Source organism: Miscanthus floridulus, chromosome 8, assembly GCF_019320115.1.
Source record: "Miscanthus floridulus cultivar M001 chromosome 8, ASM1932011v1, whole genome shotgun sequence".
NCBI lineage: Eukaryota > Viridiplantae > Streptophyta > Magnoliopsida > Poales > Poaceae > Miscanthus > Miscanthus floridulus.
The window spans coordinates 28,366,642-28,438,730 of NC_089587.1; the positions used below are offsets into that span (position 1 = coordinate 28,366,642).

Sequence of the window (72,089 nt, forward strand, 5' to 3'; positions counted from 1 at the left end):
TAGTATGTATCTTGTTTTGTTGACAAAATCATATAGAATATGATGCTCCAAACTATTTGCTAATAGGATACATGCATATATAGTTTATGAGATATTATTTTTTGGAATCGGTTAACTGGTAAACAATGGACTAGTGCTATTATTGTCCAGCTGCTATGTCGTAGCCTCTTCTATGTAGCCAGCCAATGCAAGCCAAAATGCGACTAAGAAAATCCTCCTGTTGGCTGCCCTATTGATTGTCTGTTTATTGTAGTTGGCCAGGACGAAATTTTCAGGGCCTACCAAAATTTAACCTACAACAACTGCTAACAAATTTTGGTGGACATGTCAAATTTGTTAATAAGGATTTATTGGGCACCCATCCCAACACACCGATTACTTGAGCAATGAATATCCTTTATTCGTTTAGTCTTCATCTGAAAAATAAAAGAGCGCGCGGGCAGCCTGAGCTGGCCTGAAAAAGGCAGGCCGAACTCTAGCTACCCACGGACGTTAACGCGCACAAATTTCCGGCCGAAACGAGCCGGAAAATAACAAAAATACTCAGATATATGTATCCTCAAAGACGTGTGACGTAGTCAATTAAGGACAACTGTACCTGTTCGGCTGATATTAAAATCGGTTGATAAACCGGCTGAAGCTGTTTCGTTGTGAGAGAAAAATACTATAAATTTTAGCTGATAAGCCGACTGCGAACAAGCTGCAACGTGTTCGTTGCAACTTGAAAAGCTTGTAAAGCCGCCCAGGAGGCAGCAAGCCGTGTTTGTTCCATCAAAATGCACGTAACCCTGCATAACTTGTTCTCCTCTCCTGACTACGGCCACACAAATTATATCCGTTCATGCATGCATGTCCTAAAACAAATCATATAAATACGTGGATGCAGAGATTCTTCTTTCAACTCTTTCGCTTTTGTCAAAATTGTATGATGACCCACCAAGTTTGACGCGCCTGCTAGCTATCTAGCTAGCCAGACGCAGAGAGCTGGGATCTGCGCTGATTTGCGTAGTACCCACTTGGTGCAGTCCACGTGGCGCACCGAGGGAATGCCGACAGTCGCTTTCCTAGCTATTGCTTCACTGTCGCTGCTGGGGACAGAGACAGGTGTCTCTGCCCGTCTTAAAATAGGAGTACATGAAAATGAACTACGCGTAGGCGTATAATATACTAACCAGTATCTCAGATCGTATGCACATTTCCCTGTGAAGAACGAAATAATGTCCTGCTAATGTGCAAAGCTTCTTGTTCCAGTCGATTGATTATTATATACTCCCTCTATCCCTAAACGTTTGTCGTCATAACTTACGTATTGATAACTTTGACTCGATTTATAAAAAATACGTGTAATATTTCTATCTCTAAATAAATTTATTAAAAAATTAGATTCAAATATATATCTAATAATATTAATTAGGTATTATAAATATTAATATTTTTAATATATATTTAGTTAAAATTATTTCTCGAAAAACGAAAACGATAGACATTTAGTACGGATGAAGTAGATGACACGCACTGTACACACATAGGAGTACTACTACAGAAGTACGACTAGCGCAAATTGATCGAAGGAGTTGTCACGTCGAGATTAAACAGGAAGTTATCATGATTAGGAGAGATTATTCCATCAGTTAGTACTACGAGGCAAGCAGAATCACAATGCTGCAAACAGTACCCGAACAATGACACCTAGCTAGGTGTTGCCAGCTTGCTTGCTTCAAGTGGCCCAGCCCAGCCCGGCCGGGGCCCCCCACTCCCCCAGGTTCGACGTGACACGACCGGCGCTGCATGCTCCTCACTTCTCAACTTGAAGTGAAGTGTGACCCACCCACACCCAACCTCTCGAGTCTCAAAGAGACAAAGACCACTGCTGCTAAGATCGCCCAACGGCTCAAGCAAACCGTGTTCTAGAATGGCCTCATTGCGAGAAATATATCGATCCTAGCTTTAATAATTTGAGAAATTTCGATATTTGATGTAGTCGTGTCTAATAATAACTTTTAACACTCAATTTGTATGTCTTTGAAAATCTATCCCTGTATATAGCTGTGAATTCTTTTGATTCTGGGATTTGCTCTCTTTTCTTTCTATTTTCACTGGTCTCTCCTCTTTTCCAAGGCCACCTAAAATGATCGAGCTATCATTTGCCTAAAAGAACAGACCTGGACGCTCCATCAGGACAAACCTGCTCCTCAAAACGCAAGGTGGTTGCTGCGCTGAGATCAAGCAAAGGGCCTAGGATGGCGTCGGGCGTCAGAGAGTCGGCCTTGGGCAGCGTCGAGAGCGGCCGGGCTTGCATTGGGCGCAGGGTGGCGTTGAGGGCGGACTCGGGCGGATGGCGGCGGCAAGGCCATGACCTCGCTCGGCGAAGATCGTGCATGGCGGCAGCCACGTTCTACTACCTCCACGGTTCCACCTGCACTACCACTCTACTACCAGCCGAACACCATCGTACGAACGGTGGGCAGCATCTGATGCACGCATGCATGACCGCGGCCGGCCGGCGATGTGACGACGTCGCCGGGCCAGCGCGGCGAGGTCGTGAGTCGTGAGTCGTGAGTCGTGTCCAGCAAGGCACGCGTGGCCGGGGTGGCGTAAGTGTCGTCGCCATGTCGTTGTAGCACGCAGCATGGTGCAAAATTAATGTTACTGATATGGATAGGAGCAAATATAAGTTTGTCAATGACTACTATTTGATACTCGTCCTGTTCTGCAGCACTACTTTAGTGGTACTTTTCAGCGAACGGATAATATTTTTCTCTCACACCAAATTAGCATAAGCATCAGCATAAGTCAAATTTCAGCGAATAATACCGTGAAAATAATAATAATAAGAAGAAGAAGAAATGAGCAATGCTACTATTCCTGTCCGACTTTGACTCCTGGAAAACGCATATAGAACCAAAATATATGATGAAGTATACTCCCTCCGTCCCAAAATAAAAGATGTTTTGGGTTTTCGTGCCACAAGTTTGACTCGATTTGTAGAAAATACGTGCAATATTTACATCTTCAAATAAATTTGTTAAAAAACTAGACAAAAAGATATTTTCGATGATACTAATTACTTAGCATAAATATTTATATATTTTAATATATAATTGCCGGTAGTCGTTTCTCGGGAAGCGAAAACGTCACTTATTTTGAGACGGATGGAGTATATGTTTGCAGCTGATTCCATTATTACACCCACTAGCGGCCTAACATCAAGCAAGTGGCCAAGAGAACCATATATAAGAACCTACCCAATTGAACGTCCTGTCCATGCTGCTGCTTCTTTGTTTCGTCGCAGCTGTTTGGAGAGTACTCTAGTACTAAATCCGCCGTATTCAATTCCCGGGCACTGTGCCCGCCTGCTTACTCCCGACAACAGCGGACTGTTCACCACTATACTAAAATTAATTCTAGAAGACAGAATCTCTGATTAACAGAGACGGCCACATGACTGTCTCTATAAATGATCAAACGGTCTCTAGACAAAAACTCGTCGATTACCAGAGGTAGACATCTTATGGCCTGTCTTTGAAAATTGCTATTAACAAATGTGGACACTTTAAGGTTTGTCTCAAGAAATATATTAAGAAAGATGGGCACCTTATGTGGTCCGCTTTTAAAAACAGCTACATCTAAAAATAATACATAACTTTTCATGTGAAGTTGGATGAAGAGAAAATTTTATATCAAAATTGTATCCGATCCCTCGACGTGGTCTACAACTTCATACTTGACAAGTTTTTTATTTGAAACTATTTAGAGTCTTGAAATATTGTTTGAGTTCTCAGATTTTGGAAAAAAAAAATTCAAACAACCTTGGATGTTACCGTGATAAATACAAAAATTGTAGTTCTCAATACAATCTACAAACTTGTAGTTTAAAATCTTTTTATTTGAAGTTATTTAGAGTCCTAAATATGTGTTATTACTTCTTAGATTTTGAAATTCAAAATTTCAAATTTTCATACCACCTTTAATTTCAATGCATAGTTTATATTGAACTAAAAAGTCACAGTTACTACAAAAGTTATAGAGACCGATCCAATTTACAAGTTTGTTACTGATAAGTTTTTTATTTAAATTTGTTTAGAGTATCAAATATTTGTTTAAAATTAGCATATTCGAGATTCAAATGTTGAAGTTTTCTAATAATCTTGGATGGAGACACACCCTTTAGCACACTTGTATAGCTCGACGAGACCTAAAACTTTGTACTCAAAACTTTTTTTCATTTGAAATCATTTAGGGATAGAAATGTTCAATACAAAATTATGAAATATTGATAAAAAAAATATACTCTACATATCTATATGTACTCACAAATGAGTGTGTAGTTTAGTGGTAGAGAAGCCTCATGTGTGTTGAAGGTCCTATACTTGAACCCTCAAAGACAAAAAAAAAATTGGTTTTTTTTCTTGAAACCATTAACAGAGATGGCATATTAGTAGTGACCATTTACTAGAGACATCTGCATGTGGTACCTGTTGACGAAATACGTCCGGCAGTCAACCGAGGCGTATGCCCACGGTACTAGATGAATCGGTGGAGGTGCGCGTGAGGGAACCGGATAATGACACAGAACGCAAGAGACAGCGATTAGACAGGTTCATGCCGTCAGCTTACGTAATACCCTACGTCCTGTGTCTTTGTGAATTGTATTATGAGAGACTCGGTGTCTTAGGATAAGCCTACGATCCGTATGAGGATATCGAATTAGGGGACCCCTGCCCCTCCTTATATACTCTGGAGGGGTAGGGTTACAAAGAAAATATCATATTTGGTATTACAATATCTAATAAATCGCATCTTCTTGTAGCCTTGCGGTGCACGCCGAGCAGTGTCGTGCGCCGCACGCCTTGATCTTGTGGGTTGGGCCACCTCTGATGGTGCGGCCCATGTCGTGTCCTGTGGGTACCGGGGGTCATACCCTCACAGTACCCGACTCTGAAAATGGATTTTGATCACCTGCGAAAATCCTTTCTCTGATAGTGGTTGACGAGTTCGCTAGTAGGACGCTACTAACAAAACTAATTTTAGGTGAGAACCCATTTTATTAACAGAGGTTGGTAGAAATTGTACGCGTCTCTAAAAGCAGCTAGCGATTTTTAGAGACAGACAGTTTATTTACAGAGATGGCCAAGAAATCGGATGCCTCCTGATACTAATTTACAGAGGTGGAGGCTTGCCTCTGTTAATGAGGCCTCCATTCGGAACCCTACATATAAAAAGAAGACTCCAACTTCTCTCCCACTCGGCCATCATCTTCTCTCAGTGTCTGGCACAATGTCGGTTTTGTGGCTTTTTTTATTTCTTAATCGATTCGACCCCTCTATTAATCTAGCTTCACATGTGGTCATTGTATCCACCTCTGAAAATCACAATTAACAGTGACCTTTCGTTAGAGTCGGCCACCTTATCCGCCTCTACTAATGTTAAATGTTGTTGGCTATATATACATTTACAGCTCACCTATAATCCACTTCTACTCTACCTTAGCAAAATGCCCACCTGTAGTCCTTCACTATACTCAAAGGATGAATATCGGATTTTTCAGATGATTTGACATCCGCATCACTGTTATATGCATTCAGATGTTCCATCAGCATGCATACGCAAGACAGGTCCATGCAAACAAAATATTATATATGTAAATTAACGAGCAAACATATGGAAGATGAGTCAGCTACGTAGCCGCCGTCCCAACTTGTATCTGTGTTTTTTTTATAAAAACTTGTATCTGCTTGATTCAACTAATGTCGTTATCTTGTGGCAGTAGTAGGAGTGTTTCTTGTACAGTAGTACGTATAGGGTATAATATACACTACGGGAAACACGTGATTTGCCGAGTGCCAAATTTCGGGCACTCGGCAAAGACCTGCTTTGCCGAGCGCCGCATTCGGTAAAATATGACACTCGGCAAAGAGGCCTTTGCCGAGTGCCTGACACTTGGCAAATACCTGCACTCGGCAAAGGCTGTCTTTGCCGAGTGCCTGACACTCGGCAAAGGCAGACACTCGGCAAAGATTGGTAGGGGCTTAACGGCATCCAGCGGCGTCATCTTTGTCGAGTGCCCCCCGTTTGGCACTCGGCAAAGAATTTATTTTGTCGAGTGCCAAAACTTGGCACTCGGCAAAATAAATTTTTTTGGTTTTTTGCCACCAATTTTTTTTGAAGCTTTAGTACACTACCACAAACAACATGTTTAAATTTGGGACATTTTTGTTGCCTTTTGGCATATTTCTATAGTTTATTTTGTTTTGTTGAATTTTTCTAGAAAATATAAGTTTGAACTGCAGGTGCATCGAATAATGGATTACATTCGTTCAAAAAATGTTATCCTTGTTTCTTAGTGTACATTTAGGCTAAATCCAGGAACTGTCTCGAAATTTCGATCAACGTGCTCACGGGGCAACGCCGCCAACTTGCGTGGGAGTGGTTTTTTAATTGTATAAAATGCGAACAAATTCCAAAAATCATGAAACTTGTCGAGTTGTCTTCATATCGTATGCGTATGCCGTGGAAAAAAATTGAAAAAGTTTCGAGCACGTTGTCACGTACGATGTTCACAAACCGGCCGGCGCGCTCTTTGTCTCTCTCTCATTTCTCTCTCCCTCTCACCTCTCTCTCCCTCAGCCGCCACCGCCGCACCGCGGCGCCCGTCCTGGCCACCGCGCCTCCCCGCCCCAGCCACCGCGCATCCCCACGCGGGCCACCGCGGCCTCCGCCCCGACCACCGCGCCACGGCAGAAGAGAGGAGGAGGAGGCAGGGGAGAAGAGAGGAGAAGGGGAGAAGAGAGGAGGAGAAGGAGAAGGAGAGGAGAAGGAAGGTGCCGGCCTAGGCCCATCGACCCTCACGCTGCTGCGGTCATCCCCGCCGTCGTCGCCGACCCTCATTGTTGCCATTCTCGTCGCGAAGGTTTGCCCTACACCTGTAGTAGTTAGTAGTAGTACTTAGTAGTGTTAGTAGTATTGTTAGTAGTAAGTAGTGATAGTAGTAGTGTTAGTAGTAGTAGTGTTAGTGTTAGTGTTAGTAGTAGTTGTAGTTGTAGTAGTACTTGTTGTTGTACTACTCCGATACTTTTATCTGCATGGAAAGAGAACTAAAGTACATGGCTCATCTTGGTATATATATGTTTGTTGGCCTTCGTGCCTATGTTTGGTATATATGTGGTTGTTGGCCATCGCACCTACGTTTCTTGCAGGTTTTGGAAACCTCCCCATGCAGGGGAGGTGCTGCCGAAATTTAAAATGGATTCTAACCTATTGCCTTTTTATGTAGGAGAAGGACCTGTGGGAGGGACTCGGCGACCCCGATCGTCTTCGTCGGCACTGCTGGTCTGCCTGCACCGCATCGCCTCGCCACTGTACCAACACGCCACTACCCCGCTAGCCTGACTCCACCGCCACCCTAGGTATAACCCCCTCCTCCTTTGCATGCATGTTTTATATGGTCACGTAGCTCAGTTAGGCGTCTCCCGTTCGAAAGAGATACGGTCGGAGGTATGCAGATCTTTGCATATCTGCGACCGTATCTCTTTTGGATTGTCCACGTATTTTGGACAACCCGCGGATGCGTAGATGAGGTTAGTTTCCATGGTTCGCTCCGGTCCGAGACAGACTTTTGGCATCACCTCCCTGTTGTTCTCCGGATACACACTCTCCCTTGCAGGACGTGTATCGGGAGAACATCAGGGAGGTGCTGCCGAAATTCTATCTCGGATAGGAGCGGAGCATTGAAACTGACCTCATCTACGCATCCGCGGGTGGGATTAGGACCTATCCTCACCTATTAGATGGTAGGAACGCCGTGCAGATGCAATTGCTGGTTATATTACTTGCTTACATATGTATATGCCAGAGGATGGAGAACCGTGATTGGATGTACACAGGCCACGCAAGTATGACCCCAGAATGGATGACTAAGACTAATGCTTTCTTGGAGCATTCATTTGGCGAGGCTGCTAGAGGGTCGAGTCAGATGCCGTGTCCCTGCAGCAAATGTGACAACCGTGTAAGAAAGAATAGGAAGAACGTGGGGGAAGATCTTTGCAAGTATGGATTCACGCCAAACTATACCTGTTGGATCCACCATGGTGAAGCCGATCGTATTAGAGAGGAGGTGGTGAGACCACGCCTCGAGGCTTTTGATGGAGATGCCGAGGTAGCAGACTGGATGGATGACTTTCAGGAGGCACGGTTCGGTGAAGGATTAGAGGACGAGCCAGAGGAATCCGTAAAGGCGTACTATGATATGCTGTCTTCGGCACAGAAGCCCCTTCATGAAAAGACAATGGTTTCGTAACTGGATGCCATTGGACGCCTAATGGCGTTCAAGTCGCAGTGTAGCATGAGTCGAGATAACTTCGATGGTATGTTGGCAGTTGTTGGATCCCTGCTTCCAGAGGGTCACATTCTGCCGAAGAACTTGTACGAGTCACAGAAACTTCTTCGTGCCCTTAAGATGTCGTATGAGCACATCCATGCTTGTCCGAATGGTTGTGTCCTATTTAGGAAAGATCACGGGAAAGCAACGCACTGTCCAAAGTGCAAATCCTCTAGGTATCTAGAGGTCGACACTAGTGATGGCAAGAAGGAACAGCTTGGTATCCCCGCGAAGGTCCTACTGTACCTTCCTGTCATACCGAGGATCCAATGGCTGTACATGACAAAGGAGTCCACAAAACAGATGATATGGCACAAACATGGCAAAAGATACAATGCTGACAAGATGGTACACCCATCGGATGGTGATGCATGGACCCATTTCGATGGCATACATCATGGTAAAGCTGAGGAGGCTTGGAATGTACGTGTAGCGCTGGCAACAGATGGGTTCAACCCCTATGGATTGCTAGCGGCCCCGTACACTTGTTGGCCCGTGTTCGTGATCCCCCTCAATCTCCCCCCCGGCGTCATGTTTCAACCCAAGAACGTATTCTTGTCACTGATAATTCCTAGACACCCGGGGAACAAGATGGGTTTGTTCATGGAGCCTCTCATTGATGAATTGATCCTTGCTTGGGAAAAGGGGGCACTAACATACGACCGAGCTACAAAGAAGAACTTCACAATGCATGTGTGGTACCACTACTCCCTGCATGACTTCCTAGCGTATGGCATATTCTGCGCGTGGTGTGTTCATGGGAAGTTCCCATGCCCAATATGCAAGACAGCTATGAGGTTCACTTGGCTGAAGAGGGGTGGCAAGTTTTCTTCGTTTGACCAACATCGTCAATTCCTCCCTCTTGACCATCCATTCAAACAAGATGTCAAGAACTTCAGGAAAGGGGTTCAAGTCACTGACCCTGCACCTCAGATGATGACCGGTGCCGAGGTCCGTGCTGAGATAGAGGCTCTCAAAGATGATAAAGAGAAAGGTGGTTTCATTGGATATGGTGAGGAACACTAGTGGACTCATAAATCGGGCTTGACTAGGCTCCCCTATTTCAATGACCTTCTTGTTCCACACAACATTGATGTAATGCACACAGAAAAGAATATCGTCGAGGTGCTTTTTGCAACACTCATGGACATTCCTGATAAGTCAAAGGACAACGTTAAGGCTAGACTAGACCTGGCAACGATGTGCGATAGGCCAAAGCAAGTGATGAAGCCTCCCGCGCCCGGCAAGAAATGGAGAAGGACTCTAGTCGATTTCGTCTTGAAAAGGACCAAAGGAAGGAAGTACTGCAGTGGATCCAGACGTTAATGTTCCCTGATGGGCATGCGGCGAATTTGAGTAGGGGAGTGAACTTGTCCACTATGCGAATCATAGGGATGAAGAGTCATGACTACCACATATGGATTGAGCGGCTCCTTCCTGCGATGACCCGGGGATACGTCCCTGAGCATGTGTGGCGTGTGCTGGCAGAGTTGAGCTATTTCTTCCACCAGCTTTGTGCCAAGGAGTTATCTCAGGACGTGATTGATGACTTGGAGAAAGTGGCACCTGTGTTGCTCTGCAAGTTGGAGAAGATATTCCCACCCGGCTTCTTCCTGGCGATGCAGCATCTGATTTTGCACCTACCGTACGAGGCACGAATGGGGGGCCCGTGCAGGCCCGTTGGTGCTATACAATTGAGAGATGTCTAAAGATTCTTCAGAAAAAGTGTAGAAATAAAGCCAAAATTGAGGCTTTTGTGGCAGAGGCATTCATTCTAGAGGAGGTGTCAAACTTCACAATAGCATACTATAAGGATGGCCTTCCCAGCGTGCACAATCGTCCCCCTCATTACAACGTGGATGAGAGTTCATCGAACCTCAGCCTTTTCAAAGGGCAACTTGGAAAGGCAAGCGCATCGGGCACCAAGATCTTGCGGCATGATGAGTGGCGCACTATCATGGTGTATGTGTTGTTGAACCTTGACGAAGTGAAGCCTTATGTGCAGTAAGTTGTCAATGAGCTTGTTACATACGCCCTTGTCACTATCCTCCATCTATCGAACCCCCTTATCTCTTGTTTTTTCAGGGAATTTCTAAATAAATACTGGAGAGGGAATAGGGCTCCTTCCCCTCAAGAAGAAGATAGTCTTCTCAAAGATGGTGTGCCCGATTTCATATCCTGGTTCGATATGAAGGCACCGTCCAATTTACCTCGTTCAATCTTTGACATCCCACTTTGCATGCATGTGCGAGTAATGTAACGATCTATCCGGCCTCACCTTGCAGGCCCGCAAGGTTGCGGAAATGGATGCTAAGTTGAAAGGGCTCGCCAAAGGCTTCGCCTACAAGGTCAAGTCATTCACCGTTTATGATGTGAATGGCTATCGCTTTCACACAAGAAACTACGAACGAAGTCGGCCCAATCGGAAAACCACGAATACCGGAGTTCGTACGCCCGGCACTGATGAGTGCGACTACTACGGCATAGTAGAAGAAATATACAAGCTCAATTTTGAGTGTCGCAAAGCTCCTAATCAAGTCGTATTCAAATGCCATTGGTTCGATCCTAATGTCACGAGAACAGCCCCTGAGATTGGACAAGTCGAAATTCGACAAGATTCTGTCTATCAAGGAGATGATGTCTATATTGTGGCCCAACAGGCCACGCAAGTTTATTATCTCCCATGGGCGTGCCAAAAAGACCCCAATCTTATCGGTTGGTACCTTGTGCAGTTGGTATCGCCGCATGGTAAACTGCCTGTCCTAAACGATGAGGATTACAACTTTGACCCAAACACACGGGAGTTCTATCAACCAGAGGGGCTAGAAGGGAGGTTTGACATAGACATGTTTTCGCTGATGGGCATGGAAGTAGACAATGACATTGATCAGGACGATGGAGATGAGGACGACGGAGAAGAGGTGCAAAATGCTAAGGACTTACAAATGCTTGAGCGATTACAGTTAGGCGATGACAATGATGACAATGATGGAGATGAGCCCGATTTACTCGACAATATTGATAGTGATGACGACACCTATGATCCAGCCGCTGCCGATCGTGAAGAATATTTCTAATTCATGTAATACTATATTATTATTATTATTATTATTATTATTATTATTATTATTATTATTGCAATTATGTTTCGTTCATTTTGCATCTCTTTATAAGTACTTGTAATTTAACTGTGCTAATTGGTTTACTCTTTGAAATTGTAGGCACTCGACAAAATGCCGGGTGAAAGGCAGGCCCGTTGGGGGGTCAACTCCCTCTACATGAGGGAGCACTCACCACCCCACGCTGAGGAGGACCCCTTGTTGGAGCCGCCGACGAGCGGCCACCCCCGCGGCCATCCGAGAACGAGGGTGCAGCCGGCTGCCACCCCGTCGGTGGACGAGGACGACCAGGCGGTGGGCCTACACATAGGAGGGGGTGGCACTTCCTCTGACTCGTCGGACCACGGGGAGGCGGCGATAGCGACACCAGGGGGTTCCACTAGCACTGCCTCTGGCTCTACCTCGTCGGGAGTCTACTTGCGTGGGCCCTCGCAGCTCCTGGCACGGTCGATCCCACTTCACCGGCGGCTGGTGATTCGACCCAGCGGCAACAAGTAAGTATTATTTCACTACTATTTCATATGACATGTTGAAAATCGAATTGGAGACTAACAATTCTTCTTAATGACTCTTGCAGCAGCTGGGAAGTTGTGTCCGGAACGGGCCGGCACATCAATGGCACCCTGGGCCTTCTGATTCGGTAGCACTACCCTGGCATGGTCACCTACGCCTCGGTGACTTCACCGCCCTAGACGTGGGACCACTTCTACACCGCCGAGGACAGCGAGTTCGGCACCGTTGCGGCGCGGATCAAGGCCGAGTTCTAGGTGAGTCTTCACCACACTAAATTGGTCAATACTACGCATTCATTGGTCGTTCTTGAAATAATGAAACGATACATGATGTCTGTATGCAGGACTTCTTCAGGTGCGACGAAGGGTTTGAGGACCGGGCGGCGCGAGTGCAGGACAAGGTCTGTAGGTCCCGACTCTCGAACCTGTACCATGAGACGCGGCTCCAGTGCATCATCAACTACAGCGCCGACGTCCTTGGTCAGGTGGTGAGGAAGGCCGATGCCAGGACCAGGACGCTCACTAAGGAGCAGTACCTCTCGGCAAGTACAAAACATTAATACTGACTCCTTCCATGAAGAATAGGTAGGCTTCATTTCATCTTCTGACATATCAATAACTTGATGGCATGTAGCAATGTCCTGATTGGTGCGCCAGGCACCGCCTCTGCTGGGCGGCCATTGTGGACAGGTGGCTCTCGGAGGAGTGGGCGGAGAAGCACAACATCCGTCGGGACTGCCGCCTGCAGATGGGTGGGGCGCCACACCACCAAGGCAACCGGAGTCTCAGCGCATACGCCCAGACATGGGTAATCTTCTTTGTGTTTTCATCTTTATTTATTTATTCTAACGCTCAATTCTCATTACTTGTAATCATCTTTGTGTTTTCCTCACAGTCCCAGGCGCACCAAGGCCAGGAATGCAATGAGTTCATGGCGTACGCCCTGGCACACAAGGGCAAGGCGACGGCCCCGGAAGTCACCTGCAACCCGGCGGACGGGCCCGAGGCGTACACCAGCGCGAGCGTCCACAGCAAGCTTAGCGAGTACACCTCGGCGGCCCATGAGCGCCATGGGGAGGACTTCGATCCGGCCACCCAGCCCCTAGACATAGACCTCCTGATGAGGCTAGGAGGAGGGAAGCAGCACGGCCGGTACTGGATGGCGGACAGCACAGTCGACTCCGCCTCTGTTCCCAACCTCACCGAGATTCGAGCAAGGAGCACGAGCTCCTCCCTCCCCATACGCTCTCGACAGCAGAGCTCACAGCAGCAGATGGCAGAACTCCAGGTTAGTACTGTTTTATTCGTCGTTCATTGCTTTTACACATCTACCTTGCCTTTGCGTTGTTTAAACATTGCGGGTGGAATGTTGTAGGCCGACTTGCGGAGGTTGGAGGCCTAGCAGTCGGCCCAGGCGGAGGCCCATCGGCTGGAGATGGAGGCTGTACAAGCCCAGAGGGCGGCCGAGACGCAGAGGCTGCAGGACATGTTCAGCTTCATGGCGAGCCTTCAGGCCTTGCCAGGTGTGGTCGTGCCCTAGTCGCTGCTCGCTCCAGTTGTGGCTCCTCCTCCTCCTGTAGGGACTCCGGTGAGTATATATGGTTGTTTATTCCTTTAGCTTGTGCGGCCCTCCTGTAGATACTCATGAATTCGCTTCTCCTTTGTGCAGCAACAGTCGGCGGGTTCGAACCCGACTCCTCAAGGTGGCCCTTCTCCACAGGCCGGGTGGACAACTGGCCCTCCTCAAGGTGGCAGTTCACACTCTGGGTGGGGAGGCTGGCAGTAGGTACCGTTTATTTGTTTCTTTTCATGTTGCATGGACTTGTGTTAGACTTAGCCTTATATTGGACTACTACTAGAGACATATATATATTGTGATGGATATTGTCATGGATGATGCGAATGTATGTGATGGATTATGGACAATGGATTTGTATGTGATGTATTATGGATGGTGGATGTGTATGTGATGAGTTATGGATGTGTATGTGATGGAATATGGATGTGTATGTGATATATCATGTGCTGTGTGTTGATATATATGTGATTTCTTTGTTTGCGCTGATGGAAAGCAAAAAACAAAAAATAGCATTTTTCCCCTTTTTACCGAGTGCCACACTCGACAAAGAGGCCCTTTGCCGAGTGCCGTGACCATGGCACTCGGCAAAGCTAAGAAGCAGAGAACCAATTTTCCAGCTTTGCCGAGTGCAAGAGTAAAAAAAAGAAAAATTATTTGCCGAGTGCCGCTGAGGTGGCACTCGACAAAAAGGCCGTCAGAGTTGACGTCGGTTTTTTTTTGCCGAGTGCTGACGTGACACTCGGCAAAGGCTTTACCGAGTGCCCGATATGTGGCACTCGGCAAAGAAACCTTTGCCAACGGGTTCTTTGCCGAGTGCGGCACTCGGCAAAGTCTTTACCGAGTGTATTTAGGGCTTTGCCGAGTGCCGCAGGTACTCGGCAAATTGTCGGTTTACAGTAGTGATTGGTATGTTTGCTATAATACGGACCGGCCTTTTATGGCCCAAAAGCGGTGACGGCGACCTCACGGGGAACATTGACGTACGTTCACCAACAATCATCAGCTACGTAGATGCAAAACGCGACAAGGTACGCGTATATATATATACTCCGTACATGGTGGATGTTGCTCCGTATATTCTACAGTATAGGTGTATCGAGCAACGGTAGTTGCCCCTCGATCTTGTCGACAGCCAAGAGCGGCTAGCACGTATTCACGTGTGCGGCTGCTGCTTTCGTCGATGGTGATAGAGTGGCCACGTACGGAGTAACTTGGAAGCCGGCCGGCCGGTGGGTCTGTCTGATATATATACCCGGCGGCGGCGGGTCCCCCAAGATTTAACGACGTTGGATAGACCAAGCATTAGAGGGGCCGTTTCTACGAAGATAATCACTCTCAACGACTAAATGCTTAAAATATTAACTAATTTAGGTGGAAATTAGGAGAGAATCACTTTTCCATTTATATTAGAAGCTGAGAGCTAAAAAATCTACTTCACCGTGCTCCTGTTATATTCTGGTGGAAATCAACATAGAATCATTCATCGTGCTCCTGTTATATTCTGGTGGAAATCAACCTAGAATCATTTCTCAATAGCTTCGCACCCTGCTCCTTCGTAGGAATTCAAGTAGCAGAGCTGAAGAATCAGGGAGTGGAGCTCTCCCAAACGGGGTAGAATTTCCAGCGTCATACGCATAAAGCAATTTATGATCACATATTAATAGACCAATCAGGATCATATTATTCTCAAATCGCTGACCATATACGTGGCGGCACGAAATGTGGATCACACATATAATAAAATAAGAAAAAACCAAAACGGCACAACCGCACATGCTGATACCGAAAATAGCACACAGCAGGCATGTCGACCACCAACCAAACACCCGAGAACGATCGATCGCATTCGACAGGCAACTCACAACAAGGACTGCCAGTGACACCCTCGGGAGGTCGATTTGACGCCCGCTCGTCGTCCGAAACAACTAGGAACGTTTTTTTTAAGACCCTTGAAGAGATGCATGGCAAGAATGTTCTAAGGTTAGTAAGACCGGTAAATCTTATTGAAAGGCGTGCTGAATAACTAGAGGTTGGAAGAGCTAGAGTTTAGAGAAAAAATAAGATAGATTGGCTTTGATCGATTAAATAGAAGGATCGCTCAATCGGTCGTGATTCTCTCATCGTATAAATGGAGGTTTAGTCTTATCTTATGTTAATAGAAAACTTATTTCAGATCAACAAGTTTCCTATGAGATTGGGTGAGTTTCTAAAAAAAATCTCGAATTGGCCTCGGACTGCAAAAACCGGCCGTCTCCGGTTCCAAAACCGCCCTGGGTCTATTTTTACTGGGCCCTACATGGAGTTATGTTGAAACCAGCCTAGACTGGTTCATTTCTTTTTATAGTTACATAGCATTTCTTTCCGGTTCAATCTGATCTGTTTTGGACATCTAGATAGATACAATGTGTTGGCATCGAAAATACGAGCTGCAGCGTGGATGTGTTCAAGGAGACTCGGCAATGGAGATGAGGATCCGTGCTTTGGATTCGCCTGACATACCGTACGCGGTCCCGAATCACAATTGCTTGCGCCACAGTGTGGAAAAGTACCAATGAAGGAATCGGAGGGGATCCAATCACTTGCTACCGAGACTATCTCCGACCAGAGATCTACCTGCGCACCAAATTCAAAATAGATAATAGAGATCTAAAATTAGTCTCCAAAAGACTATCTATACGGGAGATCTATTTTGGATTGCCTGACTCAAATATGATTTTCTTTTAGGTCCTCTTGTTGAAGAAGATGTTGAATGTGTATTGAACCATTTGACTGTAGCGCTTCTCAAGACACAGTTGCGGTAATGCGCAGTTTGTGCAGGAAAAAAAAACTCTCGCCTATCCCACGTCCCAAAGCACAGGTATGGTGGTTCTTGCCCACTCATAGGGTTACGGACCTGTGTGAGGACGGAGCATGGGGCTCAAAGGTTTTCTCGATGTGCGTAAGAGGTCTTCTTCCTCGCGCAAAAAACTATAGAGTTGTCTGTCCACGGTAGGCCTAGTTTTTTTTTTTGACACGATCGATGTAACAGATCGACGCTTGCCAACGACCTGCAGACATGCAGTGCGTCTGCTGGGCCTCCCGACTGCAGTTGATCTGCAGCCTGCTAACGAGTCATGCGCGGCAACGTCTGTTTCTCACTGTGAAGCTGATATTGAGCTCTCAGTGCCCTGTGCATGGATCTAGCTGCTGGCCTGCATGCCACGCCCTGTGCTCCAAATTGAATCAACAGCGGCGTCTGCGAGCTTTATTATTTCTAATAACTCTATCGACCGGGAGAGATCGATCGTCCTGGCAATATCGACGGCGACGGCTCCATTATGTGCGCTTTCTGAGATTGAGGCGTAGCACCTAGAAAAAACCCGCATGAGTTCAGCAAACCAGCTAGGTGCAAAATTAAAGTGCAAATAATATGCTTGCACTAATTAGTGTTGAGTAATTAGAAAAGTTTATGATTAATTAATTCCAAAACAAAAACCATTATAAACATAGATACTAGTATGCAAAACTATAACATGCTAGCTAGTTGAACCGAAACAGTATTAATATAAACACCAGTAATAAACAACTAACAGACATATTAAAATAACTAGGAGACATACTAATTGTTTGCAGATGAAGACGTGACTGGTGGTGAACTGTTGTCGCTTGTGGAAGAGTGACGATGTTGGTGAAGATGGGTCGAAGCAGCCGACGGTGGAGATGACATTACGCGGAACCGCCTGACTTGGATGGAAAACAAGCCATCGTGGAGGCTGCAAGCAATCGCACTAAGGCGCTTCTCAAAAATCTTATTTGCACTCTCTTGGTGCAGGATCGTAGGGGCAAGCAGTTCCAAGAGCTGCTCTCTCTCGATCACCGGTTATGGAGGTGATCGGGAAGGAGAGACTACAACCGCGGCACAGCAATAGAAATGAGGTAAAATCTTAACTCGAATATATAAATGTCTTTCTAGAGGTGGTCGCTAGGTCATTTATATAGGGAAGTTCTGCACGGTCTCATGTCGTAATCACGATCTAAAACTGATTAGGTTTTCAATTTGCAGACTTAAAGGACAAGCAAGTAAAAAAATAGAGCTATAAAATAAGTCCTGCATGGTCTCATGTCACAATCACGATCTAAACCGATTAGGTTTTCAATTCGCGGACTTAAAGGTCAAGCGAGTAAAAAATAGAACTGTAAAAGAGGTTGCGCTCATGTAAGGTCACAAGATGAATTTTGGCAGACCATTCAAGAAGATGTCGCGCGCCTCCTTTGCGCCGGCCCGACCTAGCAAGGCGACTGCATGTAGAGTTTTCTTCTATCTCTCCACATTATTAGACATGGTGAGGTGGAGAGGGCTTCCATATTCAAGTATATGACAACCTCCATTCAACTAGCAAGGTGGGACTAAAGTTTCCCTATTTATGCATATGCACACATGAATGGGTCTTTAAGATTTATTTGGAATCATTCAAAATTCTCTATTGTGCCAAGCCCCTGCATATATTCCAACAATCCCCCACCATATCTCAAATGTGCATTTAGAGATTTGCATGTTCCCACGGCTGTTTAATATACCAGTGTTTCAGCAGAGACTATTAAGTTGAACATTTGCCTAGAGCTTCAAGCTACACCCATCCGCAACTTGAACCATGGACACTACACCTTGAATTGTAAGTTTTGTATGGTTTCGTTGTTACTCTTGGTGGTTGCCAGCACCTATATATCTTGGAGCAGTGATGAACCATTGAGCACACTACTTGGTGATTGTGCAGGGGCTTAGGTGGAGAAGATTTTGAGGAGCTTTGTGCTCTCATCCTCACGGGAGATCATGAAGTGCAACTCTAGTGGATTGGAGGCTTGTTGGACTATCTTGCTCAAAGATCGACTCATTGGTGAGCGACCATGTCAGGGCAAAGCTTGAGGGCTTGCTAGGCTTTGGGAAGAACGGCGATCCAAGAACTCGCCTCAGCGGGGACATATATTGATTGCCAACAAGCAACCAAACCTTGGGTGAAAATCATTTTGTCAACACTGTTCTCATGGTTAGCACCCCCCCCCTCTACACTTGCTCTTTTACTTGTATATATATCTTGTGCAAGTTGCTTGAGTAGCCAACAAGTTGAGTAGAGTAATTCGAGTAGCTGCTTATCTTGTGTAGATCGATTAGTTTGTGAGCTTGCCTCGAGTAGTTTGAGTGCTCTAGTGGTAGCTTGCTATTTTATATTGATCACTAGACTTGTGTAGGGGGCTTGCATTGTGTGCTAGCTAGGCTAGGCTTGTAGTTTCTATTAGGGATCACCTTTGTCTCTAACCTTTGTGCATAGTGTTTATGCGTTTGAAGGAATTTCTTTGTAGGCTATTCACTACCCTCTAGCCATCCTAGGGTCCTTTCAAGAGGCAAAGAGTAGCTATAGTGGATATGAGGCTTGTGGAGTACCTCATGATCGGTCGGCTCATAGCCTAGCATTCACACAGGAGCCTGCTTTGAGGGGTAGTTGAGCTAGCGAAAAACCGGGGATCTTTGAACTCACCTCAATGATAACGTAGGTGACCGGCAAGTCACCAAACCCAAGGGATATATCTTGTGTCATCCTCTACTTGTGGTTTGCGCAATCTATAATTGCTCTTTACTTGTGTTTGTCATTTGCTAGTGTAGTTGTGCATTACTTGTACTTCTCTAGTTTGCCAGTTTGTTGTTTGTCCTCTTGCCCACTAGAATTGCATAGGGGTGCTCTTGCTTAGGCTTGCTAGACTAGGTTGTTGTAGTTGTTATTAGGGCCCTCCTTTGCCTAATGTTATTTATTTCATTATTTGTAGAAGTTTTTAAATAGGGCACCATTCACACCCCCTCTAGCCCTCAACCTACTTACACGCGCGTCGCTTGCCCACCACTACTGCACAAATCTTTCTAGAGACGGGCGTTTTGGATTAACCGAGGTGGGCAACGCAACCGCCTCGAACAAAAGGTCACGGTTAATACACGAACTATCGAGGCAGTTGTCTGCCCGCCTCGGTGGTTAATCAATAAAAAAACAAAAAAATCAAGTGATCCCATCGATGGAGCCCGCTGAGCCCATCGACGAGGCCCGCCAAGCCCATCCAAGCACCGCCGCTCATCAGATCCATGTGTGACGTCGCCGTGCGGGCACGTGACCCCGACGTAGATCTGTCGCCCATGGCGCATCCGCCTCCCTAGGCTGCCACCGGCCAGATCCGGCCTCCCCGCGCCGCCATCGGCCAGATCCGGCATCCCTGCGCCACCATCGGCTATGGGGGAGAAGGGCGATGTCGGGCTCGGAGGGAGAAGGTGCACCGCCGTGCTCGGGAGGGAGAGGGTGCGCGTGTCGCCATGCTCGGGAGGGAGAGTGCGAGGGAGAGAGTGGAGGGTACCGTCGCCCGTTGGGCTCGTGACTCGGAGGAAGGAGCGCGACGCTCGGCTGCGTGACTGTGGGGAGGGGGAGAGAGAAGTGCGACTAGAAAACCTAAGTGCTCCTTATATACGTGGCTAGGCTAATGGGCCAGCTGGGCTCCAGGCCTTTTTTTCGAGGTGAGCCATTTAGAACGTTCACCTCCGAAAATGGAGGCATTTTTGGAGGCCCGCCTCAGTTAATAGATTTTAGGAGGCGGTTTCGTTAGGGCAACCACCTCGATTAATATGCATTAACCAAGGCGGTTCTATTAAGTTGCCCGCCTCGGTTAAGCATTAACAGAGGCGGTTGCTGGGCTGGCTGCCCTACCACGAATAATAGAGGCAGCCAACCGGCTCAACCGCCTCGGAGGCCTTTTTCCAAACGCCTCGGTTAAGTTTTTGTGTAGTAGTGCACAGCTCTTTCCCCGCACGCCGCTATGTAGGGATAGAGCTAGGGGAGAGGGGGGGGAGATCATGAGATGAGATAGCCCAGATGTTGGTGAGGGAGGAGAGGATAACAAAGATGAGCCTATGGATGGATAGAATATTAAATCTGGTGAGGTGAAAATTTTGGTCCGCTCAATTTATCATTGTTGGTTCTTATCGTGAACAAGTAGTTGTACGTGGACTTGTACTGCCGAATATTGCCATTAATTGGCAGTGATATATCTGGTAATGAAAGGCTACCTACCACTACCGGTTGTAGCCATGAACTGGCAGTGACTGTATATTCTGTAGTAGTGATGTGGTGGAGATGCGTCGAGAGGGTGGAGGTGTGCATTGACCGATAGGTCATTGCAAAGAAGTTGTAGAGAGTTGGGGCATCTCGAACAAATTACTTATCTCATCCCCAATACCAAAAAAATGCAATATAAGGGCTTGTAGTCACTTCAACAGATTACTCTCATCATATCCCCAATACTAAAAGTTTCAAGTAACAACTTAAAATCCAACCCCCTTCCCTCAATTTTTCTCAAATGTAGGTGATCCACTCCCTCTCCCCTATCTACTTTAAATGTATTGGTAATCTATTGGGAGAGGAGAACCTACACTACTAATAACAGAGGATCACCAATAGACTTTTAGGGATTGATGCTCTTATGCCCTCTTTGTCCTCTATGCATGAGCCTCACGTTTGCCATTGGACGCACAAGGGAGAAAGCAACACGCTAGCGAGCATGCAATAGTTAGTCTCACATGTCTCCCAAGAAAGTTTTTCTATTAACTTGCAGGGCTCAGCACTCACGTATTATTTTTCTATTGTTTCTAGAGATAACCTCGCCCGACGATTTGCATCTCTGGTTGAGGACGCCTAAACATGATGGTACCTCCGAGCTAGCTTGATAGAGCAAGTACAATAATTGGCTTAGGGCAGTCTCAATGAAAGAAACTAGTAGTTTCTGTAATATAGGATACCGCATCAAAAAAGTACTGTTTTTCAACCCATGGTTTCTATGAGTAATAACTATTTTCTCTTTCTCTCTCCCAACTCTATCTTCTTCCTCCAATGAAAGTGCGACACGAGCTCCCTAGAAACTGGTGGTTTCTCCCCAATGGCTATTTCATGGTTTCTTGGTGCATTGGGTCAAGAGTAGACCTGATTTCTTCATGAAGAAACCATTTCTATGATTTTTGCTCTCTTTCTTCATTAATTACGTTGCCATGTCAGCGTTTTGCCTACGTGGCAAGTCATTTAATAAGGATAGAAACCATCATCAATGCACCGTTGGGACTGCCCTTATAATCAAGAAAATACTTATGTGGAGGAGAGAGAGAGGAGGGCTTGGCTCTCATACAAATAATAAGCTAGGGCACAAAAGCATATGCATCGGTGGGCCCATACATTAAGGGGGTGTTTGGGACTGCTCCGCTCCAGGTTTTTTAGTCAAATAGTTTTAGCTCCACGCACTCTGTTCGAGAAAAAAAGATGGAGTTTTGATAGCACCTAAAGAGGTGCTCCACAAACTCTAGTTTTTTTTTCTGAAAAGCTGCTCCACGATGTAGTTTGTGGAGCAGTCACAAATACCTCCTAAGTGAATGTGAGGAGAATTAGAAAAGACATAGTAGTACATAGATAAAAATAATAATAAAAAATTTCTTAGAGATAAATAAGAGAGTACTTTATATAATTTAGCTTTTACGCTAATAGCCGAATACTTATGTTACTGGATTCGCTCTGGGTCGCGCTTGTGTGCAACTAGTACTATTGGCGAAACACAGCGTGTCCAACACACGCACGTGCAGTATTCCCGCGTGACAAAGGATTATAGGCTGCGTTTAGTTTGTGAAATTTGGGAATTTAGTTACTGTAACATTTTGTTTTTATTTAGTAATTATTGTTTAATCATGGACTAATTAGGCTCAAAACGTTCGTCTCGCGATTTCCAACTAAACTGTGTAATTAGTTTTTTTTCGTCTATATTTAATATTCTATGCACATATCGCAAGATTCGATGGGATGGCTACTCTAGTACTTTTTGGAACTAAACATAGCGGTCAATCTGAGCCGGTTCCCTGCAACTCTGCAAAGCTGGCAGGAATTAGGCCTTGTTTAGTTGGTGAAATTTTTGGCGAAATAGTAATGTAGCATTTTCGTTGTTATTTGACAATTAGTGTCCAATCATAGTTTAATTAGGCTTAAAAGATTCGTCTCGTGAATTTCGTATAAACTGTGTAATTAGTTTTATTTTTTTATTTATATTTAATGCTTCATGCATACGTCAAAATTCGATGTGATGAGGAATCTTGAAATTTTTTGCAAAATGGAAGGGAACTAAACGGTACCTTATTAGGAACACTGTGCAAGGTCGCCGCATCCATGGCACGCGTGCATGTCGCGACGCATGGCCCTGATTCGGTGAGTCCTGTGACTCCTGACCTGAAAATGCTTGTCTTGGCACCATTTTCACAGCTCTGTGCCGCCGTTTCTTTTCTTTCCTTTTTTTACCGACACGTCCGATCGACGGATCGCGGAGCTAGGCCGGCTTTTGCAAGTACATGTCGTGTGTTCGTGGCCTGGTCCTGAGGCAGCTACAAACAGATATGGACCGGTCCGTGCGAAACGAAACACTGTCAGATGGGGATAGCGATGCCAACAGTACAGACAAGGCTGCATGCGGAGAGGAAAGGAGGAGCCCCCACTTGGATTGGAGCAGAGCATCAGGAGGACCTTGGACTTGGACCGTCTCCGGCCTAGACGCGCTGCGCACACTGATGATCTTCCCAGCCCTCCCAACCACAAGTGTGGTGTTAAATGATCCGTGCATGAGAGGAGCTAGACACACTGCTATGCTGTCAAGAGGGAGCCCCCGGAAGCCGGATGAGAGCAAACAACAAACGATGGATTCATTTGTGATTTGTCCATGCATGGATGGCGGCATATGCATGCGTGTTTAATTTGACATGCAGCACCACATACAGGAGTATTTTTGTATAGAGATACATATCGGTGTTTGCAGTTTGCAGTTTGCATGCACGGAAGGGAGTTGGACCATTTTGCATGCAGGTCACTGTATCTACCTTCCAGCTGCTAGCTAGCTCCTTTCAGCATGCATGTACAGATACCAAACGTGTGCCTTGTAGTGGTTCGTTCCTTGTACCGTGCACAAGGGTACTTGGCTACTTGCTCAAACAGTGCAGCAAAACTGAGTGGTTAGGCGTGTTTAATTTGAGTGAAACTTGAAACTTGTACGGTGTTGTACCTTGTAGTGGTTCCTTGTACTGTGCTCTGCTCTGCTCTGCTCGGCCTTCTTCTTTGATCAGTAAACACAAGGGTACTTGCTCAAACGTACAGTGTGCAGCAAAACATAGTGGTTAGGCGTAATTAACTTTGGAGTCGTGTAGTACCACAAGTACTAACTCCACCGTACCTCGTACATTTCCCCTTTGAAACCCGCTAGCTGCATGGTACCTCGTACCTTGTACGGTAGCAATAATAATGCTTTCCTTTACAAGACCTGAGTGCAGTACATGAGTGGCGAAGGGCCAATGGGAAGTAAAAGCCGCCATTTCTACCCGCTAGCAGCTTCATTTTTTCCAACACAACAGTACTAGTATACTCCATAGCTGCTTCAATTTGCAGGAGGTAACTAGAGTACTTGATGCTTAAATTACCAAGCAAACCATGAAATTAAACCAACGATGCATTGATGCATGCATCTACTTACATTTTTATTTATTGATCAGGCAGGCCAATAATAGCTAGCAGCGCCCTTTGAAAACTAGAAAAAAAAAAGAGGAAGGAGAAATAGAGACAAATTCACAAGACAAGCGTCCCAAACCGACCGAAAAGGCAACGAAAAGACCGAAAGAAAGAAAGACGACGGACACGACCGTACCGCAGCTGCAAGTTGCAACTTTTTTTTTTCAGTTTTGTTGAGCTATACTAGTAATAAACACTACTACGTACTCTCTACCAAGTTGCAACTATGTACCTCCAGATTCTACACAGACAGAATCATCCGGCGATAAAAGGAGAGGAGAGGGGAGGAGATTAACATTTAACAGGAGTTAATTACACAGAGTAGTAGTAGTTTGATTAGCACGCAGACCGATCGATCGAGAAGCAATCACAAGTTCCACAGGAGGGCACCAACCGACTGCGCCCATCCGTGATCGCCGTCCAGCCCGAACAGATCGTCGTGCTGCGCCGCCACGTAGCCGCCGGCAGCGGCGTCGACCCACACCATGTCGTCGCACCACGGCGCCGGTGTCGCGACGTCGTGGAACGACGACAAGCAGGGCGTGGCGCCGAACGTGGTCACGACGTAGTCCTCGTCCAGCCGCGGGAGCTCCACGATCGCCTCCAGCTCCTCGTCCTGCTGCTGCCCGGCCGCTGGCAGAGCGGCGGGCTGCAGCTGCAATGCGGCGCCGGCGGCTTCCGCGGGTCGTCCATGCCCATCTGGAACTGGAAGCAGGGCAGCAGCTGGCTCCATGGCCGCGGCGCGCGCGGCGGCGGCCTGGACGTCGCGCGCGGACGCGGAGGCCGGCCGCGGGAGCGCGGCGGCCATGTCCGGGAAGTTGAGCACCGCGGAGGGGCCCTTGACGACGAGCGCGGCGGCGTCGTGCGCGCGCGCCGCCATCTCCGGGGTCGGGAACGTGCCGAGCCAGATGCGCGACTTCTTGCGCGGCTCCCGGATCTCCGACACCCACTTCCCCCACGCCCGCATCCGGACGCCGCGGTACGACGGGTGCCTCCCGACGTCCGTGTTCGTGTCCGGCCGTGCCCGCTTCTGATGATCCGCTCCCCCGCCGCCGCCGCGGCGCCTCGTCCCCGGCGATGGCGGCGGCGAGGACGACGTGCCCCCGGACGACGCCGGGCTGGACACCTCTCCCTCCGGCATTACTAGTGATGGATGCAACAAACCCCCCAACCAAAGCGATCGATGGCAATGGCGATCGATCGAGCTGGGCGATGATCGGCGTGCGCGCACGTGTGGGTCGGAAGGTTGGAACTTTCTTGGCTTGGCTACTTGTGCGAGGCGAGCTAGCCAGGTGCTGCTGGCCGCTGCGATGAGATGAGACGAGAGAGTAGAGAGCGGTGGAGGACGACACGACGAGTGAGAGCTGAGAGAGAAGAGGGCGCGGTTTTAGTAGTGGCTGCCTAGTTGTTGGACCGTGACATCTCAACAAACAAGGACGCTGCGTGCCCGGAGCGACGTCTGTTACGACGTTGCACTGCATTGCCCGGGAAAAGCAAGTGGCAGTGATTATTAAAAACTGCCGAATAAAAGTGTGTGCAGGTGAAGTGCCATATATATATATACTTATACTTTCCATTAGAGAACTATTTCTACTACTACATCGTATATATATACTCCGAGATAGATAATGTATCATACTCCTATAGATACTCCTACACATTATTAAGGCATGCTACTCCTACGTGAACGAATCAACCCCACCTAGATAATTATCATTAGATGTCGTTAACTTACGGTTGGCGCGTCATTACCGTCTGGTTTATTATTGTGACTAGACTGGCCTTGTGCTTTTAAGTGGATTATAAATATTTAACGATCGATATGAGTAGTAATTGTCTCCTTAAATGTTTGCCTAATTAATTGCTGTCATCTTTCCAGTGCAATGCAAGCCAGGGGCGGCTGATTAGGTGAGATGGATTAATGGATACAGCTTTTCACAGTTTCTTTAGTTGTCGTTACCGCACAAAGTAGCTATTGTCCAATTATTGTCTGTTCTAAAGAAATAAGGACCACACTATATCTGGGCACAAAGCCCGAGCCCGTGAGCCCGGCACGGAGCCCGCTATTTAGGCCCGGCCCTAGCCTGGCCCGGCCCGAAGGTCAATGGGCCCTGGCTGGCACGGCACGGGGTGCAGGCCGTGCTTGGGCCGAACCCTAGGCCCACAGGCCGGCACGGCACGGCCCGCAAGCAGGCAAGCAGGCCGGCGGCCCAAGAACGGCCCCCTCCCCTCCTGGCCTCCTCGGCTCCTCCCCGGCTCCCCATATAACCGAGATCCCCCCCTCCCCCGGCCGGCCCCTAACCCTAACCCCATTCGCCTCGCCTCCCAACCGCAGGCCGCAGCCGCACTCGACTGTCGATGTTTTACCACCGATAGCCTGCCACGGGGGTACCCGGGGCAGTATGTTCGGGCTTCGGCGTATGCCGAACTCGATGGTTAACGCAAGACACAGTCGATTTATCCTGGTTCAGGCCCTCGATCGTAGATTGAGTAATAACCTTACGTCCAGTCGGCGTTAGCCTTTGCGTTGGATTGATTGTCAAGTGTTGTGTTGTATAATGATCCTCCCGTCTTAGGAGTCCTGCCCTCCTTTATATAGTCAGGAGGCCAGAGTCCTAGTCCGTTTACAATGAGATATCCTAGTAGGATTACTTAATAGCTATACTACTAAGATTACATGGGGAGAATCCTAGTTGGACTAGATATTCTCTCTCCCTTGCGGGGTATCCTGTGGGTCCCGCATCGACAAGCCCCCGAGCACTTCATGGTTGAGCTCCGAAAGTCTCGCTTTACTTCTTCAAGTCTTGTTGAGTAGGAACAAAATGTCATCCGAGTACTTTCTGGAGTGAAACCTTGTAGCGCTTCTTGGGATCTTCGAGTGGTGAGTGCTTTTTGAAGAAAAAGTACATCCACCTGGTTGTAGGTTGAGCTCCGAAAGTCTCGCTTTACTTCTTCAAGTCTTGTTGAGTAGGAACAAAATGTCATCCGAGTACTTTCTGGAGTGAAACCTTGTAGCGCTTCTTGGGATCTTCGAGTGGTGAGTGCTTTTTGAAGAAAAAGTACATCCACCTGGTTGTAGCCCCCGAGCCTCTCGCTATTTGGAACAAGGAGCTGGAGGATCTTGTCTTAAAGTTGCTCTGATTGTTCGTTGAAGTTTTATGAAAAAGAACTCGAATATGGCTCGTTCCGGGTTCTTTTTGTCGTAGTGTCTTGAAGTGATCTGCGTTGAGGAAGTCTTTTGGTGACGTGCGCTTTTTTGAAGAAAAAATGCACTCACTGAGTGTAGCCCCCGAGCCTCTTGCTATTTGGAACAAAAAGTTGGAGGGTCTTGATTCTTGTCTTCAAAAAAATTCTGTGGCTATGTATCCTGCTTTCTCCGAGTTCTTCTCTTTTAGAAAAGAAGTCGGATGAAGAGTCTTGATGTGTTGTCGTCGTTGTAGTCTTGAGCTTCTTGTATTCTTGGTCCTTTGTCTTTGGTTCCGAGCCTCCGGGGGGTAGTTGAAATGAAAGGCCGAGCTCCCTAGCTTAGTGTTGATTAAGCTATGATGTTGGCCGAGGCCCCGAGCGTATATCCGTGTTGTTTTGTTCGGGAAGAACTCGGATGCGAGGTCTTGGCGTATTCTTTGATAGTCTGCTGTTGTCAGATGTAGTTGTATGGTGGTGGTTGAGTGTAAATGCCTTTTGTTCACGGGTTGTACTGTGCTGGTATATTCTTCCGAATATGCCCGTCTTCGAGTACTGCCTCTTCTCGCCTGAGTCGTCCATTATTGTGTCCTGTCTTTTCACTGTGTCCTTTGTTAGGCTTATTTCGTTGGTACTCCTAGTCCATGTGCGCCGATCCTTTGGTCTATAAATACTGTCCCGGAGTGCTTGTTTTCATTCATTGGATACTCTGTTGAAGCCTTGGTGGTCATGAACATGGTAGTTTGTGAAGTAGAGCAGCCCCCGGGCATGTTTTGTAGTTTCTGTGTGTCTTGTCATAGCTGGAGGAAGTCTTGTGATAGGGATTAGAGGTAGGCTAATCCTGCGACAGCATTGTGCCAGGATGTACGTGGTGGTAGTTGGAGGAAGTCTTGTGATGTGGGCTTCGTTCCTTCATCCGGCAGTTCTGGGTTGATCCTCGTCGCCTGTCTTGAGACCGTCCGGTGCAGATCAACACCATATCCAGCATCACATCGGTCTTGGGTAGACAGATGCCCGCCGGCCTTCTCTGCTCCATATTGCCCTGCCGTGCTGCCGATTTCTGCCTTGGATGCACTGCGTTCGTCCTTTGAAGAAAACAGTGTAGCTGATGGCGGTCTGTCCTTCCGAGTAGCAATTTGGGACACGTAGTCGTTCCAGAGCCTAGTCGTGTCCGTGTTCCTCTTTGCTACTTTGCTTTTCGTGGTGCCGAGTTCGTAATGTAACGAATCTTGTCTTCTGAGTTGTCTTTGACTTTTCTGTTGTGATCCCTGTCGTTCATGAGACTACCGAGTTCTTTCTTACATAACCGGGTTCTTTTGTTCCTCGTGAGGTAGCCCTTTTTTTCTTCTTGGTTCAACGAGTTGTTCTTGTGGCTATCTGATAACCCTGTTGTGGTGCTGCGCGGATAAGTCTGAAATCTGCCCGTTGGTTTGTACCGTTGTGTGGATTCGTGCCCTCCGTCGTTTTAGCTATGTCGGTAAATGGACCGTTGCGTTCCCACGCTGTGCTTTAACGGGCCTTATGGGCCGTTTGTATCACTGAGAAATCTATTTAAAGACCTTTTATCTTCCTTTCCCTTGTCGCCCAGCTCTTGCCTTTAAACCCTAGTTCTCATAAACCCGCTGCCGTCATTGTCGTCATCGTCCGAGCACCATTATTCTAGCTTCATCCTCTTTAGCGCCTTTGTTGCTTCCGCCAGTTCATGGGAAAGAAGAAGACCGCAAGCAAGTCTCAGGCGACCTTCGTGGACAAGGAGTCATCCCTGTCTTTGATTGAAAACCAGGAGTTCGTGGCCATGAGGGCAGCTCAGAAGGTTTGGCCGGCTCCAACAACCAGCGAAGACCAGCTGCGCGAGCTCGTTAGTGATGGCTTGATCCAAAGCAAAGTCATCGCTAAATGGAGAGTTCCGGGCGAGCATCGGGTTCCAGCCCTGGGTCCTGGTGAGATTGTCCTTTTTGTTTCTTTTGTCCGCGCTGGACTTTGTCTTCCTGCTTCCGTCTTCCTTCATCAGTTTCTTGGGTATTTCGGGGTTAGTCTGAACCATCTAACCCCCAATGCCGTTCTCCATCTTTCTGTTTTTGTTCACCTTTGTGAAGCCTTCCTTGGGATCCCTCCTTCTTTATCTCTTTTTCGCTTTTTCTTTCGCCTGAAACCTCAACCCCGCCGCGAGGAAACCAGTGCCCTCGGCAGTTGCGGGATTCAGTTTCGCCAGGGTCTCAAAATCAAGTTTTTTGATTATGACCTGGTCGATTCTGTCAAAGATTGGCGTGCCGAGTGGTTTTACGCTGCCAATTTGATCCCTTCTCTTGTCGTTCACTCCGGATCTAGTCCTGTGGTGAATGACCGATGGGACAAGAAGCTTGAGTCACCTGCTGAGATTCAAGCGATCCAGCCACTCCTTGATAGGATTAGTATGCTGAAACAGCAGGGTTTGACCGGCTTTGGTATTGTTTCAAGTTTCCTTCGTCGCCGGGTTCAGCCCTTGAAAGAGCGGGAACATCTTGGCTTTGAGTATTCTGGGGCCGAGGATCCTTCACGCATGGTCCCAGCTCTTGAGCTGACTGGTGAGGAGGTACTCGAGCGCCTTCAGAAGATGCTGAAAGGAGTGAGCGTCATTCCTCCTGCCATCTCTGAGTTCTCGGCCATCAACCCGCCCCCAGCTGTGAGTTGTCTATCTTTTTTTATTTGAGTTCTTTATGTACTCTTGCTGCGTCCGTTCTTGCTTAGCTTTTCCTTGTCTCGGTGTTTTGTCTTTTTTCGCAGGAGCTTGGGCGGAACTTTGTTGATCCGATCCCCCTTGATGTTCTCCCTGCTGTGGCGGAGACTGGGGATTGTCTAGCTGGTACTTCTGCAATTAGTAAGTCTCAAACTTTTACAGCCCTTCCTGGGGTTTCTTTCAGATTTGTTGATGTATATGAAGAGTATGTTCCTCGTCTAGTCCCTCGCGGTCCTCGCAGTGTCCCGAAGAGGGGGTGAATGGACGGGTCTTCATCTGGCTTGCCTGTCTCCAAGAAGCCTCGCAAACCAAGTACTCCCTCAGGTACTCCAGTTGTTGCTAGCATGCTCTTAGGTGAGCACATTTAGTACTCTTTGTTCTTTTATTTTCATGTTTCTCTCTTGAACCGAGTACTTTTCATCTCTTTTTCAGCAGGTGCTCTGGTTTCGTTGGCTGAGGAAGAAGAGGATGATGAAGTCCCCCTCATCATGCGGCGGTGAGTTGTTTTTCATATTCTTGTCGCATTGAATTTTTCCTCTTTGTTTTTAATTTTAGTCTTGAACTTTTTTGAAGTAATTGGAGGTCGGGTGTGAGTTCTTCCGAGGCTCTCGCGCCGACTTCTTCCGAAGCTCCGGGGTCGAGTTCTTTGGTTGCCTCTACCCCGAGCTGTACTGCTCCTCCGGTGCGGAGTTCTTCCATGGCTCCAGCTCTGGCTTCTTCCGCGGCTCCGTTGTCGGCTGTCCCGCTCCCGTCGCCGGGTGGCGGGGACGTCTTCGCCGTCGTGGTTCCCCCTGCGAGGCTTTCTCTTGGCTTCGCAAAGAAAAAAGTAGTCGGGTGAGTAGATTCTTGCTTTATCTTTTTGGCTTTTATCTTCCTTCCTCTGGTTCTTATTGGTGCTTCCTTTTATCACTTTTCAGTGTTTCGTCTTCTCTAATTTCTTCATCGACTTCTTCTCTGCCTCCCGCCGTGTCAACGAGTTCTGAGCCTCGAGACTCACAACATTCTGTTGATGGAGTCGTGGCGGGGGCTTCAGAGCTACCTGGCGGAGTCGCGGACTTGGTCGCTCCGGAGGTAACTGTGGCCGTCGCGCCAGGTCCTTCTGGGGGTTTGGCTCTGGCTTCCCTGGAGGTTGCTCTGGTCGCTCCTCTTTCGCCCCAGCCGGCTTCTCTTTCCCCTTCTTTTGCCTCCGGCGGCCCCTCCCTGTCCGATGACGTGGTGCAACAGTTCGATGCCACTCATCGGTTATCGGAGCTGACCGCAGCCTGGGGGAGCTTGTCGACCCTCGCGACTTCTTTTGGTGAAAAGCTCCAGGTAAGTTTTACTGCCACTTCTCTTTTGCATGCTTGTTTTTCTTCTATCCTTACGCCTTGTTTCTCTTTGCCTCTTTCTGCTCAGTCTTTTTCTCGTGATCATTCTGGCTTCTTTTTCTCATCTGAAAATGAGAGGAAGTTGTCTTCGGAGGTGGACGCTCTGAAAGCCGATCTTGACCTCCTCCGGGCTGAGTTGGAGACGGAGCATCAAATGCACCAAAAGGAGGAGAAAGCCCTTCGCGCCCGGGTTGTGGAGACGGAGAAACAGAGAGATGCTGCGGTGGAGTCTGCGAAGAATGAAAGCAAAGGTGCCGCGGGTTCTGCCTGTTTCTTCTTGTATTTTGACTTCTTTTTCTGCTGACTTGTTCTTGGGTGTACTGTCTAGCTCTCCGAGTTGAGAAGCAGAAGCTCTCGGAGAGTATTGATGAAATGAGGGCCCTTGTCCGTTCTAGTCATAATAGAGCTGAGGAGGTAATTACTCATGCTGAGGAAGAACTCGCCCTTGCTAAGCTGATTAGGCGCGGAGCTGACAGAGATCTTGTGCAGGCCCAAAAAACTATTGAAAACTTGTCCGGGAAGCTGGCGACGGCTACTGAGAATTGGAATGCTTTGTGGAAATCTTTTCGTTCAGTGGCTGATGTCCTCCGGACCTCGGCGGATGACGGGCAATCTTGGGCGCAGTTCATTCCCCGGATTCCGACTCGTTTCCAAGAGTTCGCGAAGAGGTGTGCCCAAGTATGTACCAAGAATGTGCTGGCCCAGGTCCGGGTCCTTGCTCCAGAAGCGCCTCTCTCCAAGATAGCAGAAGAAGCTGAAAGCCAAGAATATCTTGACGCCATTGAAAAGATGGAGCCTGAGGTCGAAGATCTAGCCAGTAGGGTTGTAGATGGTCTAAATATTGACATTTCCCTTTCTGATGACAACGCCTGACTCGATTGAGCATCCCCTTGTAATATTACACTCCTTTTTAAATGAAGATTCTTTATTTTTGTTGATGTATTCTTCGCTTGGGTGCGGTTGAAGTTATTTGGCTTGCTGAGTACTTTGTCTTGTTCCCGTCTCTGCTCCGTAAAACAATTCTGTGCGTTATTCTGACGAGGCCCCTTGATTTGTCGGGTGCTTTTCCTTTTCTTCCTCCCTTGTGATTCGTCGAGTGCTTTGTCCGTGCTATGACTTGTTAGATGTAGATCTTTGTGTTAACAACCTTTCGCCTGCGCTATGTAAAACGACTCGGTATAGAATGTTGCCTCGACAAACTTCGGTGTCCGAGTGCTTTCTTGAGTGGCGCTTGTGCTTTTGTGAGGGAAAAGTATTCCTATCTAGATGTAGCCCCCGAGCCTCTTGCTTTTCGGAACGAAGTACTGGAGGATCTTTTGAAGTTAAATTTCGGTCGACTCAGCCAATTTGCTTTTTGTTAGCTTTTAGCTACCCTCATCAGCAAGTTATAGCGTTTTTTCAGCTATTTTGCTCTTGGCCGGGATGCTTAGGCAAGTTTTCAGCTATTTTGCTTTTTTGTTTCGGGTGTTAGCTTTTAGCTACCCTCATCGGCGGGCTCAAGCATTTTTTCAGCTATTTTGCTCCCGGCCGGGATGCTCAGGCATGTTTTCAGCCATTTTGCTTTTTTGTTTCGGGTGTTAGCTTTTAGCTACCCTCATCGGCGGGCTCAAGCATCTTTTCAGCTATTTTGCTCTCGGCCGGGATGCTCAGGCATGTTTTCAGCCATTTTGCTTTTTTTTTGTTTCGGCTGTTAGCTTTTAGCTACCCTCATCGACGGGCTCAAGCATCTTTTCAGCTATTTTGCTCTCGGCCGGGATGCTCAGGCATGTTTTCAGCCATTTTGCTTTTTGTTTCGGGTGTTAGCTTTTAGCTACCCTCATCGGCGGGCTCAAGCGTCTTTTCAGCTATTTTGCTCTCGGCCGGAATGCTCAGGCATGTTTTCAGCCATTTTGCTTTTTGTTTCGGGTGTTAGCTTTTAGCTACCCTCATCGGCGGGCTCAAGCGTCTTTTCAGCTATTTTGCTCTCGGCCGGAATGCTCAGGCATGTTTTCAGCCATTTTGCTTTTTCGTGAAAAACAACTCGTTGGAGTTCATGACAAGACATGCTGTGGATGAATATCATCTTTATTGATCATGAGTATAAACTAATACATATGTTGTTGAAGAGTATTGTCTTTCGTTGATTGTAGGTCCCTTGTGGCTTGCATATCTGTTTTTTCTTGAGTTGTTTTTACGCGTAGAATCTTCTTAGCTGGCTGATGTGCCATGTATTGCTGACTTCTTTTTCATCTTCGGTCATCAACTTGTATGTGCCTGGTCCGGTGACTTTTGTGACAATGAACGGGCCTTCCCATGGACTGAGTAGCTTATGTCGTCCATCAGTCTTTTGTATCCTTCTTAGTACTAAGTCTCCAGCTTGTAGTGATCGCGGTTGGGTACTCTTGTTGTAGTGCCGTCTTAAGCCTTGTAGGTATCTGGCTGATTGGAGGGTAGCGTTTATTCTGACTTCTTCTGAGCCGAGTTCTAATCTTCTTGTGTGTTCTGCTTCTCCTTCATCATATTGTTCTATTTTTGGGGAAGTCTAGATCAAGTCGGCGGGTAGTACGGCCTCTGACCCGTAAACTAGGAAGAAGGGTGAGTGGCCTGTTGCTCTGCTTATTTGAGTTCGTAGCCCCCATACTACTTTCGGTAATTCTTCAATCCATTTGGACCCATAGTCCACTAGTTCTTCGTATAACCTTGGTTTTAATCCGGCTAGTATGAGTCCGTTAGCCCTTTCTACTTGTCCATTGGCTTCTGGATGTGCAACGGATGCATAGTCTATACTGAAACCACAGTCTTGTGCCCAGCTCTTGAATTCCGTAGCTGTGAAGGGGGAGCCTAGATCTGTGATGATTCGATTGGGCATGCCGAAGCGGTGCATAATGTCTTGGATGAACTCGACTGCTTTGGTTGCGCTGTACTTCGCGAGTGGTTTGTATTCAATCCACTTGGTGAATTTGTCGATTGCTACGAAGATGTACTCGAAGCCGCCTTTTGCTTTTTTCAGGGGTCCTACTTGATCTAGCCCCCAGCAGGAAAAAGGCCAAGCGGGTGGGATGCAGATAAGATTGTGAGCTGGTATATGGGCTTGTCTTGCAAACATTTGGCAACCTTTGCATTTTCTGACAAGCTCTTCGGCGTCTTTCAAAGCGTTTGGCCAGTAGAATCCGGTGCGAAATGCTTTGCCAACCAGTGTCCTTGAGGCGGCATGATTTCCACAGCAACCTGAGTGTATTTCATTTAGGATTTCTTTGCCTTCTTCAAATGAGACACATTTTAGTAATACTCCTGATGATGCTGCTCTTCTATAGAGTTTATTCCCTACTAAAACGTAGTTTTTGCTTCTGCGAACAACTTGTGTGGCCTCTGCTTTATCTGCTGACAGTTTATTTTCTTTGATATAGTCAATGAAATCTTGGGTCCATGAAGTGTTGATTATCAAGATCTGAACGCCTTTAGCCTGAATTTCATGCGTTGTTTCACCGGGTTGTTTGATAGAGGGAACTGATAGCTCTTCTATGAATACGCCGGGTGGAACCTTTGCTCTGTCTGATCCGAGCTTGGCAAGGACATCTGCTGCAATGTTAGAATCGCGTAGGACGTGTAAAATTTCTAATCCTTGGAAGTGTTTTTCAAGTTTCCGTATTTCAGCACAATAAGCACCCATGTTTTCTTTGGTGCATTCCCAATCTTTGTTGACTTGGTTGATGACCACTGCTGAATCGCCATATACGAGTAATCTTTTTATTCCGAGGGTAATCGCGACTCGTAGCCCGTGGATGAGGGCTTCGTATTCTGCTTCGTTATTTGTAGCTTGCCATAATATCTGAAGGACGTACTTGAGTTGTTTTCCTTCTGGAGAAATGAGGAGAACGCCTGCACCGGCCCCGCCTAGTTTGAGTGATCCGTCAAAGTACATTTTCCAGTGGTCGAGGATTGTATCTGATAAGGGCTGTTGAATCTTTGTCCATTCGGCCACGAAATCAGCGAGGGCTTGAGATTTGATTGCTTTCCGTGGGGTGAAATTGATATCAAGAGCTCCAATTTCAACTGCCCATTTGGATATGCGCCCTGTGGCGTCTTTATTGTGTAGGATGTCTCCGAGTGGAAAATCTGTCACTACGGTAATCTTGTGGCTTTCGAAATAGTGGCGAAGCTTCTGTGAGGTAATGAGTATAGCATAGAGTAGTTTTTGTACGTGTGGGTACCGGATTTTGGATTCTGACAGTACTTCGCTGATGTAGTATACTGGACGTTGCACTTTATATACGCACCCTTGTTCTTCTCTTTCTATGACTATTGTTGTACTGATTACGGTGGGAGTTGCCGCGATATATAGCATCATATCTTCATCTTTCTTTGGAGGTGTCAGGATAGGCGATGAAGTGAGGTATTCTTTAAGTTTTTTGAAAGCTTCGTCGGCTTCTATTGTCCACTCGAACTTGTCTGTCTTCTTTAGTAGTTTAAAGAAAGGTAACCCCTTTTCGCCGAGTCTTGATATGAAATGGTTGAGGGCCGCCATGCATCCTGTTAATTTCTGCACATCTTTGACACTTCTAGGTGGGCCCATTTCTGTTATAGCTCGAATTTGCTTGGTGCTGGCTTCGATCCCGCGCTGACTAACCAAAAATCCGAGTAGTTGTCCTGAGGGAACTCCAAATACACATTTATTTGGGTTCAATTTCCATCTCCATTTCTTCAAGTTTTCGAAGGTTTGCTTTAAATCTTCAATTAGAGTGTCTGGGTTCTTTGTTTTCACCACCACATCGTCCACGTATGCTTCCACATTTTCACCTATTTGATTCCCAAGGCAAGTCTGGATAGCTCTTTGGTACGTGGCGCCGGCATTCTTTAGTCCAAACGACATGGTCTTGTAGCAGTAGGCACCAAACGGGGTGATGAAAGATGTCTTGCTCTGGTCTTCTTCTTTTAGTGCGATCTGGTGATACCCTGAATAGCAATCGAGAAAAGATAATAACGCAGATCCCGCTGTCGAGTCAACTATCTGGTCAATGCGTGGTAGCCCGAACGGATCTTTTGGGCAATGTTTGTTGAGATCTGTGTAATCGACGCACATACGCCACTCGTCCGTGTTTTTCTTCTGTACAAGGACCGGGTTGGCTAGCCAATCTGGATGAAGGATTTCCTTGATGAATCCGGCTGCCATCAGTTTTGTTATTTCCTTTTTAATTGCTGCCTTCTTGTCAGGTGAGAATCGTCGTAACCGTTGTTTTACAGGTTTGGAGCTTTCGTTAACATCAATTCTATGCTCAGCCAACTCCCTTGGGACTCCTGGCATGTCGGCTGGCTTCCAAGCGAAGATATCTTTGTTGTCCCGAAGAAAGTTGGTGAGCGCGAGTTCCTATTTTGCCGAGAGGTGAGCACTGATAGTTGCTGTCTTGGAGGTGTCGCCTGTGCCTAAGTCGATTTGCTTGACGTCGGCTTCTTTTGGTGGTGCGATGATACTAGGTTTTTTAGCTGGTATTTCTAATTCTTCTTGGCTTGTTTCTGCAGCGATTGCGACTATTTCTTTTCTTCCATTGTCAGCTTGTGCTTTAGCTGCAATTTGGATCGCCTAAACATCGCAGTCAAAAGCGCGCTTTAAATCGCTTCGAAGAGAAAGGATACCGTGGGGTCCTGGCATCTTAAGCAGTAAGTACGGATAATGTGGTATTGCCATGAATTTGGCCAGTGCTGGACGTCCTAGGATTGCATGATATGATGAATCGAAGTCGGCGACTTCGAATTTGATAAACTATGTTCGGTAGTTTGAAGGAGTTCCAAAGGTAACAGGTAAAGTAATTTGTCCGAGTGGCATGGCTGCTTTGCCGGGTACTATTCCGTAAAAAGGTGTGCTTGTTGGTGTAATCATCCCGGCGAGTTGTAGTCCCATTTTCCTTAGAGTTTCTGAAAAGATGATGTTAAGCCCAGCTCCTCCATCGATTAGTACTTTGGTGACGGTCATACCAGCTATAGTCGGATCCAGAACCAATGGATAATGGCCTGCGTTTCCCACGCTAGTCCATTGGTCTTCTCTGGTGAATTGGATAGGATACTGTGACCAATTGAGGTATCTTGGTGTAGCCGGTTCTGCTGTCATAATGGTTCGCAGTGCTAGTTTTTCTTGATGTTTGCTTCTGCAATCCGGAGCCCCTGAGAAAATCACTGCTACCGTTCCCCTAGGTTTTTGGAATCCTTTGTCCTCGTGGTTGTCTTCTTCTCTTTTCTGATTGTCCTCTTTGGTGTCTTCCTTACTATCTTTTCTTGTGTATCGATCTTTGAAAGTATAGCAATTTCCGATGGTGTGCCTCCCACTAGGGTGCAATGGGCAATGTATGTTTTCAATGTCATCATATCTTCTGGGTTTGGTAAACTTCTTTGATTTGTCGGCCATTGCCACAGTATTGTCTGGTCTGCGTTTTCTTTCTTGATGTCTGCTATTTCGATGATTTTGCTTGTCCGAGTTGTCTTGGTTGTTTCTTTCCGGGAACCTTTCTCGTGTTTTTTCTTCTGCAGTAATCATCTTTTCTACTGTTCGTCTGAATTCTTCATTATTTCTCGGATTTTCTTTGCAGAAGTCTTGAAATTGCCACCTAGCCATGATTCCATGAGAGAAAGCTTCAATTACTTCTCGTTCGGTTATGTCATGCACTTGAGCTCGTAGTTCGCCGAATCATCGATAGTAATTTCTGAGACTTTCACCTCCCTTTTGCTTGAGTCCTTTTAATTCTGCATGGGTGATTGGATGTGTAATGATTCCTGCAAAATTCTCACAAAAAGCTCTTTGCAAATCCTCCCAATTTTTGATAGATCCTGGGTTCAGTTTGTCGAACCATTGGAGAGGCATGGCTTCCAGTGCCATGGGAAAGAACAGGGTTTTGATATCGTCGTCTCCTCCGGCTAGTTCAATTGATTGTGAATATATTCTGAGCCATTGCCTTGGTTCGGTTTTGCCATCATACTTGGAGTGGTTAGACGGTTTGAATTTGTGAGGTAATCGTACCAATGCAAGCCTGTTCGCGAAACAGGGGAATCTGTCATGTGTCTTGGTTTCTTTGAATTTGGATTCGGCACCTTCTTCTGGCCAACTGTCGTTCTGACGGGAATAATCTTGCGAGATTGTCTGGGTAGGTACCCTACTCTTAGTCTTCCTTGGTTGTTCAAATCGGTGGCCTTGATTATGTTCCTTCCTACTTCCTTCGTCATGGCTTCCACCCGGCCCAAGTCTTTCGAAAGCGGATTTCCTTTGATTTTGATCTTCTTGCCTGTGGGTTGTTGATCTGGCGGGTAGTCTTGATCGAGTTCTCTCTTCATGCATTTTCGGGATCGTCGATCGGAGCAAGTCCCGGAGCTGTTCATACTTCTCACTGGGATGTGAAGTTTTTCCGAGTTCTTCTAATGCTTCTCGAATCTTATCGTAAGGTGTATTCGCCGTGCGTCTCCCCTCGACTTCTCGTTGCGATTTTCTTTTGTCGTACTCAGCCAATTCTGACTCGTATCTGATCCAAGCTTCCCTACGCTGCCTAGCACGGTGTTGACGCCCTTGCTTCAACTTGTTTTTTCTTTCTCTAGCTTGTTTCTGACTATCTGTTTCTCCGTCATAGCCTTGGGCAAAAGGTGATATGTTAGATTCTGATTCATCTGATGATCTGACATCAGGTGCTTCTGGGGGATTTAATGGTGACCGCGGTCATCAAACCATGAGCACTTCTCGTGCATGAGACGTTCTGTTATTGGCGTTAGTTTTCATGCTGTCGGAGTTGCTAATAACTTTGGTGGATGCCTCGGTGTCGTAGATCGAGTCTCCTTCTTGGTAGGGTAGAATTGCTGTCGTCGTCGTGCCGACTAGTTGGGTACCGCTATCCTCAGGAACCGAACCTGGCCAGTGGATGATGCAGTCTTGGGATGTTATTATTAGCACGAGACCCTCCTGAGCTCCTGTCAGTGGTATCCCGCATCTTGGATTGAAAGATTTTTCGAACTGTCCCTGATAGGATTTTGCCATGTTGTCGAGCCCAAATGGAAAAGAACTCGACTTCTTGGAAGAACTCTAAGGGTAATCCGAGTTGTTTTGGGTTGTGCTCTGGAATCTTGCCAAAAAAGAACTCGGTTTCTTGAAAGCACTCGAATAAAACTTCGCCTTGATGTTTGAATTTGAATCGGATACGAGTGGCCGTGAAATCTGATTTGAATCGGATACTGTGAGCTGTGCGAATCTTCTGGTGAGCTGATCCGTTGTAGTTGGTGAAATATGAAATTCTTTATGATGATCTGGATCTTTGAGGAGATGGCCCTGAAGCTTGCCGTTGTTGTCTGCCTCGCAGATCCATGAGCCGAAGATGAAAGTTGATCCCGTCGGGAAGATTATGTTGTCGAGGTCCATCGAGTTCTCGGATGCAAAGTCGCCGAAATCCCCTACCTGGCGCGCCAGCTGTCGATGTTTTACCACCGATAGCCTGCCACGGGGGTACCCGGGGCAGTATGTTCGGGCTTCGGCGTATGCCGAACTCGATGGTTAACGCAAGACACAGTCGATTTATCCTGGTTCAGGCCCTCGATCGTAGATCGAGTAATAACCTTATGTCTAGTCGGCGTTAGCCTTTGCGTTGGATTGATTGTCAAGTGTTGTGTTGTACAATGATCCTCCCGTCTTAGGAGTCCTGCCCTCCTTTATATAGTCAGGAGGCCAGAGTCCTAGTCCGTTTACAATGAGATATCCTAGTAGGATTACTTAATAGCTATACTACTAAGATTACATGGGGAGAATCCTAGTTGGACTAGATATTCTCTCTCCCTTATGGGGTATCCTGTGGGTCCCGCATCGACATCGACACCCTAACCCTAATCCCATTCGCCTCCCAACCGCAGCCGCACTCGACACCCGCTCGGTCCATCTTCGCCTCCTCTCGTCGATCCATCTTCGTCGCCGGTGCGACCGTCGTCCTTGGATCCGGTGATATCGCCGCCGCTCCATCACCCTAACCCTAACCCCATTCGCCTCGCCTCCCAACCGCAGGCCGTAGCCGCACTCGACACCCTAACCCTAATCCCATTCGCCTCCCAACCGCAGCCGCACTCGACACCCGCTCGGTCCATCTTCGCCTCCTCTCGTCGATCCATCTTCGTCGCCGGTGCGACCGTCGTCCTTAGATCCGGTGATATCACCGCCGCTCCATCACCTCTCCAGCTCTCCCTGAGTTCCCTGCTCCCTCAGTCCCTCTCCGTCTTCCTTTTTACTCCTTCTCCTCTGTTTGTCGATGAACATGTGAGTCCGCCTCCCTGTCTCTCTTCCACCGTCGCTCGCCGTCCTTCTTAATCCCGTCTTGCCCTTGTGTGGCCCTCGTCTTCTCCGGCGCCGGGCTCCGGTTGCTCAGGCAAGTCCATCCCCATTCGTAACCCTAACCCTAGCCCCTAGATCTATACGTTTCTCAGTGTTTTGATTCTGTTTTTGGGATCATTTTCTCATCCGGCTCCGGTTGCGCAGGCAAGTCCATCCCCATTCGTAACCCTAACCTTAGCCCCTAGATCTATACGTTTCTCAGTGTTTTGATTCTGTTTTTGGGATCATTTTCTCATCCTTTTCTTCTTTGCGTGTTCTTTTTCTTTGCAGGTCTGCTGCCGATGCCTCGTCATCAACTAGCCTTGGCGTAGACGGACGACGGGCAATGGCACCGCGGCCAAGCTGTAGCCGCGCACCGTTGAGGAACGGTGCTGGAGTTCAGCCGTCCGCGGCCGAGGGCCCCATGGCGTGTGACTCGCAGGGCGATGGTGCCATGTTCCCTGTGACTGGCGACGATGACTTGGTCGTGGCTGGGCTGTCCCCGGAGCACGACGACGACGGCCATGACCCCTTTGCGGTGTTTGATGATGCCACCCGCGGGACACAGCCGGCGATCAACGTCGATGCCGTCGATGCAGGGGCAACGGGGACAAGGACGGTGGACTCCAACACCCACTCCAACTACACTGGTGTTAATGGTAATGCTGATGGTAATGGTACTCGTACTCCTTCCTCTGGTGCTGTTTCTGGACTTGGTAAGCGCAAGTCTCAGTGCTGGGGTGACTTTGAGGAGGTTTATGAGAAGATTAATGGTGTCGATGTGCGTGTTAGAGCTATATGTAAGATGTGTAGAACTGTGTTGAGTGCTAGATCTACTGCTGGTACTGGTCACATTCTTAGGCACCAAAAATCTTGCAAACAGAAACTTGATAATGCTTCTAGGGTTCAGTCTCGACTAGCTTTTAATGCTGATGGGTCTTTGCATAATTGGAACTATGATCCTGCTGTTGCTAGAACTGAACTATGTAGATTGATTGCTAGGCTTGATCTTCCTCTTGGTTTTGGTGACACTGATGCATTTGAGGAATATATTAAAAATTCTTATAACCCAAGATTTGTTAGATCATCTAGAAGAACCACCACTAGAGATCTGGATAAGTTATTTGCTGAACGTCGTGCTATGATTAGGAACTGTATGCATGCTTCTGCATCTGTTGCTTTGACTTCTGACATATGGTCTGGTAATGCTAAAGAGGATTACATATCTGTTGTTGCTCACTATGTGAATGCTGATTGGGAATTGCAAAAGAAGATTGTTGGTCTTAGGTTGATTCAAGTTAAGCATTCTGGTGAAAACATTTCTGCTTCCATTGCATCTGTTGTTGAGGAGTATGGCTTGGTTGATAAAATCTTTTCTATCACTTTAGATAATGCATCTTCTAATGCTAAGGCTATGGAAACTTTGACACCCATGTTTGCTGGTTATCTTGGTTGTGATCCTGCACCTGATGATCCTGCACCTGGTTACAGTCTTGTGCATCAACGCTGTGCTTGTCACATTATTAATCTGATAGTCAAATCTGGACTAAAAAGAATCAAACCTTATATAGAGGATTTTAGAACTGCAATTAATTTCTTGAACTCCTCTAATCAAAGAATTGATATGTTTAGAAACTACTGTGAAGCTAAAGGTATGAGACCTAGAAAATTTGGCTTAGACATGGATGTTAGATGGAATGCTACTTATCTCATGCTAAAACACTTGGTTCCTTACAGTGAAGTATTTTCTGTGTTCATAAATTTAAATTATGGTTCTGCACTGTTGTCTCCAGCCCATTGGCACGTGGCTGGGAAAATATTGGAGTTCCTGGAAGTATTTTATGACTCTACTGTTACACTGTCTGGTGTTTATTATCCTACCAGTCCTCTTGTGCTGCACCATGTTCTGGAGATTGCAGCTCATTTGCATGCATGTGAAAGAGATGTTAATCTTAGACCCTTTGTGTACCCTATGCAGCATAAATTTCTCAAGTATTGGAAGGACATTCCTCTCTTATACTCATTTGCATTCATTCTTGACCCTAGAGCTAAGCTGAGAGGTATGCAAAGGGTCCTCCATTTACTTACTGAATATACTGGTACTGATTACACTACTTACTATGCTGATTTGAAAACTGAGTTGCATAAAATGTTTGAGAAATATTTGAGAAAGTTTGGTGCAACCAGGTCACAAAGGGTTGCTGGTCCTACCCCACCCACTGGTAAGAGAAAACAGGCTTGGGGGGTAATTTTTGGAGGATCAGGTCTGCCTGGTCCTTCCAGTGGCACTGCCTGTTCTTCTTCTCACTCTACTGCTTCTGAACTTTCAAGCTATTTGGACAGCGACTGCATAACTGCTTATGAGGATGGTTTTGACATTCTTCTGTGGTGGAAGGACCACAAACTAACCTATCCTATCCTGGCTATTATGGCCAGAGATATCATGTCAGTTCCTGTTTCCACTTGTTCTTCAGAGTCTTGTTTCAGCTTAGCAGGGAGGATCCTAGAAGAACGGCGCCGGAGCTTGAAACCAGAACATGTTGAGATGCTGACCTTGTTGAAGGACTGGGAGCTAGGAGAGAAGAGGGAACAACATAAAGCTGCTGATACCAAGGAAATTGAAGATGCATTCGAGAATCTGTTCCTGGATGAACCAGAAGGTGAAGATGATGGATCTGGTGGCTGACAGTGGCATTGGTTGGCTGGGAGTGTTGGAGTACTTTTGTGTGAGTTGAGAGTGGATGTGTCCCTCACTCACTTGCTTAGTTTTCATTTGAACCTTTGAACAATGGTCTGTAATAACTATGTAAGATTAAGACATTTGGAGCTGGCTGCACTCTTTTTTCCTGCCTAGGGTTTCTCACAAGGGTGAGTTTTACCTAGGTAGGTTTTTAATGAGACAGCATTGCACAAAACAGCTCTTTTTGATATTTGAATGGATTGAGATGTTTATTTGGAGGTGTTTTAGATTTAACGGGCTGTGGGCTGGCACGGCCTGTTATTTTTGCCGTGCCTCACGGGCCAGCACGGCACGAAAAATGGCCCACAGGCCCGTGCCTGGGCCGAAGGCCAGGCCCGCAGGCCGATGAGGCACGGCCCGCAGGGCACGGCGTGCCTCCTTGGCCCGATAGCCATCGTGCCGTGCCGGCCCGTGACCGTGCCGTGCCGGGCCGGGCCGGCCCGATGCCCAGGACTAGACCACACACATCAGAGTACAAGTCCTTTATTTTTATTTCGGATTGTTGCTAGCTGCTACTGGAGGTAGCTAGTACTCCGTACCCTATAAGCAGGCAGGTCAAATTAAACTAGTTGACGTTATATAGGGAACCAAATATGACCCATCCACTAAAAACATGAGAAAATTTAACAGATATACCTTGGATGTCTAGAACCTGACAAAACTCAGTTTGTTTGGCACGAGTTCTTGCGGCTCCAGCTGCTCCTACACTTGCTTCTACACCACGAACAGGGCATTTTAGAATTTTTCTCCTTCCTCAAAAAAGGAATTTTCTCAACATGTTGTTCCTATTAGCCCCAATTAGCTACTTTTGCCAATTAGTTGCCAAACAACTACTTGGGGACTTATTAGCCCATCTATTACCTGGTGTTTGCATTGGATGGACTGGCTAATTTTTCAAACCCAAGGGATACAGTGAAGCCCAGAACCGGTCTATTTGTCGTTATGGTATACTCCCTCTGTTCTAAAATATAAGGGATCCAGTTTTTTCATAAGTCAAACTATACTAACTTTTACCAAGCTTATACCAAAGAACAAAAATATGTAGGACTTTAAATTGGTTAAATTGGATACATTATGAAATATTTTTATATAAGAGTAAATTTCACTGGCAGTCCTCGAATTTGTCATAAGTTCTCATTTAGGTCCTGGTCACTACCAAAATGATGGAATTCTCCTAGTGTTTTTAAGTAGTAATAAAACAATACCACTAGTCATAGTACATGGTAGTCCTCACTAGGAGACATTTGGTAGGGAAAGTTTAGACTAAATTTTGAATGCTAAAAACACTAGGAAAAGCCCACATGAGAAGGAGAAGTCTAAAATTCTGGTTGTGGGTACTTCCAAATTGCACACTCAGCTCCCTAAACCTGGCCGTCACCTCGACAAACCGCACATCTTCTGCCCATCTTACCTGCGTAGCCATGTAGCATTGCACCATGCTTGCCCTACTACCCCGCGCCTGCCTATGTTGCATCATCGGCGTGGTGCCGCACCCACATTGCCATGCTAGGTCATGTTGTGTCTGCCGCGCCACCATGTCACGTGGCAGCCCCTGCTCGATAGGGGAGAGGAAGGAGTGCGGTTCTAGAGGTGGTGGTGTTGAATGGGACCACTTCAAGGTGGGGGCTGGCGCCATGTTGATGTGAAGCGAGAGCGAGTCAAGCGGAATCAGGGAGGGCCACGGCGGCGAAGACTCGACTAGATGTGCGGTAGGGCAAGCACGGCAATGGCGGCCAAACAGTGTAGTAGGTCCTAGAAAGCTAGGTCTGGACATTCCTCCTAAGCTTCCACCGCATGTCTCGGTCCCGTGAGATACACCACTATGGGTGGACGGACATGGTGCAGTGCGATGTGGCCGCACAAGTGTGGAGGGCACATGCAATGCAATGTAGGGGAATGGGATAGACCAGGATGGTACAATATTACATGTTACGGAGCTGAGTGTGTAGCATTCGTTCCAGGGCGGCTCATCACTAACAATATACTGGTGGCCTATGAGAACATCCACTTCCTCAAAAAGGAGAAAGACAAGTCTAGAGCTGGTGCAGTGAAACTTGATATGGCAAAAGCATATTACAGAGTTGAGTGGGTTTACATCTGCGACATCATGATTAAGCTAGGCTTCCGAGAAAGTCTGGTGAACTTGATCATGAATTTCGTGGAGACCGTCAGGTTCTCAGTTAGGGTGAATATGCATTTGTCAAATGATTTATCTCCCTCTAGTGGAATTAGACAAGGTGACCCCATGTCCCCCTACTTATTTCTCTTGTGCGTTGAAGGTTTTTCAAGCATGCTAATATAAAATTTTTGGGGCCTAATTCTTACCCAAAGGAGTCTGAGTATATTCATGCTCCTTGGGTGTCTCATTTGTTATTCGCTGATGACTGCATGGTGTTCATGCAGGCTAGCGAACGAGGAGGGGCACGCTAACTTTGCAGATATCCTACACTCCTATCAGAAAGGGTCTGGCCAAATGGTGAACGTGGCAAAGTCAGCTATTTTTATAGTGCTAATTGTGATCCAGGTATATGAAGGAGGAAATGGAGCAAGCCACAAGTATTGTCACAAAAGCTTTAAGTGAGGAATGTCTAGGGCTCCCAACAGCAGTAGAGCAAAGCACCACTAAAGCCTTTTGAACCGATCCCGACAAGAATTCGGGGTTTGGTAAGGGGCTGGAGCGAGAAGCTGCTCAGTGGTGCCGCTAAAGAAGTCCTAGTCAAGTCAATTGCGCAGTCCATCGCCACATATCCGATGAACTGTTTCTTACTGTCATCGACTACATGAAAGAAAATCACGGCAGCTATCTCCAATTACTGGTGGGAGGTTGTTGCAGACAGCCGAGCTATCCATTGGAGACGATGGCAGGAACTCACACTACCAGAGCACAATGGTGGCATGGGGTTCTGGGATGTCAAACACCTCAGCAAGTCAACATAGCTATGCTCGGAAAACAAGGGTGGCAATTGATGACTTCCCCAAACACGCTATATGCTCAGGTCTTGAAAGGCAAATATTTCCTCAATGATGACTTTATGACAGCTAAAAATAAGAAGAGTTCATCGCATACGTGGCGAGCAATCCTGGCAGGCCGTAAGGCTTTGGAGTGTGGCCTCATTCGTAGAATTAGAGACGGTGAAACAACAAATATTTGGAGAGATCAATGGATCCCGAGCGCCATCGGTGGTAGACCTTACCTATCTGTCCGTTACTTGGGGCTTTAGCCATGCGGGTTTGTGAGATGCTGGTAGCCGATGACGTCAGCAGGAACTCACAAGCACTCCAAGAGAACTTGTTTCCCATGGACGCACAGGCAGTGAAGGGGATTCCGCTGGTTCATTGCCAAGGAGACTTTTGGGCTTGGTCAACTAAGCACCATGGTTTATATTCAGTCCGGTCGGCATACCGCCTGTTAGCGGAGCAGGAGTACCATGAACGACAGCATAGGGAAGGTCGGGCATCACATTCGGTGGCATCTGATGACCCATATTGGCAAAAGTTGTGGAAATGCAAAGTCCCTCTGAAGGTCAGAATGTTCTGGTGGAGAGTACCATACGACTTCATGCCCTGCCGTGCTAACCTTCACCACAAGCACATAGAGACAATTGCGACCTGTACTGTTTGTGGAATGGAAGATGAGATGACATATCATACACTCACCTAGTGCACATTTGCCGTGGAGTTCTAGGATAAGCTTAGAATCCTCACGGGTATCAAACTCCCTAAGCTATGCCCCAGAACTTGGACACAGGATTTGTTGGACACTTCACTTTGTAGCGAGGAAGATAGAGTCATCATGTGCAGCATGTGGTCTTTGTGGAGATGTAGGAACGATTGCCGGCATGGAAAGATTCCTATATATAGACCCAGTCAAAGCAATGGGATAGGCAATTGATGCCTGCACTGAGCTCGTCAGTGGCAAAAAGGTAGACAATGGAGGAGTGGCAGCACAGGTGATGCGCTGGCAGCTGCCGGAGGACGGGCACTTGAAGATCAACGTCGATGGGGCGTTCTCTCATGAGTCAAACATGGGTGTGACCGGGGCAGTAGTGCGTAATAGCGCAGGCTTCTTGTTGATGGCATCAGCAGGGTGGTTAGACTCCACGGGTTCGGCTCTATTGGTAGAGGCTGAAGCCCTTTGGGATGACATTCGAATTATTCCAGAAGGAACGACTGAACGCATCATGGTTGAAATCGACTCCCAGGAACTAGTGTCGCTGTGGAAAAATAGAGGTAAGCACCGTTCGGAGATCAAGGTAATACTTAATGATGTTGAGGAGATGATTTCCAACTTCAACTCGTTTCAAGTTCTCCACATCAAAAGATCGGCGAATTTTGCAGCACACCTATATGCCCAACATGCTTCTTTTGTTTGGGCTGAGGCCCCTGGCTTTCTTGCAGCCTTGTCTGCAATTTGATTGTAATAACGTTGTTTAATTACTTAAGCAAAATTTTCCCAAAAAAGGGAGTTGAGTGTGTACTTTGGCAACGTCGAGACAAGGATAAGAACTTGGGACAAGTTTATGAGGGTGAATATGCAATTTGAAAGTATTGGGACCTGAATGAGAACCCCGGACAAGTTATTGAACTAAATGTGCATTTTGAAAGTATTGGAACCTGAATGAGAACTTAGGACAAGTTCAAGGACGATCAGTGAAATTTACTCTTTTTTAATATACTTCTTTGTTGTGGTAGATGTTAATGCTATTCTCTATAATTTGGTCATATTTAACGTAGTTTGACTTAGGATAAACTTGGATCTCTTGTATTGGAGGACAGAGGGAGTATGTTATTTTGAAAATGACCATTACTTGTTCATTCAATTCAATTCCCCACTTTCACATAATTATTACTTCCCATAATTTTCTTTCCTTCTTGATACGCTCTACTTCGATTCATGACCCAACCATTTGGGATTATTGCTCCCAGTGAGCTCCAACAAGCCCATGTTTGAGTTTGACGATCACGAGCCCGCAGCGGAGAGAGGAGCAGCCTGGCCGTGGAGACGGCCGGAAAGAGGGACGGTGGTTCTTTGCACGGAGCTGGGCGCCGCAACAGAGCATCCCGCGTGTGGAGCGGAGTTAACAGAACGCTACTGATGAACGGGCCCGACGTTAATTGCTACTGCATGTGTATGCACACAAGGCACTCGTCATTGATCGATCTGCATTATATTGTGTAATTAAAAACATTGCACAAACATCAGACAATGTTTCCCAGGGGGTACCGATGCATGCATATATGCTTCAAGGTGACAAATGATTGGGATACCGTGTTTTTCACTACTACAGAATAGCACTTCACTATCGGCCTCATCACTGCCGGAATTAGAAGAACCGGTAGTGTTGACCTTTCACTGCCAGTTCTTGGCTCTAAAAACCAGAAATTGATTTGGGATGTGACCGAACCGACAGTAATGACAACTATCACTGCCGGTTTGTGTCTCTAACCGGCAGTGACTTGACAGCCACATATCACTGCCGGTTCAAACCAAGAGCCGAGAGTGATTGAGCTCTATCACTGTCAGTTCTAGCCAAGAACCGACAGTGATAAGCCTACAGCACAAAAGGCTGCAGTCATCCTCTCCTTCCTCCTCTCTTCCATCCCGAGAACAGAGGCGCGCGTTTGGACCCTTTCCTTCATTGTTGCGGCTGCTCTTCACCATAAAACTAGCGCTTGAATTTTGAAGAATGGCTTGATCTTTTTGCTTTAAGGTTAGTAACAAACATCCACTCCTTTGATTTTGTTGGTTAATTAGCTTCGTTTTGATGGCTACATTGCTTGATTCTCATTCTAGTTCTTTCTCCATTCTAGATAGCACTTTTCCAATTGGATATTTGTGCAAGGCTCAAATTATGGTGAATCCATCATCCAAAAGGTTGGTGTCTATGAACACATTTAAATTTCTAGCTAATTATTCCATGGTGGTCAAGATCATCATTGTTAGTATGTGATGCTATAATTAGTTCTTAGAAGTAGAGTAGATTCTTTAACAATTTATTGAGAAAATTAATATATGTGTCACATAACAACGCATTGTTTGGAGCTACACTGTTGTTCATGATCATATCTCCAATTTTTTACTTTTTTTAAAATTAGTGTCTCCATTTTTATGTGACATGGAGTAGAATAATTGTTCTTCATTATTGTGCAATAATTTTTTATGGGGCTGCATTTTTCAATTTATATGGGCATTGTTTGAAGCTACACTGCTGTTCATGATCACGTCTCCAATTTTAGTCTTTTTTAAAATAAGTGTCTCCATTTTTATGTGGCATGTAGTAGAATAGTTGTTCTTCATTATTGTGCAATAATTGTTTTTTTACTATGATTTTCAATTTATAGGTCTAGGGCTATCAATTTTTATTTTTCAATAATTAGTGTACAATAATGTTGTCCAAAAATAGTACTTTTGAGCTACAATAGTTGTTTATGAAGCTCGATTTCTTATTAATTCTTTATAATTACTGTCTCAATATTTTTTTGTGCAGGGATGGATAGAGAGTGGATGCATCTGTCCTGAACGGACAAGCGATACATGCATGGCGTCAGCCAGTTTATCACTGATGCCAAAGCCCATGCTGAGAATAGGAACCCTGTCTTCTGCCCATGCAAAGATTACCAGAATCAAAAGAACTTTCGTCAAATTGAGTCTATACGATCGCACTTGATTACCAGGGGGTTCATGCAAAACTATACGATATGGACTATGCATGATGAGGTTGGTGTGAATGTTCTGCAGAAAAATAATGATGATGTGGACATGCCTGACGTAGCCATCCACGATGCTGATGAGGAACCCGGTGTCAACACAGAACCTATGGCCACAGTTAATAATGTGTTTAGGAACACGCTAGCTAACGACACCGAGGATAACGATGGTATTTCTCAGCTGCCAAGTAATGTAGAGACCGGATGTTTTAGTGAAAGACAGCTGAGAAAGTTAGAGAAAATAAGACAAGATGGCAAAACACCATTGTATAAGAATTGTCCAATGAGCAAACTGGAAGCCGACATCATGCTGTTAGAGTTCAAATCGACAAACGGATTGAGCGATAAAAGTTTTAGTCAGTTGTTAGGTATAATAAGGAAAATGCTTCCAGAAAAAAACGAGTTTCCAAAAAAGACATACTTGGCCAAGCAAATGATCTGCCCCATCGGCCTTAAGGTTAAAAAAATTCATGCATGTTCCAATGATTGCATATTATACCGTGGAGAAAAATACAAAGACTTAGACAAGTGCCCCAAGTGTGAAGGTCCACGGTACAAGGAAGGGCCGTTAGATGAGGGTACCAAGACCAGAGGAGGTCCCGTAAACGTCGTTTGGTATTTCTCTATAGCTTTTCGGGTGCATAGGCTGTTTGCATGTGTAAAGTCAGCCAAGTTGTTGCGCTATTATGACAAAGAGCGTAAGAAAGATACAATGATGAGTCACCCCATCGATGGGCATGACTAGAGGACTGTCAATACTATGTTCTATGAGGACATCGGTGGAGAGGTAAGGCACATTTGGTTTGCTTTGAGCACAGATGGGATGAATCCTTTCGACCAGGTTAGAAGCAATCATAGTACCTGGCTAGTGACGCTCTGTATATACAACCTTCCACCTTGGGTCTGTATGAAGCAGTCGTACATCCAGATACCACTACTGATCCAGGGGCCAAGACAACCTAGGAATGACATCGATGTGTTTCTAGAACCAATAATCGATGAACTAGTGGAGATATTTGAAAAGGGTGTGCTGGATGTTTGGGACGAGTACAAAAAGGAACATGTCACGATCAAGGGAGTACTTATCGCTACAATCACCGACCAGTCAGGTTGAGGTTCCTTGTCCAGAGAGAAGACAAAAGGTTATACTGGATGTGTGGAGTGCTTGGACAACACCAATGCGGTAAATCTGCCAAATAACTCAAAGATAGTTTATATAGGACATCGTAGTTTCCTACCTAAGGATCTCCTTTACCGTAGGAATAGAAAATATTTCAACGATACTATTGAGAAACGCTTAGCTCCAAAATATCGAGATGGGCCTGCGATACTTCGAGAACTCAATAAACTAGAGGTTGTCCTTAGGAAGAGGAACAATGTAGTAGCAACGCCTGATGGGAGCGTTTGGATGAAAAAAAATTAGTTTTCTGGATAATACCTTACTGGCCATGGACCCCGTCCGACCTGCTCGAGCTGGGTCAAAATGACCAAGATGGCCAAGTAACTTTGGTACCATGTGACTATGTAGCCACATGTGACCATGTGACTAATCAATTGAGAGGGTCATAGCTTACTTGAAGTTCCTAGCAGGAGCCTCCGCCGGCCGATGAGCTAGAGGGTTCGAGTAGCAGGAAGGCCAGATCCAAGCGAGGCGTGTCACAGCTTCCTGTTGGTAGGAATGCACACTGGCATATCACTGAGTTCGATGAATTCAGAGATCCACTCTCACCACCTATAGCTTTGACCAAATAGAAGACTATCCTCAGGTTACTTGTAAGGGACTTCATCCCGTTTAGATACAGGAAGTGGATTGGGAAAGATAATGACCCGTGGAGGGTTCCCGAAAGTGAGAAGGATTACATATGGGATATCAAGATCCTAGAGTATTTCACTTTCCCAATGGAGTATGACAAGGAGGTAGTCAAGAAAAAAGCAAAAGAAATCACGGGGACATGCTTCAAGAATTTCAAGGGGACATTGTACAAGCATTTTGTCCTCCAAAATAAAAAACCAGATTTCGATGGTGGACAGTTTAGCAAGTAGAAGGACTTCTGGTAGGATTTCAAGGAATATAGGTTATCTAATAAGTACTTAAAACTTAGCAGAAAGAATAAGGAGAACTCGCAGAAAGCGATGAATCCTCATCATCTCGGCTCTCGTGGCTACATCAAAAAGATGCTAGAATTTAAAACAGAACTTGAAAAGATGGATCGCCTTGCTGAGGAAGACGTTCAGGTTGAGACCGCCCATTGGGAGCCAAGATCAGTAATATACTGTATGGGGAGGAATGTATGCCACGCCGAGGATGGGAGCTTTAGCTCCACAAATCCACCCATGAGCGAACTCATCCAGAGGATCTCCTAGGTAACTAAGGAGGTGAGGCAAGGGACTCGCACTTCTAATAGGGAGAAAGACGTGCTCACCCAAGCACTCGAAACCAAGGAGCACCCTGGTCGCACTAGAGGAACCAATGTTGTTTCTCAAAAACTAGCATTCCCCGAAGAATCTCACACTTACTAGAGCCGCTTGAGGGGTAGAGCGTAATAGGAGGCAGAGTATTTGAGGCGACTAAAATAGATGGAAGACAGAATGGACACACGGATTGAGGCGACTGTTGAAATATGAGTCCAGCAAATTTTGTTGTCCAAGGGGTCAGGAGTACCACAAAACCCTACTCCTAGTGCCTTTAGCCCATAGTTGAGGGGTCACAGCAGCTGCGGATCGACCCCGCTCGATGAAGAAGATGTGAATGTGCCTCATCCGGTGGACAGCATCACTAAACCTATCAATGTCAAGTTGTATATCCGTTAGGAATGGACAAAGGACAAGGTGGCACTCGGCCAGGCCTGGCCTGCTAGAGACGGGACCATTAATGGCCGCCCAATTCCATAGGGGTACGCTCACATCACCATTGACAGAATATTTGATAAGAAGTATAACAAGATACACATTGAGTACCCTGCAGCGGAAGACAGGCCGAAACTTGGTCATAATAAGGGCTCTCAAGTGGCCTGACACAAGCGCTTCATTAAACTTGACCACCAATTGTCCTCTGATGATGAGGATGACTACGAGTCTTCACCCACCCACGATGCTCACTCACCATCTCCCAACAGAGATCACTCCCCTCCTCATCCTTTGCCATCACCCTCGAGAAGACAGAGGTCTCCTTCTATTCCTCCTCATCCGACTCCATCTTCATTAGCCCCAAGAAAAGAGAAGACTCCTCCTCCTCCATCTTCATTAGCCCCGGGAAAACAGAATTCTTGTCGTCATCCTCCTCCTCCTCCTCTACCTTAGCCCAAAACAAGATCAAAGGCATCCTCACAATCGCAGAAAAGGTCCTTGGATTCGGTCGCTAATGCTCCCAAAGTGGACCAACAAGAAACAAAAGGTCATTCAGTGGCAGCATTATAAACTTTATAAAAGAAAAATTTACAGCACACATCTCGATGGAAGATTGTGTTAGTTTCTTCAATCTCTATGCCTCACTGCCTCAATGTTTGTTGAAGTCCAAATTCGAAAGGCAAACACTGAATCAGTACTCTACAACAAGAGCCGATAAAATACACAATGAAGATTTAAGGAAGATACAGAAGTACGTCGAAGACAACCTCGAATTAACCATGGAAGAGGCCACGTACATCTATTATGATGTACAAGGGACGGGAACACCGCAATTAAGTATGAAAGGGGCAATCTTTTGGTTCTCGATGACGAGTATAAAAATTTGACAACATATATGCGCCATTTGCATGAATATTACATGACTCAAGCAACAGAGACGAAGGACTTTGGTTTTGAGGTTATTATCCGTTCGCCACATGTTTTCATTATCCTGAAGAAGAGAAGTTCGATGTCGAGTGGGAGTGCTTATTCCAGCTATACCAGAAACGCTCTCTCGATTCACAAATGTTGACGCTGTGGACTATGTAAGTACCCTACACGCACGATATTACAATTAACTACTATCTCGAGACACAAATTGTTAACTTTTGAGCACTTCCCATAATTTTATGTTGGTGTATAGCAAAATTTTACATACTAAAAAGCAAATGAGATAACATAGGCTTCTTAGACCCCGGGCGAGTCAATGAGAAGACATGCTTAGGCCTCCATGGATGTGTCATGGAAGACCTGAAAGAGAGATTGATTGTTGTTTTTGATGAATTCAAGATGAAGAACAAAATCCATGTACTTCTAGCCTACAATTGCGAGTATGTGTTCTCGGCTTTTAATTTTATGCTTCTTTTTTCATTAAGATTATTCGATAATTAGGAGTCTATGATTGCAGCAACCATTTCGTCTTCATTTGTGTCAATCTTGCTAAAAATCTGATCGAGGTGTGGGACTCGAAGAAAAAATCATTTCATCATCTGGATGCACTGGTGGCAGTGCTGAATTAGTAAGCGATCCTAATAACATATTATTTTCTAATCACACATACCGCTTTCTAATGTTTCACCTTTTAATATTGCACAGTGTCCGAAGAAGACATATCGGTGGGATGCAGGTCCCATTCAAGGTTGTCGAAATGGAAGGGAAGTACCTAAAACAGCCGGCGGGAAACAATAAATGTGGGTTTTATGTAATGTGGGCAATGCTTTGCTACATCGACGGGAAATCGAAAGAAGCAGATAAGTTGCTGTGTATAATCTCCATTTCATTTATGTTTGTTAATAATTCAATAAAATGATTTTTTGATTTCTCTTTGGATATCATCTTTTTTTAACAACAGCGCAAGAAATATAACCATGTGGGGGTATGGCCCCCGGTATCCTCAAGATAAGACATGGGCCGTACTATCAGAGGTGGTCCAGCCCACAAGATCAAGGCGTGCACGGCGCTGCTCGGCGTGCACCGCAAGCTATTGTATAGTACCAAATAGGATACTTTCCTTGTAACCCTACCCCTCCAGACTATATATGGAGAGGTAGGGGTCCCCTAGCGGACAGGCTATATCAAGATACATACATATGCAGACACACAATATCAGACGATAGCTAATACAAACCAACAGACCACAGGAGTAGGGTATTACGTCATACTAACGACCTGAACCTGTCTAACTCATGTGTCTCTGTTACCTTCTTGTTCTTGATCTCAAGCTCCTCTGTCAATCAATCTACCTTTATGGGATACCCCTCGGAGGACTGCCGATGATATTCTATCGATAGTTGGCGTGCTAGGTAGGGGCTTGCGTGTTGTTTCCTTGTCGAACAAGATGGCTTTTTCCATCGGCTCTTCGTCCCTCCTGCAGCCTGGCCAGACCTTCACAGTCAGATCAATCTCATAGATCATCAACGCTGATGGAGTCGGAGAGCTCCTCGAGCCAATGCAGATCGATTCTGTGCCAATCACCCCCGCACCTACGACTGCGGATCTGATCTCGGAACCACCTCCGAGGTCGCCTTCATCAGCAACTCGTTGCCCGCTTTCTCGCTACCAGAGGAGGTAGATCAACAATGATGATCTGATCATATCCATCGATCGGGTCGGTCTGAAGCTCACCGATTGCCTCTCCATCGCCGAATCGGCTCTAGAAACTTTGGTTCAGTGCCGACCACCCTTCGATTCAAATCTATCAGAGGCTGCTCAGAAAACTCCAGGAGTTGTGGCTCTGCCCTTCGGGTTCACCAACGCCGCCGCCACTTACCAACTTGCCCTGAGGGGCAGATTCGCCGACCAGGTTGAAGACGTCCATCCTCTCGCCGACCAGATAGCGCCATATGCCGTCGACCAGTCGTTCTGTCTAAAGCTAAGTCACGCTTTAATATTCTTTTAAATATTCTCCAATCTCCGTATATCGACATGATGTTTCTCTGAGCTGTTTTCTCCATGTTTGCTCTCCAAATGATTTTCCAAACCTCCAAATAGTCACATTGATGCTCGAATGCCTCCAGAGATGGCCCTGTCTCTGGCTCCTCCCTACACGTGCTACGGGCTCCGCGCTCTACGTTTTGGATGGTCAGCAGTGGCTCCTTAGCAACGCCTATTCCTCCTACACGTGCACGGGCTCCGTGCTTGACGTTATGGACTATGGGCTAGCTAGGGCTGGAGACTCAGCTACACACTAACTGGTCGAGCGGTTTATATTAAATATAAATACATCTTCGCTCCAACTGATTGCCAAGCTACATACGCTATTTTTTCTCCAGAGTTCATATATTTTTACATCATGTACTACCCGTTCTACATATCTGTATTGTAAGATCATCGTCCAGGTGGTCGGACCACCTGGTGCTCAAACTTCTCCACCGATCGACTGGTCGGACTGCTTGGTTCATGGACTCCGTCGCCGACCAGTTGATCGGACTATTCACCGGTCACTTCTACTCAATGCTCACTTCGCCGCCGACCAGTTGACCAGACTATTCGTCGCTCGAGCTTCATCGCCAGCTACGTCGGTTACTCCTCGGTGCTCGGATTCTTCATGCTCGAGGACTAAGTGGGCACACTTCACCGCACGGACATCGCCATCTACGCCGGGGACTCTTCGGTGCTCGGATATTGCTAGCTACGCCGGGGACTCCTCGGTGCTCGGACATCACCAGCTACGCCGGGGACTCTCGGTGCTCGGGCCTCGCCAGCTTCGTTGGAGACTCCTCGATGCTCAGACATCGCCGGGGACTCTCGCTGCTCAGACCTCGCCAGCGACGCCGAGGACTCCTCGCTCCTCGTTGCTCGGTCATCGCCAGCGACGCCGGGGACTCCTCGCTCCTCGGTGCTCGGTCATCACCAGCTACACCGGGGACTCCTCGGTGCTCGGACCTCGCTAGCTTCACTAGGGACTCCTCGGTGCTCGAACATCGCTAGCTACGCGGGGGACTCTCGGTGCTCAGACCTCGCCAGCTTCGCCAGGGACTCCTCGGTGCTTGGACATCGCTAGCTACGCCGAGGACTCTCAGTGCTCGTACCTCGCCAGCGACATTGGAGACTCCTCGGTGCTTGGTCATCGCCAGCGACGCCGGGGATTCCTCGCTCCTCGTTGCTCGATCATCGCCAGCGACGCCGGGGGCTCCTCGCTCCTCGGTGCTCGATCGTCGCCAGCGACGCCGAGGACTCCTTGCTCCTCGGTGTTCGGACATCGCCAGCGACGCCAGGGACTCCTCGCTCTTCGGTGCTCGGACATCGCCAGCGACGCCGGAGACTCCTCAGTGCTCCTTTGGTGGTTGGATCGTGCTACGTCTCATCGGTGTGCTATCAAGCTGCTCCATGCTGTTCGAATCAGGGTGCTGATCTTGGGCAGCACGTCTGGGGTCTTGATACGCGCATGTCAGACGACGTCGGCAAGCTTTCAAACTTTTTTTCTTTGACCCTGCTACAAGATTCATTCTTCATCTTCCAGCAGGCTGGGGGACTAAGTGGGCATATTTCACCTTGCGGTGAATGTGCGCTTTTCTCATCTCGAGGCTACGCTCGAGGATTGGCTGCCTGCTCGGCTAGTCTTCTACTTTCTGACCCTAGCACCACGTGACTATGTCACCTACTATCAGTCTCGGGGACTAGCTGTGGGGGTATGGCCCTCGGTATCCTCAAGACAATAGGCCATACCAGCCCACAAGATCAAAACATGCACGGTGCTGCTCGACGTGTACCGTAAGCTATTGTATAGTACCAAATATGATACTTTCCTTATAACCCTACCCCTCCAGACTATATAAGGAGAGGTAGGGGTCCCCTAGCGGATAGGCTACATCAAGATACATACATATGCATACACGCAATATCAGACGATAGCTAATACAAACCAACAGACCACAGGAGTAGGGTATTACGTCATACTGACGGCCTGAATCTGTCTAACTCGTGTGTCTCTATTGCCTTCTTGTTCTTGATCTCACGCTCCTCTGCCGATCAATCTACCTTCGTGGGATACCCATCGGAGGACTGCCGACGATATTCTGTCGACAAACCACGAAAGGCTGTTAGACATGGAGATCGTCGCGCTACAATCGGAGCTGGCAAAATTCATCTTAGCCGAGGTATTAAAAAAAGATGGAGTATTTTCTATTGCACAATCCGTGAAGTTCAAGGACCAGTATGGCCCAGAGCGGCTCGCTAGATTATTGTAAGAAGTCCGAGAAGCATGCTTCATCTTATTGAATAATTTTTTTTATTTTGAGGGATCAAGATCTTGATAAGAACATTTAAACTATAACCGTAACATTTGTAATGTTTAATATTGATGGACATGTCATCTAAGTAGCGTATATAAAGCGAAACCCGATTCCACAAAAAAAATTAAAATAAATTATAAAATAATAAAATACGAACGGGCTATCACTGTCGGTTAGCAACAAACTGACAGTGATGGACAAGATGGCACTGCCGGCTTGAGCCACAAACCAGCAGCGTTGGCTTAGACATCACTGCCGGGTCTTGTCCCAAACCGGCAGTGCTGGTTACGACAACACTGCCGGCTAAAGACACAAACCGATAGTGATGTTCGAGGTTACACTGTCGGGTGGTCTCATGAACCGGCAGTGTTGGTAGAACTGAACTCTGTCGGTTGTGTAAAGGATCGGCAGTGAAGTTGTACAACACTGCCGGTTTGTAGCAACCGACAGTGATAGCTAACCCTTATCACTGCCGGTTTGGTTATGCCGATTCAAAATCCAATAGTGATGGGGTGTTTTGAACCGGTAGTATTGTCCTGATCTGGGTAGCGTTTCAACGACAAACATATTACCCTAATCTCCTTATTATCTAAGATACTCATGAGAATAGGATGTATGTACGCATGTCTGTAGCGGTGATTGTTCATGCGTGTATATATTTGAGAGCATGTGTTTGTACCATGTTTAATTAATATAATCTACAGCAGCAAATAAATGCACTATTGAAACACATTTCTTGACAAATTTAGTGAACTGATTTGATGTAGTATATGCTGGTGTGTTTTCCTAAGATTTTAAAAAAATGACTTAGGACCCAACTAAAATCACTTACATTTTATTAAAACAGGTGTAGTACAATTGTACAGATATATAGCATATGGTTCAATCCTTATCCTTATGCAGGTGTATCATTCTCACATTTGTTCAGTCTCGAGCTCTGCACATAAATAAATAGTGGTTTGGTTTCATAAATATTCTTGAAGTACGTATTCTGTTGTTAGCTAAGCAAGCTAGGCTTTGTGCTCCTCTGCAGCTTGGTTGATACCATGGCCTCTCGAGTTACAGGTCCAAGCCTAGCGCGACTTATCCTATTGTAAAATCTACACATGTATATACATATCATCCTAAGTAGATTAATGCTTCGTCAGTGTTTTTTGTCGCTACTATATATTGCAGTTCTACCATCAACTCTATGAATTTCATATATCTTACTTTGTTTCCTAGTTGGTGCTATTCTAATGAGCTCGTCTCCCACTTCTTCTATTGTATGGTGAGCAGCAATGTTTGGTAGTCAAACCGACCCCCATATATATATATATATATATATAGGCCATGTTCGGCTTACACCATATTCGATTTGCTCGGCTTCTTTTTTTAGCTGGAACAGTGTTTTTTAGCCAATTTCAATCAAGTTTCGGACCAGCGAACAGGGCCATATTGTTCCGGAGGAAGAGAGATAAGTTATATTGTTTGTTTTTTAATGCAGCTGACGTTTGTATGTTCCCACAATAAGATTGTTTCAGATCTTATCACCCCACATTGGCATTGACCAGCCATCTTGCATGGTTCTCAACACGCTGTTGGTGTCGAATGAGCCCTCGATTTGTACAACGAGAAGTTCACTGTCATATACTCCCTCCGCCTAAAAAAAAATTTATTTTGAAATTCAAATTTTGTCAAAAAAAAAAAAGTGTCAGTCTCCCCAACCTTACGGTCTTACATATAGCTACCGTACCGCAGCTGTCCGTGTCTCACAGAGGCATCAGCCTTTTGCCTTCACTCCTGCCGGCCAATGGAACTCGGCTAAGGCCCCGTTTAGTTCCACCCAAAAATCAAAAATTTTTGTGCAGTGTCCGTCACATCGAACCTTGCGGCACATGTATGGAGTACTAAATGTAGATGAAAAAAAAATTAATTACACAGTTCGCCGAGAAATCGCGAGACGAAACTTTCGAACCTAATTAGTCCATAATTAGACACTAATTGCCAAATAACAACGAAAGTGCTACAGTAGCCAAAACCCAAAAATTTTTGGATCTAAACGCGCCCTAAGAATAAAAAATGCGCAGACCACCATCGCCACCTGCTGCTGCTTGTGCTAGTACCACACTTTTTTAGCTGATGGAATCATTGCATACTAGAGGTAATGCAGGTATTTTACCAATGTCCTTGGTACAAGCGTCGTTCTCCAAAACGACTGAATTTAAGGGACAGAGGGAGTATACCTCATACTTTGCTGTCACCCGTATGTACGCGTTGGCAAAAGGCGGCTAGATAAAAATCCACATGCCCGTCGTCGGTAAAATAGGGCTAGCTATATATATCTCCAGAATTCAAGTGCGGCTAATTTAATTTTAATCACCCCGTTCAGCTGGTCATGTTCCGGCTTGTTCCAACTTGTTTCAGCTTATTCTCCCTCACAGAATACTATTGAATCATCCAGAACCATCCAAAATCCACTGTTTGTAATTAAATGGAGCTAGCTTGCTGGGCCACAGAATTTAAGTGCGAATATGTTTACTAGTGCTAGTATATTAGGTATGTTTAACACAGTACTACTAGGTACTCTGGCTAATGGCTATGCATCATGCATCAACAGAGATGAAGCATTGGAGTATTTATTACTCTTACATTGTGTAAGGGTTTGACACAAGTGAATATTCTTTAGTAATAACATATATAGGCCTTGTTTAGTTGAGGGCCAAAATCCAAAAAGTTGCTACAGTACCTGTCACATCGAATGTTTGCGGCCCGTGCATGGAGCATTAAATGTAGATGAAAAGAAAAACTAATTGCACAGTTTGGTGGGAAATTGCGAGACGAACGTTTTAAGCCTAATTAGTCAATGTTTGGATACTATTTGCCAAATAAAAACGAAGGTGCTACAGTAGCCCCAAAATCCCAAATTCGCGAACTAAACAAGGGCATACTATGGTCCCGTTCACTTGGAGGAATCTGGAGAAATCTGGATAAATCTGAAGGAATTTGTGAGAAAAAAACACTGTTCCGGATGAAAAAAAGAAGCGGATCAAGCCGGATTTAAGGGCACGCGAGCGGGGCCTATACGTCGCTGTGAGAATTATGACTCTGCTTGCACAAGTGGGACACGTTGGCCTGTTTCCTTTGGTATCTTGTTCACAACGGCATGATTGTGCTATGATGTCAGTTGTCAGCACACTCTCACTCGCCCCCACTCTCAATAAAATTATAAGGTATAAAATCCATGGTGGATTATTAAGGGTAAATCTTTCAGAAAGGAACTGCGCACTCGTCTAGTAGCCCCAGATTCACAATTAGTTCTAGAAACTGTGTGTGGTAAAATTATTAGTGCACACAAGTGTACACCTAATTTAATTACTAGCCGAGTACATGGCAGATATGTATTCATCATCATTGACCTCTACTGTTTAAGGATCTGGATCACAGGATCAGTGTATGTGCAATTGACGCGCGTCCGTACGGGCTCCTCCGGACCTGTTGCCCCATAGCATCTCGACGTCTAGTCAATTCGCCATATGCATGACCCCCAAAATTAAAGCGCGTCCAATTAACGTCCCTGTGCATGCGGCGGCCATGCACCAACTTCGGACCTTAGCCATGCATGTCGGCATGTGTGAACCAGCTGCTGCCACGTAGGAACCAACTGCGTAGTATAGCTAGGTAAGCAACTTGCGCCGATCAGATGTAACCGCGTCTCGGTCGGACTAGGACGCGACATCGATCGTCGACCCATGAGGATGATGAGGCCATGAGTCATGGGATGCATGCACAGCTAGCTGGCAAGCCAGAGATTTTCTAGGGTTTTTTCCCTGCGAGAATATAATTAAATCCAGGTCCTTTTTTTTTTTTGGTGCCAATTAAATCCAGGTCCTGCATATGCATCTTCAGGTCGCTCTGTGATTGGACTTGTCGTGTGCACATATATGCTGCATATGCTGATCCTGTGATTATCACAGACGTGGGTTTGGCTAGACCCGTCTCTGATGTGGCTCATCAGAGACGTCTGTTTGGGTACAACCGTCTTTGATGTGGATCATCAGAGATGTGGTTTTGGCTAGGCCCGTTTGTAAAACAACCCAAACAATCTCAATTCAGGCTCGTGTACATCAGTTCTGTTAAGTACATTCTCACTTACATTCTGAGTTTATGACATATAGAGTCATCATGCACTCTGATTTTTTCTATGAATCCCAATCTATCCAACAGTACATTTGTATTTCCATATGAACCAAAGTGTAACATCACAAAACAACAACAATAAATCACAATTCTTAAATTACCTTGTGTTCACTACTGCTCAAAATATGCATTTATTGCTCACCACTGCTCCATGGCCTGCAACCTTTACTTAACTTGTTCTATTCCATTTACAGACTGTACTACTTACATATGCCTCCAACTTATGTATATAATATAGCTAGGCAAAAAGGGCCTACTTGGTGCTTGGAGAGAAGATATACAAGACTATTTTTCGCTTCATCTAGACCAGCATTGATATGTGCACGTAAGATTCTTTTCTCATTGATGAATTTCAATGAAATTAAGTCAGGTGTGGTCGATTAATAGAGATACCCTCCGCACAACGCCCTACGCCCACACCCACAACCGCCTAGTTCATGTCGATCTTTACCAGTCATCCTTCTACGTCACCCTGGCTAACGATTATTTATCATATCACCTTGATACATATAACCACAATCTACAAACATACTGCAACCATTTTATAGAAAGTCTGTTGCCATATGTCGAACCCTAGTAACACTAGTAGAGAACAGACCTTTGATCCTCGGCCAAAATGGGCTCTAGTCCCGGAATTTTTTGCCACCGGGACTAGAAATACCTTTAGTCCCGGTTGGTGGCTCCAACCGGGACTAAAGGTCCCTGCCCAACGGCTACTGCGCCAGACAGAGGTGGCAGGGACCTTTAGTCCCGGTTGGAGCCACCAACCGGGACTAAAGGTATACTTTTACTCCCGGTTGGTGGCTCCAACCGGGAGTAAAGGTCTACTCCCGGGCCGTGGCTGCGCCCGGGGTTGGAAAGTTACCTTTAGTCCCGGTTGGATCTATCAACCGGGACTAAATGTTCTCCCTTTATAAATCGGCCGTCTCCTCCTTCCTCCCCGAGCCCGAGCTCAGCACATTTTGAAGCTCACTGCAGTAGTGTTCTTGCTTCCTCCCTCCCTCCATTGTTCCTCCATCCATTCTTCGATTCCTCCGTCGATTCTTCAGTTGTAAAGGTTACCAATCTCATACTCTCATTTTTTACCATTTTCTTATGCCATTTTATTCACTATATATATTTATGGTTCTTTATTATGGTTTTTTTTCATTTGTAAGCAATTTGAGCTCAAAATCACTTTAAGCTTGCATATTTACATGAAAGAAGGTTAAAGTATATATAAATATAAAGTTAGAAAATAGTTAGAAAATTATAGCAAATCCTTACTAGTTGAACTTGCGGACCGTGTTCAGGTCGGCGAGGATGTTCTCTGCCGAGCGGTAACGGACGTCAAGGAGGAGCTTTGATTCTACGAGGGAGAGCGATAACGGTCGTGGAAGACCGTGTTCCCTTCCTCGTAGAATCGGAGCTCTTCCTTGACCAAGTACGGTGCCGTCCGGTGGAGAAATCCTCGCCGAGCTGATCACGTAAGCAAGGTCAACTAGTACGGATGGTTATTTATTCACATGTCCCGATATCGTCGTAGTAGTCTGTCAATCACCGTACCTAAACGTAGTATATATAAATAAAAACTTAGAAAATAGTTAGAAAATTATAGAAAATCCGTATTAGTTGAACTTGCGGACCGTGTTCAGCTCGGCAAGCATGTTCTCTGTCGAGCGGTAACGGACATCAAGGAGGAGCTTTGATTCTACGAGGGAGAGCGACAACGGTCGTGGGAGACCGTGTTCCCTTCCTCATAGAATCGGAGCTCTTCCTTGACCAAGTACGGTGCTGTCCGGTGGAGAAATGCTCGCCGAGATGATCACGTAAGCAAGGTCAACTAGTACGGATGGTTATTTATTCACACGTCCCGATATCGTCGTAGTAGTCTGTTATGTGTGTACATTCCCATTCTTCTGTTAATTTGCGGAAATATCATATGAATTACTTACCTGCCGCAGTAAAAGACGAGAACACAATGACCATTAAAAATATCATTGTTTAGAGATCTAGATAATTTTATAGTTTGTTAATTTTATTTGTTTATAAAAGAAGAAATTTATAGTGTATTAAAAAATGAGTATAGAGAGTAGATGGCAACTGCTTCCGGGTCCTCGGCCTCTCATGGGTTTCCAAAGCGACTTAGGCCGGGCCTTCCTCTCATTCCATGCGGCAAGTGTCGTGATGAGATGAAGATTGTGATGGAGTACCGAGTGAAGAAGGAGGGTCCCAACAAGGATCGTATCTTCTACAAGTGTCCGGATCGCAATGTGAGTTATTTTATCGTATTTAATGATTATGGTTAGTTTATACCTATTTTCATGATGGTTGTGATTAAAGTTCTAATTTTTTGTTTTAATTTCAGTGGGATGGCAGTGGACGATGTTCAGGCTTCTACTGGGAGGAAGAGTATGTTGAACTCGTGCAAAAATATCTTGCACAACAGGCAGATACGGCGGCTAATGAGGCAGTGATCCAGCCGAAGAAGCCCAAAGATGTTGCACAATCGGGGGATCTGTCTGTTTTAGTTGAGATTGGTCGCGAAATCCTTGTGCTCCTGAAATGTATTTTAGCTTTAGTTCTTTTAGTGGTAGTTGGGATTGTCTACATTGTAGCGATGCTTTCATAAATTTGTATCTTTTGTGGTGGCACGCATGTTGTATAAATAATTAATTATGATCTAGGTTTTAATATGATATTTATGTCATGTAATGCAGATGAGCCGTCATTGGATGTATAATGCTGATCGCCGCTCACAAGAGTTCATTGACGGCGTGCATTCTTTATTACGTGCAGCCGAGACAAACAAACGCGACGGTTTCATGTGCTGCCCATGTGCCATATGTAAGAATACGGTGGAATATCCTTGCTCAAGGACTCTTCATTCACACTTGTTCAAGTCGGGTTTCATGCCAAACTATATTTGTTGGACAAAGCACGGAGAAACCGGTGTTGTAATGGAAGAAGATGAAGAAGAACAATGGGACGACAATGATATTATTCCTGATGGTGCGTGCTTCAATGATACTGCAATGGGAGAAGCTGAAGAAGAGGTAGTCGCAGAAGATGAGCTGGCTGATGATCTTTGTCAGGTCATTCGTGATGTACAAAGAGAATGTGAAAGTGAAAAGGAGAAGATCAAGTTCGAGCGGATGCTAGAAGATCACAAGAAATTGTTGTACCCAACTTGTGATGCAGGGCAGAAAAAGTTGGGAACCACACTAGAATTGCTGCAATGGAAGGCAAAGAATGGTGTATCTGACAAGGGATTTGGAGAGTTACTAAAAATCCAAAAGAAGATGCTTCCGAAGTACAATGAATTGCCCGCCACTACCTACGAAGCAAAACAAGTTGTCTGTCCTATGGGGCTAGAAATAGAGAAGATACATGCATGTCCTAATGACTGCATCCTATACCGTGGCAAAGAGTACGAGAAATTGGATGCATGCCCGGTATGCCATGCGTCGCGGTATAAGATCAGGCGAGATGACCCTGGTGATGTTGAGGGCGAACGTCCACGTAAGAAAATCCCTGCCAAGGTTATGTGGTATGCTCCTATAATACCACGCTTGAAACGTCTGTTCAGAAACAAAGAACATGCAAAATTGTTACGATGGCACAAAGAAGACCGTAAGGTAGACAATATGTTGAGACACCCTGCTGATGGGTCCCAGTGGAGAGCAATCGACAGAGAATTCCCGGAGTTTGCAAATGACGCAAGAAACTTAAGGTTTGCTTTAAGTACAGATGGTATCAATCCTTTTGGAGAGCAGAACAGTAGTCATAGCACTTGGCCTGTTACTCTAAGTATCTACAACATTCCTCCTTGGTTATGCATGAAGCGGAAGTTCATTATGATGCCTGTGCTCATCCAAGGCCCGAAGCAACCTGGCAATGACATCGATGTGTACCTGAGACCACTTATTGATGAACTTCTCATTTTGTGGAATAAAGAAGGTGTACGTGTGTGGGATGAGTACAAACAGGAACACTTTGATCTGCGAGCATTGTTGTTCGTAACAATCAATGATTGGCCTGCTCTAAGTAATCTTTCAGGACAGTCAAACAAGGGATATAATGCATGCACACACTGCTTCGGTGATATTAGAGGTGTATTCTTGAAAAAATGTCGAAAGGTCGTGTACCTTGGCCATCGTCGATTTCTTCCTGCAAATCACCCCGTAAGAAAGAAAGGTAAGCATTTTAAAGGGAAATCAGACCACCTGACCAAGCCTCGCAACCGAACCGGTGAGGATGTACTCGATATGGTCAATGATGTGAAAGTCGTCTTTGGAAAAGGACATGGAAGCCAACCTATTCCGAAAGACGCTACCGGTCACGCACCCATGTGGAAGAAAAAGTCCATATTTTGGGACCTACCCTATTGGCAAGTCCTGGAGGTCCGTAGCTCGATCGACGTGATGCACCTGACGAAGAATCTTTGTGTGAACCTGCTAGGCTTTATGGGTGTGTATGGAAAGCCTAAGGACACATTTGAAGCACGACAGGACCTGCGTTGTTTGAGAGAAAGAGACAACCTACATCCAGAGAAGACAGATGATGGACGCCATTACTTACGTCCTGCTAGCTACACTCTAAGCAAAGAGGAGAAGGAAATCATGTTTGAATGCTTAAACAACATCAAGGTACCATCTGGATTCTCCTCGAATATAAAGGGTATTATAAATGTGCCAGAGAAGAAATTCTGTAACTTAAAGTCCCATGACTGTCACGTTCTCATGACGCAATTACTTCCAGTTGCATTAAGAGGAATTCTACCTCCAAATGTACGTCTAGCCACCGTAAAGCTATGTGCATTCCTCAATGCAATTTCTCAGAAGGCAATTGATCCAACTGATCTAGCTAAACTACAGAATGATGTGGTTCAATGTCTCGTCAGCTTTGAGTTAGTGTTCCCTCCTTCCTTCTTTGATATTATGACACACCTCCTAGTTCACCTAGTCAAGGAGATTTTCACTCTCGGTCCTGTGTTCCTACACAACATGTTCCCCTTAGAGAGATTCATGGGAGTCCTAAAGAAATATGTTCACAACCGTGCTCGCCCAGAAGGAAGCATCGCCAAGGGCTATGGAACAGAAGAGGTCATTGAGTTCTGTGTTGACTTTATTCCCGACCTTGACTCGATTGGTGTTCCTGAATCGAGACATGAGGGGAGACTAAGCGGAAAGGGGACACTAGGGAGGAAAACATATATTGGTACGGATGATGATTATTTCAATAAAGCGCACTACACAGTTCTACAGAACTCCTCTTTGGTAGATCCGTATATTGAGACACACAAGGATCTCTTACGATCCGAGTTTCCTGGGAAGACTGAAGCTTGGATTACGCATAAGCACATGGAAACTTTCGGCGGTTGGTTGCGAAAAAAATGTCAAGGTGATGAGAGCATCCATGAGCAACTGTATTTATTGGCTATGCAACCATCATGGCATATCGTCACATACAAAGGGTACGAGATAAATGGGAACATATTCTACACAGTAGCCCAAGATAAAAGGAGTACCAACCAAAACAGTGGTGTCCGCATAGATGCCACAGACCCGAATGGGAATAAGCAGACATATTATGGACGCATAGATGAAATATGGGAACTAGAATATGCACCTACTTTGAAGATCCCATTGTTCAAGTGCCAATGGGTCAAGGTGACCGGAGGCGGAGTAACAGTAGACAACGAGTATGGAATGACAACAGTAGACCTTAGTAATATTGGGTACAAAGACGAACCATTCGTCCTTGCCAAGGATGTGAATCAGGTGTTCTATGTCAATGATATGTCTACCAAACCAAAAAGAGGGAAAAATGATAATGACTCAACCAAAGAGCCAAAGCGCCACATAGTTCTTTCAGGGAAAAGAGTCATCGTGGGAATTGAGGACAAGTCGGACATGTCAGAAGAATATGAAAAGGATGACCGAATTCCGCCCTTCAAAGTGAACAAAGACCCTAGCATCTTGGTAAATGATGAGGACACTCCATGGTTACGAAGCGATCATAACCAAGGGACATACATAAAGAAGAAGTTCACTGCTGTGCCCACTTGATGATATAGTGATTTAATATAGTGTGTGTTTGAGATATTATGTAATAATTGTGAATTCAGATGTTTATTATGTCATGTTTTAAATTAAATCAATGTTTGATTTGGTGGGATTTCTCTCTCAAAAAGGTAAATTATTAGGATACTGAGTGATGAAAAATTAAAATATTAACGTTAAAATGATATGAAAACAAATTTCCTGTCCAAAACCAATAATTTTAATAATTTTAATTAAACACTACATTTTTGCATTAACGAAATAATAAATATTAGTTACATTATGTTTTATAATTCTAACAAAAAATAAAAAAAGTTAGGTTATCGATTTTTCCTATGTGCAATAAACAAAAATAAAATTCATATTTTTAACAAAATAATTTTATGCCTTTTATTTAATTTACTATGTATTTAATAAAAACTATTGCATTTCTATTGTATGTAACAAGACTATTGCTTAAAACAGGCGGGAAACGAAACTGCAGGCCACCTTTACTCCCGGGTGGGAAGCCCACCCGGGAGTAAAGGTGGGCTGCAGTTTCGCGGCCCGCCAAAAAAAATCCTTTACTCCCGGTGCGTGTTACCAACCGGGAGTAAAGGTATACCTTTACTCCCGGTTGGTAACACGCACCGGGAGTAAAGGTACCTTTACTCCCGGTTGGTAACACGCACCGGGAGTAAAGGGTTTTTACTCCCGGTTGGTGGATGGCACCGGGAGTAATTCTCCTCTGCTATATAACCTCCAGCGCCTGGCAGATCGATCCGCTCGTCTTCTTCCTCGTCGAACACCGCCGCCCTCTTCTTCCTCGCGCCGCGTCTGTTCGCCTTCCGTGACACCGGCGTCGCCGTCTTCTTCCTCGTGCGGCCTCCACCGCGCGCGCCCGTGCCCCTCCTCCGCGCTTGCCCGTGGCCCTCCACCGCGCCCTCCTCCGCGCCCGACACGCCCTCCACCGCGCGTTGCCCCACCGCGCCGGCCCGAGGCCCTCCAGTAGGTACACTGCCGATATTTGGAACTCTAAATGATTTTAAATAAAAACATATCTTAAGGCAAGTTTTGAATATTTGGAACTCTAAATGACAAGTATAATTAAGGATCACCAATAAAATTACTTTAGAAATTAATTGGATCGATATAAATCCATGGCTTGTATAATAAACACGCTATATATTATTCGGAAACAACGCTACGAACCATCCGCTTGCTGTTAAGATATGTTTGTTAATAAACACGCTATATATTATTCGGAAACAACGCTACATTAATAGAAGAATTTTTTCTATCTTCATAGATCAATGTTTGTTAACGAAATTTTATCCAAATATATTCATGTAGGGTCTTTTTTTTTGAAGGATTTGTTGTAGGATATATAATGGTCAAATAGGAACTCAATTTTGATACCCAGTTTGTAAACTAAGCGTTTTTTAGTTTATCAAAAATATCACATGTTTCTTCATTTGTGAACTTTGAATATACAGATATAATATATTAATGTTGCTAAAGTAATATGAGCATTACATATTTTTTTCGGGAAGACTATCTTCAAACTTTATATCATAGCATCAGAGATCGCCTGTAAAAGAAGAAAATAAATTCTTATCATTTCGGAAATAGTAATGGTTATATGAGCAATAAGACACATATACTTACATTTCATAATGACTTATACTTATATTATTAACATAGAATTTTCTCATATGATGAATGACTACATGGTTGATCATATGGTACATAGGATCACAACATCACGCACCGACACCGCCCCGGCCCGCCTCACGTCGTCGTCGTCGTCGTCAGCACGCCGGCCCGCCTCACGTCATCGTCGTCAGCACACCGGCCACCGCGCCGACACGTATATATACGTCATTTGTATTCATATGCATTTCGTCCATGCGTTTCTATGTATACGGCGGAGCACCGCCGCCCTCGTTCACCCATGTGTACAGACATATATACGGCGGAGTGGAGCACCGCCACTCTTGTCACACCGCCCTTTCTCGTGCCCTAATTCGCCCTAGTACCGACGTAGTTCGTCCTAGTGTGGCGAATTGCGTCCGTGATCGAGGGGCAAGATTTAATAATGCATATTGTTTGTACATTTTACGCATGTAATAAGCAAAGATTTGACGTACTATATATTGGTTTTGTTTTTTGAAGCTAGATGGCCGACCCGAGAAATATGGATGAGGAGGAGTTGATGATGAATTTGATCAACACTGGCACTCAAGTTGCCGGCGATGATGGTGCTAAAAATAACATGCAAGAGGATGTAGATGACGGGAGTCAGTACTTAGCTCTTGAACAAAATGAGCAACAACATATTGGCCAAGTATATATTTTTTATTATTAGCTATATATATATATTATCATATGTCCTATGTGTGCTCATGACATTAAAAATAATGTTTATGTTTTGTAGCCCTCTGGATCGACATCAACAACTACAACGAAGAGTAAAAATGTTCGAGGTCCCAAAAAGCCATTGGAGGGTCGCTTCATCATCTCAGAGTTCAATGTGGATACAGGAGAACCGGGGGGGGCCGAATAAAATGAAATTTGTGCACCACTGTGGTTACCTTGTACGGGACCGACTCCCGATTAGTACCCGTGAATGGAAGAAGAAGACCAATGCTCCTCATATCAGTTTTGTCTCCGATCGTGACAAGGCGTTAATTTGGAATGATGTCTTGGTACATTTCACGCTCCAAACAGATGATTATGATGATATAATAGATGGTGATGAATTGAAGGAGCGAGTTAGGGATTGGGCAATGAAGAAGATGGCCACCCAGTTTCAGACTTGGAAGAAACACCTATACACGACGTATGTCAAGAAGAACATAGCACCAGATTTTACTGTCCCAGGCCCGATCTCAAAGCAGAGGCCCTATTGGGATGAGTTTGTACAGTACAAGACTTCAGAAGAGGGTGTGAGTCGGGTGATAAAGAACCAACATAATGCCCAACAGAAGACATACCACCATACCTTGGGATCAGGTGGCTACCCGACTGCCATTAAGAAGTGGAACAAAATGGAAGCAGACCTTCTTGCCAAGGGTATCAGACCAGAATCACTCGAGTGGGGAGAACGTGCAAAGAATTGGTTTTTCGCTCATGGGGGAACACTAGACCAGGAGACAGGGAAGTGCGTTTATGGCGCAAGACTGCAAGAAGCAGCAGAAAGATTGTTTTATGCTCAGAGAGCTACTGCTAGTGGTGCGTTCAGGCCCAACAGAGAGAAGGATGAGCTGACATACGCCATCGGGACTATTGAACATGGTGGCCGAACTAGAGGCAAAGGAAGTGTCTCGTGGGAGCATGGATTCCCTCAGGACAGACCTTCCTACAGAAGTCGCCAGAGAAAGAAGGAAGAAGAGGCACACCGGCTCCAGAGGTTGGAGGAAGCGGTGCGTGAAGCACAGGAGCGGGAAAAAAACCTTGAAGCGAGAATGCAGGAGGAAATCAAAAGGCAAGTGCAAATAGCAGTGAGTGCAAGCAAGCAGGCATCAGAGCCAGGAATCAACATTAGCCAATCTGTTCAGTTGAAAAGCAGCT

At 45.9% G+C, this 72,089-nt stretch overlaps 2 protein-coding genes across 2 annotated transcripts; one reads left to right on the top strand and one right to left on the bottom strand.

Annotated features, from left to right (window-relative positions):
- Window positions 1-24,287: 24,287 nt before the first annotated feature.
- Window positions 24,288-25,521, bottom strand: LOC136471419 (ethylene-responsive transcription factor TINY-like). Its single transcript, XM_066469145.1, has one exon. It carries the CDS (start codon window positions 25,318-25,320, stop codon window positions 24,547-24,549), a length of 774 nt encoding a protein of 257 aa, XP_066325242.1. The 5' UTR covers window positions 25,321-25,521; the 3' UTR covers window positions 24,288-24,546.
- Window positions 25,522-41,170: 15,649 nt separating this feature from the next.
- LOC136468763 (zinc finger BED domain-containing protein DAYSLEEPER-like) lies at window positions 41,171-43,432 on the top strand. Its single transcript, XM_066467215.1, has one exon. It carries the CDS (start codon window positions 41,171-41,173, stop codon window positions 43,430-43,432), a length of 2,262 nt encoding a protein of 753 aa, XP_066323312.1.
- Window positions 43,433-72,089: the final 28,657 nt, after the last annotated feature.

Excerpts from the sequence above, each read along its gene's own strand:
- LOC136468763 (XM_066467215.1), top strand. The coding sequence starts at position 41,171 with ATGGCGTGTGACTCGCAGGGCGATGGTGCCATGTTCCCTGTGACTGGC.
- LOC136471419 (XM_066469145.1), bottom strand. The coding sequence starts at position 25,320 with ATGCCGGAGGGAGAGGTGTCCAGCCCGGCGTCGTCCGGGGGCACGTCG.